The 72,089-nt window shown below is 41.1% G+C and overlaps 1 protein-coding gene and 1 long non-coding RNA gene across 2 annotated transcripts; both read right to left on the reverse strand.

Moving 5' to 3' along the window:
* Positions 1-25,095: 25,095 nt before the first annotated feature.
* Positions 25,096-38,883, reverse strand: LOC138740131 (uncharacterized). The gene is made up of 3 exons (XR_011342689.1): positions 38,725-38,883; positions 27,812-28,363; positions 25,096-25,894 (listed from the first exon to the last, which is right to left on the reverse strand). It is a non-coding gene; the product is annotated as an uncharacterized lncRNA (long non-coding RNA).
* Positions 38,884-40,727: 1,844 nt separating this feature from the next.
* LOC138740070 (uncharacterized) lies at positions 40,728-56,352 on the reverse strand. The gene is made up of 6 exons (XM_069892495.1): positions 56,276-56,352; positions 49,099-49,230; positions 48,327-48,452; positions 44,224-44,371; positions 41,291-41,382; positions 40,728-40,890 (listed from the first exon to the last, which is right to left on the reverse strand). The coding sequence occupies exons 1-6, from the start codon at positions 56,350-56,352 to the stop codon at positions 40,728-40,730; spliced, it is 738 nt and encodes a 245-aa protein (XP_069748596.1).
* Positions 56,353-72,089: the final 15,737 nt, after the last annotated feature.

Genomic DNA, 72,089 nt, shown 5'->3' on the forward strand with positions numbered 1-72,089 from the left:
CTGTTGGCAGCACTGGCCGAGTGTCCGTGGATTCACCTCCTGCACTCCTGTAACCTCTGCATATGTAAGGTCTCCTGTCCTTTCCAGCAGTGAACTTGAGATCCTGGTTTCAAACCTCCAATACGATGAAGAAGCAGTCAGTGCCCGAATCCCTTTGAGAACACTTCTTGCCAGAGTAAAATTAAAGTAGGACAAGTATATAAAAATAGTCATTAAATGAAACCAAATTTGAGAAAGGGTGTAGAAGGACAGAAAGATAATCGTATGCAGTGTATCGCACTCGAAGCTATCATCTTATTTAGTATTTTGCATTAAGCTATGAAGAAATTGAAAATAGGATAGTTGGTGCTTTGCCATTTAGAACATTAAAAAGTAGAGCGCAGGAGCACGCCCTTTGACACACGTCTGTGCTGAACATAAAGTCCAAATCTTGCACAACAGCTATATCTTTCACATTCGTACGTCTATCAAGAAACACCTTTGCTGCAACCATAGTATCTGCTTCCATTGCTACTCCTGGCAGGCCGTCCCAGGTTCCTATGTAAAATATTTGCTCTGCACTGCTCTCTTAAACTTCCTCCCTTCCTTTGGAACACATGCCCTCTAGTGTGTGACACTTTTTCCCTGTCCACCCCTATCAATGCATCTCATGATTTAAACACCTCTGCCAGATCTTTGATCAATATCCTATATTCCAGAAAAAAACAACCCAGGTTTGTCCAATCTCTTCCCATACCCTCTAAACCAGATAACATGATGGTAACCCTCTTCTGTTCATTTTCCAGTCCTTCCATGTCCTTCCTGTGATGGGGGTGACCAGTGAGGCAGAACCAAAGATTTATATAGCTGCAACATGCCTTTCTTACTTTTATATTCAATGCCCCAACAAACCTACCATACACCTTCTTTGATTACCTATGTACTTGTGTAGCCTCTTTCAATTTCCTCTCTGCATATCAATGTTTTTTACAGCTCTGCCATTAATTGTATTGGTTCCTCTTACCAAAGCGCAACAACTCACACATGTCCAGATTAAAGTCCATCTGCCATATCTCCGTTCATGTCTCCAACTATATCCTCAGAAACTTCTGGTTGGATGCTAATTGTATCTCATTGGCTTTGTATTTTACTTGGCACAAGGACAATAAAGTTGAATCTAATCTAATATGTCAAAATTTGTTGTTTTGCAGCAGTGTCGTGGTGGAAACATTGAAATAAACCCTATTACCTGTAAGGTAAAACATCATGAGATGGGAATGTGTAGGGAGTTACCCTGTACAGGGCAGTAACAAGAAGGGGAGGTGTCCTTGTACTCCTGTTAGGTAAAACATCATGAGATGGGACCGGAGAAGGAGTCACCCAGTACTAAGGAGTAACAGAATGCATCCTTGTACTTACAAGATAAGAGAGACATTGATGGATTGAGAGGCAGGAAGCTAGCAGGGAAAGGATAGCAACAGTTTTAGTCATTGGACAAGTAATGATATGATGATGTTCTAAGCATGTATCCAAGGGTATAAAAAATCACCATTTTGCTGATAACGGCAGAATGCATTCTCCGACTAACTTTGTTGGTCGCAAGTGTTACAATCCGGTAATAAAGAACAAAGAACCCTGATTTCGACTCAGCCTGGTGTTTGTCTCACTCATTCATGAACAAAGCAGACCTAACATACCCTATTATAGAAAGAATGTGCAAAAAAAAATAGCCGAAGTAAGGCAGTATCTGTGGTTCATTGTTCCTTCAGAAATCTGAAGAAGTTGTCACTGAGTGCTCACCTTCAGGCTTCTGTACCTTTATTCCAATGGTAACAGAGTGAGAGGGTGTGGCCTGGGTGGTTGGGGTCCTTGAGGATAGAGACTGCTTTCTAAAGACACTACCTCTTGTAAGTATGATTGATGGAGTGAAGTCTGGTGCCCGTGATGGCACAGGCCAAGTTAGCAACCCTCCAGAGTTTTTCCTGTCTTGAGCATTGGCACCTCCATACCAGACAGTGACGCAACCAGACAGAATGCTCTCCGCAGTACACCTGTAGAAATTTGCAAGAGTCCTGTGGATTCCTCGACACTGTCCAGAACTACACCAATCTTTGTATCATCTGCAGGCTTACTTACTCACCCAAGTCATTTATCCAAGTCATTTATGCATATCACAATCAACAAGGGTCCTAGCTCTGATCCCTGCATGGATACCATAAGTCACAGGCCTCCAGCCGAAATAACCTTCCACCAATACCCTTCTGTCTTCCTTGGGCTGGCCAATTTCATATCCAAACTATCCACCTTGGATCCTATGCATCTACTCCTTCTGAATCAGCCTGCCATTTTGTGTGTGAAATGGTGACCCTAAAAACACAGTAAGACTAAAAGCAGTAGCGTTAGTTCAAGATAATATGGAATATAATATGTGAAATTAGAATCGCCCATGTCATGTTTGGATGCCCGCAGAGAAATGGCACAATGGTGCCTTGAACTTCAGGATGCTGTGTTGGCAAGAGCATTAGTGCAGAAATGCTGAACACCTACTGGAAGAATGAGGAGTAGGCAGATCATGCCATCAGTCTGCATTAACACTGACTTGACACCTTCACTGCTATTTTATAGGTTCAGTGTTCCAATTAACACCTTTTTAAGCATGCATAAATAGCAGGATGAAACCCCAATGTTGAAACTAACAACTGATGGTAAATTAATTGCGATTTTTTTCATTCAATATTATAATTTTGTTGGTGTTGGATGCTTGCTAGCATTGTACCATTGGTTCCAGTTGCAGAGGTCTCTAAAGAACAGTGTATTAAGTGCTCCAAAATACAGTTGCTCCCAGACAAGAGTCCAGTCATATATATTTCTGTGGAAACAGTGTGTTTGGGAGAATGAGTACAGGTTATTTAGATCAGGACAAATGGCTAGAGGTTGGCAGGGTGGAAAAGAGAGGTTCCTGAGTAAAAGCCCATCCTTGCCCAAACAATGAGCATTTTAATCTAAATAGGAGCAAAGAACAGTTTGAAATATGTAATGATTAATATTTCTTTGGTGCACAGATCATGACCCACATTCTATGCCACTAGCTAAACCATAGCAGGACGAGATGAGGGAAGAAGGGAAACGCTTCTCACTGTCCATGATATTAAAAAAAAATTCACTCGTGCCTTTCAGCATCCAAACCCCTAATTCCTGAGCAATCCCACAACTTAACACTCCACTGTTATTTGCCAGCACAGCCATAAAATCCGCTATAAAATATATATTCCAAAATAAATTCATAAATTAAATCATGCCAGATTCAAATTTCAGATTTATTGTCCTACATGCATAGCATCACATTATTTTTCCAGCGGGTTAGGCAGAATTACCATTTATTGGTAATGCTAAAAAATCGATACATGATGTGCACATGTAAACAAATAAAGAAATGTAAACAAACTGACTGCAATTCAGAGGGAAATAAAATAATTAATAAAGGGCAAAAATAAGAGTCCTTAAATGAATCCCTGTCTGAGTTTGTTGTTGAAAAGTCTGATGGTGGAGGAGTAGCAGCTGTTCCTGAACCTGGTTGGTGCGAATCTTTTGGCACCTATATCTTTTTCCTGATGGCAGCAGTGAGAACAGAGCGTGTGCTGGGTGATATGGATCCTTGATTGCTGCTGCTCTCTGATGGCAGCCTTCCCTGTAGATGTTCTCGATGGTGGGGTGGGTTTCACCTATGATGTCCACTTCCTTTTTGAGGGCTTTACACACAGGGGTATTGGTGTTTCCATACCAGATCCTGATGCCGTCAATCACCACACTTTCCACCATGCATCCATAGAAGTTTGCCAGGGTTTCTGATGTCATACCAAACCTCCGCAAACTCCTGAGGAAGTAGAGGCACTGACGTACTTTCTTCCTGATGCCATTGGTGTGTTGTGTCCAGGAAACATCTTCCAAGATAAAGACTCTCAAGAACATAAATTTGCTCACCCTCTCCACCTCTGCAAGCTGGTGGTTGGAAGTATGAAATCACTTAATGATGTAACTTAATTTTTTTTCAAAAAGAGACTTTATTCACAATACATTATTACCAAAAAGGAAAACAATTCCATGTCTCTTTACACCTTTAGTGTTATGTCCATACATTCCCATCATTGTACATTCTTACATTCGTTCTCTATACTATTGCCACTATTGTGGCATCTTGTCATCACTCCCCCCTCTTTTGTTTGAGGGGCTTTCCCTCAGTCTCAGCCCTTCAATGCCTGATGATGGAAAGACTCTACTGTGTTCCTTTCCCACAGCACCTTCGCACTGGCTGCACCAAGCCTCAGTACAGGTACACAATCCTTTATCCGGAGCCCTTGGGGGACAGTATGTTCCAAATTTTGGATTTTTCCGGATTTTGGAAAGCCAGATTTAAGCCCACCCGAACTGTGCTTCAGTACCCACCTCCACCCCCTACCAGTTGAGGTGCCATCTCCCCCCTGCCTCACCCGCTCGACTCGCGCTGTCGGTCTCTCGTTTGCCTGACTCGTGCTGCCGGTCTCTCTCCCTCGCCCACCCGACTCATGCTGCCAGTCTCTCACCCTCCTGACTCACGCTGCTGGTCTCTCCCCACTTGTCGGATTTTAGAGCTTTCCGGATTTTAGATGTCCAGACAAAGGATTGTGTACCTGTATTTCCCTTCACATATACTCCTGCAGCCTGGAACGTGCCAGTAGGCAACATTCCCTCATCGACATCTCGGTGTGCTGGACCAAAGGGCATCTTTCACCGAGTTGATGGTCTTCCAGCAGTTCAACTGTCTCCATGTGTGTCCCCGGGAACAGCCCATAAATTAGAGTCCTCTGTCACACTGCTGCTGGGAATGAACCGTGGCAAGAACCCTTGCATCCTTCTCCACATAGTCTCTGCATTGGTTAGGCAGGTTGGATGTCAAAGCTTTGAAATGAAAAAAGGCATACCAGTAAAGTTGTGATGCAGGGAGAAGTTGTGTGGAGATTAGTGTTTCTGGGAGTTAGCACACCCTTGCAGCATATAGATATTAAGGAAGTATGGGATGGCATTGTTGGGACCTGAAAAGGGGATTATGTATGAAGATCTCATCATCTTCAGTAGCTTGAGCCCCACCACCGACATGGGCTAAACAATGAGTATGATGGCCAACATCATTGGGTTAAGAACCCTTCCAATTACTCATTGGTGCTGCTGTATTCAACTGTATGGTGCCATTTTTTTGTGAGAGAGAGAAAAGAATCTAAAGGACTGTGCTTGGTGATGTGTTTGCTCTAAATGAATAGATTGCAGTGTGCAGTCTATATTGCTGTGAGACTTGCCACAAGGTTAAGGGTATGCCAGACCTGTACAAGATATGAGTCTGCATTAAGAACAATGTTTGGAAAATGAGGGAAGGTGTTCTAGTGGACATAGCAGTATCTGAGGTCAGTGTTACAGTTAATTGGATTAAAGCTACATTCAGTGATTTTTGACCAGTCATGTGGGATCGCTGATAAGCATGTGATAGTGTGTTCAGATCCTTCTAGATTGGGTCCCGACACTACCCTCATTTACACTTTCTCTGCAGCCATAAGTATCCATGATGTCCCCTCTTCTATGTGACACCACTCTTTGGAATCTACCAGTTCAGTTTCACTTTTCAATGTGATTTAAAATGTAGATAAAATATTTAAAAAAAAAGACTGCCTGCAGCATTTACTGCAGTGGTAATGCCACGTGGGCTGATATCGCCTCAAACTGTGCATCTTGGCGCCTCACAGTTCGGTGGGCAGCAACCTCCTTGGAAGAAGACCGCAGAGCCCACCTCACTGATAAAAGACAAAGGAGGAAAAACCCAACACCCAACCCTAACGAACCAATTTTCCCTTGCAACCACTGCAACTGTGTCTGCCTGTCCCACATCGGACTTGTCAGCCACAAACGAGCCTGCAGCTGACGTGAACATTACCCCTCCATAAATCTTCGTCCGCGAAGCCAAGCCAAAGAAAGAATGTACCCCCATGTTAAAAGTTTGAAAATTGGCTGCTTGCTCTAAGCAATGCTGGCCAGACTTAACTGATATAAAGCATTCACCATCTTGGCCCTTTGTTGAAACATAAATCAATAAATAGCACAATTACTCCTGGGTGAATTTTTGGCTCATGGAAATGAGCAAAGTGATATGCATTTTGAAACCTATGTAGAGATTTTTGTGAAGTGCAGTGAGTCAAAGCATTTTGTTAAATCTATTCTGAGGACACCTAAGATTTTAATTTTAGTAACAGTTCAACCTTCATGAATCAAACAGGAAATGTGCATTTTATTTAATTTATCAGATGACAAACCTAACTGCAGGGTCACTTAATTAACAAAATGTAGACAACCCGATATAATCAGGGATTAATGGTCAACAGGCAAATTATCAGTCTGTGACTAATGTGCAGGAGTGTGAGAAGAAACTCCAAACTGAACTTGGCTTTGGAATCATTTTCAGCTTGAATTTAGATCATGATTTATAAAAATACACACTGAAGGTTAAGGATAGAATAGGACCACTGGAAAATGAGTGCGGTGAACTGTGCGAGGAACCGTATCAGATGGGAGAGATATTAAACGATTTTTTTCTCATCTGTGTTCATGAAGGAAAAGGACATTGTGAGACAAGTGAGGCAAATGGCTTAGTTATGGAAAAGATAGGGATTAGTAAAGAGAGGGTTTTGGAACTTCTAGGGTCAGTAAAAGTGGATAAATCTCCTGGTCCTCATGGGATTTTCCCTAGAATATTAGGGGAAGTCAGGGAACAAATAGCGAAGGCACTGTCAGTGATTTTTCAACGATCACTGGAGGAGGGTGTGGTGCCATGGGATTGGAGGGTTGCTAATGTAGTTCTGTTGTTTAAAAAAGGCACGAGGTGTCAGCCAAGTAATTATAGGCCTGTAAGCTTGACTTCGGTGTTATGGAAAATTATGGAAGGTATTCTTAGAGATGGTGTGGATAAGTATCTAGATAAGCAGGGATTGATCAGGAGCACCCAGCATGGGTTTGTGAAGGGGAAGTCATGTTTGATGAACCTTGTTGAGTTTTTCGAAGAAGTGACAAGAAAGATAGATGAAGGTAGGGAAGTTGATGTAGTCTATCTGGATTTTAGCAAAGCTTTTGATAAGGTTCCACATGAAAGGTTAGTAAGGAAGGTTCAGTCACTAGGGGTTAATAGAGAAACAGTAAGATGGGTTCAGAGGTGGCTGGAGGAGAGACAGCAGAGGGTCATGGTGGACAACTGTCTGTCAGGATGGAAGCCTGTGATGAGCGGCATGCCTCAAGGATTGGTGCTAGGTCCCCTGTTGTTCATAATTTATATTAATGATTTGGATGATGGGGTGGTTAACTGGGTAAGTAAATATGCAGATGATATGAAAATAGGGGGAGTGGTGGATAGCGAGGAAGGTTTTCATGGATTACAGAGGGATTTGGTTTGTCTGGAAAATTGGGCTGAAAGGTGGCAGATGGAATTTAATTTAGAGAAGTGTGAGGTGCTTCATTTTGAGAAAATATAATCAAAATAGGACATATGTAGTAAAGGGGAGAACCATTGGAGAATGCACAAGAACAAAGAGATCTTGGAGTTATGGTGCAGCGTTCCTTGAAGGTGGATTCCCATGTTGACAGGGTGGTTAAGAAGGCATTTGGTATGTTAGCCTTCATAAATCATAACATAGAGTATAGGAGCTGGGAAGTGATGCTGCGACTGTTAAAGGCATTGGTGAGGCCAGGTTTGGATTATTGTGTTCAGTTCTAGTCTCCAAATTATAAGAAGGATATAGATAAGGTGGAGAAGGTGCAGAGAAGATTCACCAGAATGTTGCCTGGCTTAAAATACCTAGAGTACAGAGAAAGATTGAAGAGGTTAGGACTTAATTCTTTGGAACATAGACAGTTGAGAGGGGATTTGATAGAGGTGTTTAAAATCATGAAGGGAATAGATAGACTAGAAGCAAGTAGACTCTTCCCCCTGAGAGCAGGGGAGGTTGAAACAAGAGGACACAAGTTGAGGGTAAGGGGGCAAAATTTTAGGAGAAAAATTAGAGGATGCTTCTTCACTCAGAGAGTGGTGACCGAATAGAATAATCTTCCAGAGGAAATAGTTGAGGCAGAGTCAATTCTTTCATTTAAGAGGAGGCTGGATATATATATATGGATAAGAGGGGGTTGGAGGGTTATGGGTGGAGAATAGGTGGGGGGATCTAGCGGAGTTGTTTGAGTGAACCGGCTTAGAGTTGAAGGGCCGAGATGGCCTGTTTCCATGCCATAAACTGTTATATATGGACTTCAAGTAAACTTTTTTATTGTGGCATCATAATTTTATAGGTAAGCCTAGATATTTTACTGTTATGTTTGTATGAGAATCCATTTAATATAATGGAATAACTGGAAGTGGATCATGGCTACCTATCTGCTTGGCCCACGCCTCTCCATTTATGTACTTACATCAGTTCACCTCTCAGCCTCCAATGCCCAAGAGAAAACAGTCCAAGTTTGTCCAACTTCTCCTTGTAGTTAGTACATTCCAATCTTGGACACATCCTGGTAAACCTTGGCTGCATTCTCCCGAAAACCTCCATTTCTTTGCAGTGTTGCAATGACCAAAAGTGTATACAATACTGAGTGTGGCCTAACCAAAGTTTTATACAGCAACAACATGACTTGCAAACTCTTACAGTCAGCAGCTTCATTGATGCAGGCACGCATGCTGTACACCTTTACCACACTATCTATTTGTGTGGCTACTTTGAGTCAGGTATGGAGTTGCACCCAACATCCCTGTGTACATCAAAGTCTCAAAGGTATATACCGTATACTTGTATGCAACAGTAGCATTACTTTCGGCAACAGTGTACTACCCCAATCAGATACAATACCAGGCTAAAAATGGAAATGGAAATTTTGCCAGTTCAGATCTGATCCTTGGAAATATTCAACAAAGGACGGGAATCATAATCTTTCAAGTATCACGAGAGAAAAACAGAGATCTCATCAATGGTTTTCTTTGGTGCTACAACTAGATGGAATGTTGTTCTGTAAAATAAAATAATTACTAAAATTCTTCTTTCTTTGGCTTGGCTTCGCGGACGAAGATTTATGGAGGGGTAAATGTCCACGTCAGCTGCAGGCTCGTTTGTAGCTGACAAGTCCGATGCGGGACAGGCAGACACGGTTGCAGCGGTTGCAGGGGAAAATTGGTTGGTTTGGGGTGAAATTACTTAACCATGAAACAGCTACATTATCTGAAGTCATAAGTTCATTTCTTTTGTTTCCAATAGAGACTCAATAGCAAAGAAAAAGTTCTGGGGTGTGTAATGTTGAAGGATTTGAACGACGCAAGGATATACATAAAAGTTTCAATACTGAAACGTGATACTGCCTCATCAGATAGAGCCAACAAACATTTTTATTAATCATGGTTTATTATGAATTAATATAAAATTAATAGGAAGCATGAGAAAAACCACTAAGCTGTAAAAAAATGAATAATTTACTATGAGAAAGACTGATAGATTTCACAGTTTTGTACTGAAATATACTGTAAATCCAATAGGATATGAAGGGGTTTAATGGACACAATGAAAGATTCTCATAAATTCTCTGCTAAGTATTATAACTGAATTTCTACTGTCCTTTTATGTGTACCTTGTCTCAGATGACATCAACAAGGGAGAGCAAATAAGTTTTAAAAAATGCTAAGTTTAAGTCATTGAGAGGGCTAAGAGAGTGAAATTTAAGATTGGGAAGAGAAACTAATGCACTAGAAACCCTGTTTTCACTAATGCAATTTTTGCTAGAAACCTGGTATATGGTTGCTGTTAACATTTACAAAACTTGCAGCAAAATCTGATGGGATCTAAATAGAATTGTGCAATCATAATGATGTGCTGAATGGAACTTACGCTTACCATCAGCGCCAACCATCAAGCACCTATTTTTACCAATCCTACCCAAGCCTTTATATTCTTCAAACATTCCCATCAACTCTTGGTATTCATGGTAAGGTAGTAAACTGGATTCAACATTGGTTGTACGGGAGAAGTAAGAGAGTAGTGGTGGATGATCGCTTCTCAGAGAGAAGGCCAGTGACTAATGGTGTGCCTCAGGAATCAGGGCTGGGACAATTGTTGTTAGTCATCTATATCAATGATCTTGGCATTCTTTTGACCCGACCAATCACCCTCTACCCTCCGCCTGGCAGAACGTGTCCTCATTCTGAATAACTTCTCCTTCAACTCATCCCACTTCCTCCAAATCAAAGGAGTAGCCATGAGTCCCAGCTGCACCTTCCTGTTTGTGGACTTTGTGGAGAAATCCATGCTGTAAGCCTACACAGTTGACCCCTCAACTCTTCCTCCGGTATATAGACAACTACATCAAGGCTGCCTCATACACCCATGATGAGCTTCTTAGCTTCATCCACTTAGCGTCCAACTTCCACCCAATCTCAAAATCGCCTGGTCCATCTCCGATGACACTCTCCCCTTCCTAGATCTCTCTGTCTCCATCTCGGGAGACAAGCTTTCCACTGACATATACTACAAAACCTCCATCTCCCACAACTACCTGGACTACACTTCCTCACACCCTGCCCACTGTAAGGATTCCATCCCCTTCTCTCAATTTCTCTGTCTCTGCTGCATGTGTTCCCAAGATGAGGTCTTCCAATCCAAAGCTTCTGAAATATCTGTCTTCTTCCACAAACATGATTTCCCCTCCACCACTATCAACTCAGCACTCCCCCATGTCTCCTCCATTTCCTGCTCATCTGCCCTGACCCCCTCTGTCCCCAGACACAACAAATATAGAATCCCTTTCATCCTCACCTACCACCCCACCAGCCTCCACATCCAACACATCATCTGCGCTTACTACAGTACCCCATCACCAGACACATTTTTCCCTCACCTCCCCTCTCGGCCTTCCACAGGGAGTGATCCCTTCGCGATTCCCTTTTGCACTCATCCCTCCCCACCCATCACACCCCAAGCACCTTCCCCTGTAGCCGCAGGAGGTGCAAAATTTGCACCCACACCTCCTCCCTCACCACAGTCTGGGGCCCCAAAAAGGCCTTTCATGTGAAGCAATTCTTCACTTGTACATCCAGAGGACTTATTTACTGCATCTGGTGCACCCTTTGTGGTTTTCTCTACATGAGAAAGACTGGTCACAAACTAGGAGATTGCTTCGCTCAGCACCTCCGCTCTGTTTGCAATGACAGCGACTTCCCAGTAGCCAACCATTTCAAATCCAGGTCAAACTCCTGCACTCACATGTCTGTCCATGGCCTTATGTACTGTCCCACCCTGACCACCCACAGATTGGAGGAACAACACCTTATTTTCCATCTGGGCACTCTCCAGCCACATTGGCATGAACATTGACTTTACAGCTTACCATGAAACCTGCTTGCCTTTACTTTCCCCTCCTCCCTTTTCCTGTCCTTCCAGTTCTTTCACCCACACAGCCCAGCCATCCCCCCTCCCCTTCATTGCCGCTGTCCCCTCCCTCATTTCTCCACCTGTCATCTCCTGTCATCGCTACCTGGGCTCTCCAGGGGGCTCGTAAATTGTTCTATCAACCCCTCAGCGAGAAGCCATTTTACCTCTGACAATAAACACCCTGACCCGGAGCAATCTTGCCGTCTTTTAGTGGTGATGGGCTTACAGTCAGGGGTGAGATTGGTGAACAGGGGTGGAGGGGAGATCTAGAGCATGGAGAGACTGCATGTCGGACGCGATGATTGGGCTTGGGGCTGATGGTCGGCCACATGGTGGGGGAGGGTGTGGTTTAAAAACTGCTCATTGCAGACCACGAGAGGAGGGTGGAGCCCATTGCACTCCATCGTAATGTTCTTCATGTTACACTAGAAGTCTAATCCCAGTAGGATTGATACACAGAGCTGTGGCAGTATGAGGAGTGTAAAGTCACGATATACCATGCCCTGGAGAGTCAGTGTTACTGTGCAACTGCCACAGATCTCTGCTGAATGAGATTTGGACGCCATGGAGACACTGTGGTTCGTGGGCTTCACCCCAGTGTCTGGGTGAATGAAGCTTTCACTGCTTCCACTATCAAATAGGCAAGCGGTGGGGCGGCCATTTACCTGAACGTCCAATATGGACCTGGAGAGTTGATGGGGTCTGTCCTGATTGAGGGTTACCAATGCCAATGTCTGTTTGTCATCTGAAGAGTTCCATTGGATGCTGACGGTCCAGTAAGATGGTGCCCAAGATGGCACCCCCTATGGCACACACACGGCCCCATCATCATTTGCCAGAAGAGAAAGGGAAGGAGGCGGAAGTGATGTCATTGTGGACGGCGGTCTCCATGATACCTGTGCATGGCCGTCCCAGGTCCCTGGAAGTGACAGTGGAAGCGACGTCATCAAAGATGGCTGCCCCTGCTCACACACGGCACTGCTGGAATTCAGGATCGGTTTGGACATGTACACTTTTGAGAAGTGTCCTTTCTTCCTGCAGTTGGAGAAGATGTTGTCCCTGGCAGGGCAGCATTTCCTTGGGTGCTTAGCCTGCCTGCAGAAGTAGCACATTGGGTGGTCGCTAACGGCAGTGGTGATCGGCTCAGGACAGAAATAGGCTTGCGATCCCACCTCCCAAGATGGCGGTCCGTTTTCTCCATGAGGTGGCCACGTGTTCATTGGAGGATGATTCAGCGTTGTGGATGGCTACCTCTAGAGTTTGCCAGTTCGATGGTCTGAGGTTGGCTCAGTTGCCTCTGTTCAAGTAGCCTCTGCCTCATGCAGTTGGAGCGGACGCGTGTTACACAAGCATCTCTGATCAGCAGCTGTGTGTGCTGTTCTGCACTCACAGCCTGGCAGTTGCAGTCCCTTGTGAGGTCTTGCAGAGCTCTGACGAAGTCGTTGAAGGTTTCCCCCCGGTTGCTGCCTGCGTAAGTGGAGTATGAGCCGCGCATAGACCTCATTCACCTGAACTTTATACTGATCCTTTAGGATGTCCATTGCGGCTCCGTATGTCTTGCAATCCCGGACCATCTGGTAGATTCGGTGCCTGAAGTACGAGTATAGCAGGTGGAACTTGTCCTCGTCATCCTGGATGGCAGTGACATTTACATATAATGAATATGTACAATAGTGGTTTCACCATATATACACTCATCTTTGGGCCTTTCTTTAGATACTTGTTGTTCCAGACTCTTTTGTACAGCCTGCTGAATGCACTGTTTGCCTTTGCCAGTCTGTTGTCAACCTCTTTACGATCTTGGCATCTGATGAGGTAATGCACCCCAGGTAGCTGAACATTAGAGGCAAATTACAGTGGCCAATTAAACTACCAACATGCACATTTCTGGGATGTGGTAGGTAACCGTGCACCCAAAGCAAAATTCCCTGATGCTACAAATCTGAAAATTAAAATTTTGAAATACTCAGCAGATGAGACAGTATTATGTACGAGCATATCTTTCCTTTAAGATCCTTTGAGATAGTGCTTCCCAAGAACTTCTCGCTCTCTCCACCTCTGATCCCCGAATGATCACTGGATCGTAAAGCTTCGATCCTTCAGTATGAAACATTTAAAGAGACTAAGAAATAAGTTTTATTCTGATGCAACATAACACTTTGTGGTACCTTCTACCAGGCTGCAGTGTCCCATGGCTTTCACATTGCACAGAATGTACCTGGAAAAAACAGTGTGCTGGCTTAATGAAAGTGAATTCTGAATTGCAACCTAGTTTTTTGCAGACAATCTGATGTTGCCTTTGGTGTGCCCAATGAGATGACTGAACTTAACAGACAGATATATATTTAACAACTATTTTAGGCACAGCTATGTCTGTTTTAGTACAAAACAGTGCAACAATGTTTTCCATTCATTCTACATGAAAACATGTAAATTTTCTTTTTTTTCTTAAATTAGCTTGCACAGACATTCCAATTTTTGAAATATTTGCCAGGCACTAAAAATATATATAAAATTAATCATGTCTCTAACATCTCAAGTAACAGGTTTACAAATCAGCGGTGCAACAGCCCTCTGTGTAGTGTAAGTGCTATCTAATCACGGTTCCTCATTAATGCAATTTGAGCACCTTTTAAGCTTAAGTGGAGGTTTCTTCAATGTCACTGGAAAACAGTCATAAGTGGCCGGAAGGGCATGGCTCCATAAAGTCTGACGTGTATTCACAACTGACAAACAACAGCTATAACAATCATGTTTAATTGTATACTTGCTGGTCAATCATCCACTTTGGCTCTGTCTATGAACCTCAGGATCAGAAGTTCCATTTCAAATCAGGTAAAATTATTACAACGGTTTCAGCACAGACCATTTTATCCTTCAAAAGTATGCTGCCTTCTAGCACAGCAGCCCCATTCCCCCAATTATTATTTCCCAAATGCCTATGTCCTTCACAATTTTTTAAACCTCCCACCTTCCTACGTTCCAGGAGTACTGAGGTTAAAAAAAAAACAAGTGACTGGAGGAACTCAGTGGGTCAGGTAACATCTCTGGGGTGAAAAAGGGGATGGTTGCCATCTTTCAGCAGATTCTGATGCAGGGCCATGGGTTGAAAAGTCAACCATTCAAAAAAAGTCAACCATTCCTTTGCACCCACAGATGCTGCCTGACCCACTGGGTTCCTACAGCAGCTCATGTTTCTAACTTGCTTCTCTGTGAGGAGTAACTCTGCCTCTTCATGTAAAGATAAGGCAATTTCAGGTGGCCAATTGCCCCGCTTGTAAAGCTGCATATTATGGCAATATGTGGCTGTCGGGAGGCCACATGAATGCGCAGGAGGCGCCTGCGAGGCGAACTTTGTAACCCTCCTCCGAGAGAGATAATCGCCGCAGCACAGTGGCCTCCCCAGCCATCTGAATGCAGCCGCCTGAAAGTGGCTGCATTAGGGATGACTGTCAGCTGACGAGCGCCTGACAGCTCCTCTCCCAGTTGCCCCTTCCCCCAGCACAGGACATCAGGGCAGGGGCAGCCGGCGTGGGCTGTCAGCACGGGACCATCCTGCCCACAGTGATATCGGGCTGTGAGTGGGACATCCCCGCGCCAGCCACCCCACAGTGTGGGGACTGATTTCGGGAGTGGGGAGAGAGCGGGGCAGCGGGATCAGTGTGCGGATGTCCCGCAGATAGCCTGCGCTGGCTGTCCCAGCTGACAGCCAGCCATCCCAAATCTGACAGCCCAAGGGACAAGAGCCGGAGTGCGCTCATCTGTGCATCCCAGTACAGCTGTCCCTTCAGGTGGCCAGCGCTGCGCTTTTAGCACTGCCACCCGAACAACAATTCAAAGGGCCACTTCCTCTTCTTCAGGTGCATTCTTAGCAGAGAATCCACCTGAAGAAGCCTAGAGAAGCAGCTTTAGTTCCTGCATCTATTATTACATGGCAAACAATTCAGACCATTTCTACATGCATTCATTTCAGCCATTTCCTTGATAGTGCACTCATTGGTTTGTTGAAGGACAAAGTCAGAAGTGATCACATGCTTTGATGTGACCAGTTGAAGTGGAATACAAGTACAGATGATTAGTGGAGCAGCATGTGAGTCATTAGCCAAAGGAAAATAATGGGTCAATATTTATAAAGGAATGTTCAAAAAAATTGATCGACAGAGGCCACAGTAGAGACAAAGAATTACTGGTACACCTGGGGCGCAATTGGTCTATGCTCCTCTAATATTTCTAATCACTGATTGTTACTGTTTAATTATTATGATTCCATTTAAATACTTTTCTAAATGATATTGTTCTGCTTCCATTTTGGAATATCAACAGTAAATCCGTATTCAATGTTCACACACTTGGATCTGAAAAGGGATTTTTTTCCCCCTATAACATTTATCAACAAGAACAGTATATTCATGGAGAATAAAGGAGGATTTATTGGAATTTATCTTCTTTAAAACATGCTTAACATCTGTATACAATCTATACAATTCAACTTTAGACAATTGCTAAAACAGACTAACATTTTGCTCCATCCAATAGTAGCAACAGAAAATTCCTTTCCAAAGTAAGTTTGCCTACAACTTATGAATAAATAAAGGATATATGACATCCTTATCGAGGATGACATATTTTAATCCAACAGCCCACGCTCATGCATTTCTTTGAAAAATGCAGTTATTGTACAGTTGCTTTCTGTACCTAAATATGCTAAACAAAAAAAAAAATTCACTTAAATTGTCAGAGGAAATCAGAATCTGTATTGGTAATGTCATATTGACATACAGTTTTGAGCTTTAATGTTTCAAGTTTTTGTTAAAGAGAAAGTTTCTAATGAGTAAAATTTTCTGACCAACACCCGTGAAATATTTGCTATCTTTATCTTAAAAGCTGCACAGCTGGACTCATTTTTGACAAAGTTTCATGTGGGCGTAACTTGATTCTGAAGGCGAACTCCAACTTCTATTTATATACACATCTTTCTCAACCATGGATAGTTCTAAAGAGCTTATCTCCTTAATACCCAATTGTTATGTCTATGCATGTGGTTCAAGTTTAGGGTTTCTCGGCATTTGGGGAGAGTGCAGGTGTAGGGATGAATGACCTCACTCATTCCTGAAATATGTGGTGAAATTAATGAGCAGAGAGTCTGCTTTAGAAGAAAGGGTAAAAGAATAAACACTGACCAGAAGAAATACATGCCTTACTTTGAATAATACATTAACAATTCAATCGCAAGAGAGAAAGAGCTATGCACAAATCAGGGAGAAGAGTTTAAAGAGGAGAGTTCGTGTGACAGGCACTTTAGCTGACCAATCAAATTATGCATGGTAATATGGTAAATGGGTTTAATTATGTACATTTTTGTTAATTGCATTGGCAGTGGCCAGGAAGTGCATAGCAGTTACCTGGAAATCCCACTCCTGCCTGAGCATTGCACGCTGGAACACGGAAATGCAAAGCTGTGTTCCCCTGGAGAAAATTACTCACAACTTAAGAAAAAGTATGATACTTTAAAAAAAAATTTGGGCAACCATACTTAAATTCCATTGGAGCACGAATATAGTGTGGACCATCACGCCTCATCATCCTACCTTCCCCGTCTATCCCTTAATCGGTGAGGGGGGGGGTCCATCCCATCCCAACCAGGTAAAGTCAAGAAAAGAAAGCAGCCTGAGCTCTGGCCGCTGTCCCATGACAAACCCACATAACCCTGATATATGTTTCACACCTTTGTTGTGAATATCTTCAATGTCACGTGTACCGAGGTTGGTTAAGTGTTAAATGTTGAGGGTGTTTGGGGGAGGGGGGAGGGGATTGGAAAGAGCTTGAACTCTGCAGAAAACCTCGTATAGAATTGATAACTGTAAACTGTAATCAATGCTGATATTGTTAACACTGATGCTGATAATGTTGATGACTGAGCTTAAATTTGGAAAATTATAAATAAAATATAATATGTCAGTTGCTTTGTGTTTCATATGAATAGGTTAATGCTGTTATACTTTCTGATTTTCTATTCATGTATATGAGATAACTGGTTATATATCCCATTGAATTTTTCATGCAAGTTTATATATTAAACTCAATAAAATAAAGTAATAGATAAATTATTGGAAGGGGCTCTAAGAGAGTGGCTATACAAGTATTTGGATAGTCAGGGACTGGTTAGGGATAGTTAACATGGCTTTGTGCTTCATAAATCTTGTTTAACCAATATTATAAAGTTTGTTGAGGAGGTTAACCGGAAAGTTGATGAATGAAAGGCTGTGGATGTTGTCTACATGGATTATAGTAAGACACTTGACAAGGTCCCACATGGGAGGTTTACCAGGAAGGTTCAGTTGCTTGGTATTGGCTTGGTATTGACATTGGCTTTATGGAAAAGCCAAGGTGTGATAGTAGATGGTTGCCTCTCTGACTGGAGGCCTAGTGGTGTGCCTCAAGGATAGGTATTGGGTCCATTTATATCGATGATCTGGATGATAATATAGTAAATTTGTCAGCATGTTTGCAGATGACACAAAGATGTGAGGTGTGGTGGACAGTGAGGAAGGCTTTCAAAGCTTGTAGAGGGATCTGGACCAGCTGGGATAATGCACTGCTAAGTGGCAATGGAATTTAAAACTGAGGTTTTGTATTTTGGAAGGACAAACCAAGGTAGGACCTATACAGTAAATGGTAGAGCACTGAGGGAGTGGTAGAACAGAGGGATCTGGAAATACAGATACATGATGTGGTGTCATGGGTAAATGACATCATAAAGAGAGCTTTAGGCACACTGGCCTTCATAAATCAAAGTATTGAGTTTTGGGAGTTGAGATGTATAGTAAAGTTGTATTTGGAGTATTGTGGGCACTCTTGGTCACCTAAATACAGAAAAGATGCCAATTAAATTGAAGGGACGTAGAGAAGATCTAGGAATTTGCCAGGACTTGAGTTACTGAGACTTTATTCCTTGGAGCATAGAAGAATGAGGGAAGATTTGATAGAGGTATACAAAATGATTATTGGTATAGAGTAAATGCAAATAGATTTTTTCCACTGAGATTAGGTGAGATACAAACCACAGGAAATGTGTTAAGTTAAAAGGGGAGCAACATTAGGGGGAATTTCTTCACACAGAGAGTAGTGGGAGTATGGAACGAGCCAGTTGAAGTGGTGAAAGCGGGTTCAATGTTAACATTTGAGAAAAATTTGGACTGGTATATGGATGAAAGGGGTATGGAGGGATGTGAACTGAGTGCAGGTCAGTAGAACTAGGCCAAATAATAGTTTGGCACATGCTAGAAGGTTAAAGAGCCTGTTTTTGTGTGCTGTAATGTTCTATGGTTCTCAGATCTTTTATAGTGAGCCAGGAAAGCAGATAGGATCTCACTTTAATTTCTTTGCATGTGGGACCCATAGCAATGCAATATTCCCTCTACACTACACTGAAGTGTTAATTGAGATTATTTGTTCAAGGCCTAAAACATTTAATGGCAATATGCCCGCTTTAAAAGAGAAAGATGATTTTTCTCAATTTTATAGACCGCAGGTATGTGTTCCAGGTCTGCTCTCTTTGTTTCTGCAATATATGGATGTAAATACTGAAATGAACATTAGTTTCCATTAGTTTGGTTTGAAATATTAAATATGAGGAAATTGAGAAATATTTTTGGAGCCTTTCATGAATAGAAGAGTATCCTCTGCTGTTAAAATGTTTTAAAACCCTACTCCTGTTTTATCTTCTTTGCCTTGAAATAGGCCACACACATTGTCAAGGTGACATCAGTTTGCCCTAATGCTTCTCTTGACCTGAATACCAAAAGTTACAAAGAATGAAATGGCCACTGATATATTAGTTGTTGCTCAGATTAAATGAGATGGATCTGGTAGGTAGGCTAAAGGAAAGTCCCCACGTATATTAAGAATAAAAGGGCAGCGAGAAAGAATTGATCCCCTTGAAGATCAGCATGGGGCTCTTTCTGTGGAGCCACAGGAGATGGGTGAGATTTTCAATCAATATTTCTCATTAATCTTTACTGTGGAAAAGATCATGGAAGCAAAGGAATGGGTTGTGATGTCTTCAACCATATACAAATCACCAGAAAAAAAAAATTGGCAGCCTTGGAGCACATTGAAGTGGATAAACTCCCAAGGCTTATGGGAAGCCTGGGGGAAAAAACTTCCAGAAGCTCTTGCAGAGATGTATGCATCATCATTTGCCACTGGTGAAAGTCCAGAAGACTGGAGGGTGCCAAATGTTGTGCTGTTATTGAAGAATAGCAGTAAGGTCAAGTCGGGGAAATGCAGGCCACTGAGGAGAAATCACTGGAGTATTCTGAGAGGCAGAATCTACCTGGAGTTGGATAGGCAGGTATGGATTAGAAATAGTCAGCATGGCTTTGTGCATGGGACAAATCTGATCATTTTTTTTGAGAGGCAACCAAAAGGATTGATGAGGTCAGGGGAAAGTTGAACAAGGCTAAGACTTGCTCTCAAAGCCTCGCTATGAACATTGACAAGGTCCCACGTGATAAGCTTGTCTGGAAGGTGAGATATGGGATTCAAGGGGATTCAAAACTAGTGTGGAGGAAGGAGTCAGAGGGTACCAGTGGAGGGCTTATTCCCCAAAGTTTAGAAGAATAAGGGGAGATTTGATAGAGGTATTTAAAATTATGAGGGGTATAGACAGAGTAAATATAGATAGGCTTTTTCCACTGAGGGTTGGTGAGATACAAACCAGAGGACATGGGTTAAGGGTGAAAGGGGGAAAGTTTTGTGGTGAACATTAGGGGAAACTTCTTGACACAGAGAGTGGAAGGAGTGTGGAATAAGCTGCCAGCTGAAGTGGAGAATGCAGGCAGAATTGTAACTTTTAAGAAAAATTTGGACAGGTACATGGATGGGAGGGCTATGAACTGGCTGCTGGTCACTGGGATTAGGCAGAAATATAATTTGGCACAGACTGGAAAGGCTGAAGGGCCTGGTTCTGTGCTGTAATCTTCTATGGTTCCACAGCTGCTTTGTAGAGGGAGGTCTGTGACTAGTGGTGTGCCACAGGAGTTGGTGCTGTTGTTTGTCATCCATATTAACAATTTGTATGGCAATGTAGTTGACCTAATTATTAGATTTGCAGATAACACTATAAGGAAGGATATCTGAGTTTAGATTTGCAGATAACACTATAAGGAAGGATATCTGAGTTTACAGCAGGATCCAGATCAGTTGGGAAGATGGACTGAAGGAAATGCAAATGGAATTCAACTCTGACAAGTATAAGGCATTGAACTTTGGTGACGTCGAACCAGGGTGGGATATTGGAGAGTGTTTAGAACAGAGAGACAATTATGCAAATTTGACTCAAAGCATATTCATAATACAAAATGGAAGATGCTTTACTGTTCTTGATTTATGTTGCAGATAAACCAGCAAGTGTTGATCTTGATACCAAGTACTAAAGTAGGAACTTGTTGCATGCGATCGTCTTCTTCATCTTAACAGACAGAATTTGTCAGCTCTAGGGAATAGTGTTAATATGCAAGCAATTAAACATGAGAATTAATTACTTTCTGGATGTGTGATGTCCCTTAATGTTTCAGCACTTTGCTCTTAATGAACTCGTGGGTATTTCTGAATGCAAAAGTGATGGACGAAGCTTGAGTGGTCACCGGTAATAATCAAAAATACCAGAATTTAAATAGCCTGTGGTAACTGAACATCAAGTAACTGCTGCCTGATGCTTGAATTCTGAAAGGGAAAAAGAAACTGCTGGAAATGTTTGCATGACAGAAAGCAGCTGTGGAAAAAGAAACAATGTTTCAAGTTTAAAAAAAAACTGGGAAAGGAAGAAAACAATTTGATACTGAGTTATAGAGAGCATAGGAATACAGACAGGAAAGAAGGAAAATTTCTGATAGGTTTCCCAGGTTAATATTGCGTTAATGTTTTTTTACATAGACTTTGTGGAATTTTACTGTTAGGGAAGAGTCTCCAGACATCCTGGTAATGGTCATTCACACAGGAACGACCAAAACTGAAAATCTCTGCTTCTGTCCTCGAGTTTAGATAGCATACCTGCAGTGTATCATTGCTACGTTGTATTCATTCGCCCCATGGTCACGGAATGCCTGCAGTTCAGTTTAGAATGCAGGCATTTCAGGAAAATGACTGGGGGTTTAGGAAGTAAAATATTGGAACAGCAATGGCATCCTCATTCTTGCTCTGACCTCTTTACACAGCATGCGTTCCAGGAAAATGGAAATAATGGCTGTGTAAAAATTGATGACAACATAATTATCATTTTCTCTTCTTTTGCATGTTTATGTACCTGGGAAGCTGCAGCATGTAAGACTTTTACTGCATCTATACATGGTACTTATGTAGATGACAATAAACCTCACTCATTCAGTCACAGAGGATTAAAGAAATAAGTAAAACACGAAAGGCTGCAACCACTGTGGTTGAAGTAAAAACACAAAGCTGGAGAAACTCAGCAGATCAAATCCTTTATGTAGTAAAGATAAAGATACATAACTAATGTTTCAGGCGTGAGCCCCTCATCAAGATCCAAGTAGTTCAGGGTAACTTAACAAATAAATACAAGAACTCAAAATGTGCTTGCAATAATATTTTAGCACATAGTCCTGAAGAATAGTTTACATTAAATTTATTTACATTACATTTTTTCATTCCACAAATGCTGCTTCACCTGCTGAGTATTTCTTGCATTCTCTGCAGTTTTTCAACATCAGCAGCTTTGTTCCCCCAATAAAATATCAAGTTCATTACCATCTGGCTGTAGATGACAACCCAATGAAGCAGCGTTTCTCTGGACCATGGTACACACAGACACACAAACAATGATAGTAACCTATGAACATAGAGGTATTTAAAATAAATATATATAAATATTTTGGGATGATTTACTTAGTTCCAGGATACTGTTCAACAATCTCACAAGTGGGGGAAAAAGCTATTTCCCAGCCTGGCAGTCCCAATTTTGCTGCTCCTGTACTTCCTTCTTGACGGTAGTGGGTCAAAGATACTGTGTGCCGGATGGAATGGGACCAATAATTCTTTGAGGCCTATTCTATGGAGTAAAAAGGTTTACATAAAGAGGAAGCCACAATAAGAAAATTTTTCCTTCTTATCCTGCTGCCCACTTCATACAGAAGCCACAATGCCAACATTTTTAAACCTTTGAAATGTTTTAAAACATCATTTATAACTTGATCAGGAAAGCTGTCGCCACTTCTTATGAGCACCAGATGTAGCTGCAAAATTAATATTTGTAGGTGTAATCATTTATCCATTTGAAAATTTTATACATACACACACACATATATGTATACATATATATGTATATATATATATATATTTATATATACACACACACACACATATATATATACACACACACACACACACACACACATATATATATATATACATATACACACACACACACACGCACAGATTATCATTTGCATTCACTGCTGAAGGCCAAGTTAGTGAAGAAAATGCAATGGACATTTTCCATGCAAAAGGCCGATTCCATGTTAACCTTTCAAGGGCTCTGGTTTACTTCATTGTTATCTTCTCCACTTTAAAAACATGTTTACCAATCAAGGACACCATTAACCAATTTTTTTTAATTCACAGAATTCTCGCAACTTCTGCTTCCACTTCTTGCATTTTGTTTCCCATTACCAATTTTATATTATGGGAAATCATTTTGAAAACTTCCTCTGTGAGGAGATTCATTTCATTTTCCATGAGAACATCCACAGTTTATCTTTAAATTGTGGCTTGTTTTTTGGATTTTGATAGGAATTCAATCTAAATAAATCTTTCTTTTATTTTGAACATTATGAAAATTCTACTTTCTCTTTGAAAGTACCTGCATATTGTCAGTAATTCTATTCTTAACTCAGAATTTAGATTCCAGAAATAAGCAAATCTGTATTTTATTTTTAGGCTATATATTTATGACCCGAGGAATCCAAAACCAGATGCAGCCAATCATTTTATATTTACTTCTTCTCTGAATTGAAAAATCCCAAATGACTCAATCGTCATCTTAATGGTAATTCATGTTTTGAGTCATAATTCAGGAGTTCAGTACATAATCTACTCTACTGCAGCACTGAATCAATTCTGCTTGCTTGGAAACATTGCCTTTTGAATAGGACATTAAACAAAATCCTATCTGTTCCTTCAGGTGGATGGTAAAGAAATCTGCCAGTATTTATCCCTTAGTTAACATCATCACATCTGTTTAATTCACCATGAATCTCATTTCTATTTAAGGGATATGGCTCTGTTTCAATTTCCCTGATTTGTAACAATGCCTTCATTTCAGATGCACTTTGGTGGTTGTATAGTGCTTTGGGATGCCACAAGGTTAAGATTATAAAGCATTTCTGTTCATTTTTAAGAATTTAGATATTTTGCATTGAATTGACATTTATTTATTAATCATTGCATGAAAATATACTTTCTCTGCCATGAATTTTATCTGTGTATCTGTCCATTCCGTGCCTCAGCGAAAGTGGTTCAGTTTCCATCTGCAGAGTGCTGAGCATTACTTCATATGAATTGTAAATCTTGGTGTGCATTATTTGCATTTAATTTTGAATTAGCATTGAAATCCTCTGCTGCTGAATAACCCTTCACCATTCCTTCTGACCTTATCTTTTTTGCCAGGCCCAGGAAGATTACTAAAATCCATTGACCCAATAAAAACCAACAACTTTGGGAACAGAGGAAAGAATAGTAGGAAAATAATACCTAAACAAAGCTACTGTGTTTGTTTTTTTTTTAATCTTCAGAATATTTTTTACAACTCTTTTTAATGTATTAGCTTTGAACATTTAGTTTTTTCTTCCCAGTAAAATGAGGTTGAGCAATAAAATGAGAGTTTTCAATTTAAAAAGTCTCCTTACTCAAGGGATAGGTGGATGGCCGACCATGCAAGTAGTTATTCCCATCCCTGATTGCCATCTACCAGGTGGTAGAATTAGTAAAGTTCATATGCTGTTCAAGAGGGGACTATAGGATTATGACCCAGGAAGAACAGATATGATTCTATAGGTGCTCTCCTTTTCTTTCTTGGAGCTAGATTTGCCCAAATTAGGAAGTATTAGAGCAAATCACATTACATCAAACTACCAAACAATTTTCAATTTACAGCTGCATAATTACTGATGTAAAACTGGAGCATGATTACAATTTTTGTAATTTTTATACATTATACTTTGGTAAAATGTTAATTGCTTCACCATGAAGACTTAAATATGTGTTGCAAATTCATGCAAGTTAAGCCACCTAAATCATGGTCTTGGTCATACAGTTTTATAATAATTATTAGCACATTCTTGCAAATACTTCCTTCTATTCAAATCGATGGATCAATAGTTCAGAAAAACAGCAGGTAATGCAAGTAGTAAAAATCTCAAACCTTGATGGAAATGTTTGCTAGTGTAATTGGTAGAAATGAACTGAACCCTGTTCGCCATTTGTTAGAAATCTAAGATCCAATAAAAAAAATCATTTGCACCAATATTAAAAATACACCATTTACAAATTTCTTCAAAATTCCAAGTTTTTAAACTTTATTTTGACAATTATTTTGACAAAGTATTTTATCACAAAAAGGATCATTTTAATCTAATTCATCCAGCAGATACAAAGCTGTTTCAAATCAAAGCAAATTAATATCGTACAAGACGTGCACAATGGCATATTCTATTCAGGCAGAACTAGTTAAAGTTAGTTCCCTGAACTCAAGATCACCTTCAGAAACTTGAAAAGTTGCTTAACATTAACTTTTAAACTAGAGTCCACATATTGGTGCAATTTTACGAATACATGTAATGATAGTTTTAACTTCAATGCAATACAAAATGAATACAAAAATAATCTTGGTCATACAATTTTATAATAATTATTAATACATTCTTGCAAACACTTCCTTCTATTCATCTTGATCAATCAGTAGTTCAGAAAAACAGCAGGCAATACAAGTAGTAAATATCTCAAACTTTGCCAGAAATGTTTCCAAATTCTTGGCAAACATTTCCTTCTATTCTACTTGATTGATCAATAGTACAGAAAAATAACTAGTATCTCAAGTTATTTGTTAGCACAAATGGCAGAAATTAACTCAGCAAGACCAACTTGTCTCCAAATTCCATAGATAGTTTCTTTTGTCAGCAAATTAATGAGTTTCTCTGTGCTGGAAATTCTGATTTCAGAATATTAAAGATGTGATTTAAATGATCAATTTAACTATAAATGCCAATTTTAAGATAACTTCAATAATTGGCCATGGAGTTTTTAAAAATGACCATTTCATTAGGATCAAAATTGAATTTCTTTCTCTTTCATAATTGTTTAGTTTTCCACCATTCTTCCACTTCTCTCTTCTTTGGTATAATTGAAGATAACATTTTAAATTTATTTCCCTAGATACACAAGAAGTAAACATCATCAGCTCACACTCATTTAAAGCATCTGATTGTTTAATATTTACTCTTAAAAGTGAACATTTCAGAAAATAGACCATTTTAAAAGTTTATCAGTGTATCAATGATGTCACCACACCTGTACGTTATCGTATAACTGCACCATATACTGACGAGAGGATGAACACTAGAATTAGACTGCTAGTATCCCGTCAATAATTTCCTAATAAAATTTACACCATACATATGTTTATAAAACCAAAAATGTGTCACTAAGATTACAAGACACTAAATAAAGATCACTGAACTGAAATCTAGTCTAAATCTAGTTGGACGAGCTACAAGAGCCGGCAGGAAATTGCACTATCCCTGTATTCAGAGTTCTGATGGGGAGATAAAGGAAGTGTAGAGTGTAAGACTAGTGATGTATTGTTGAATTTCAGAGTTCTTTAGCATGGAAACAGCCCTATGACCTAACACCCATGTGACCAAGCCAGTCCCATTTGCCGTGTGTACAACCTTCCTACCCATGTACCCGTCTAAATTTTTTTTAAAAACAATTGTCCCTGCCTCTACCATTTCCTCTGGCAGCTCATTCTATATATCCACTACCCTCTGTTTGAAGGAGTTACCCCTTCAGTCTCATTTAAATCTTTCTCCCCTCACCATTAAAAGATGGACACTTTATCCTATGAACCTTTACTGGATCCTCTCTCAGCCTCCTCCATTTCTGGGACAAAAGTTCCAATCTATCTTTATAATTCAGGCTTCCTAGTCCCAGTCACATTCTCATAATTATTTTCTGCACTGTTTCCAGTTTAAGCATCTTCCCTGTATCTGAATAACCAGAACTGTGCACAATAGTCCCAAGTGTGGCCTCACCAACGTCTTGTACAATTGCAAAATTATGTCTCTGCTTCTGCGCTCAATGCGTTGTTGGAAGAACAAAGTGTGCCTAATGCTTTCTTTGCAACTTTCATGGCACTGGGTACCTGTACCCCTAAATCTTTCTGTTCCACAATACTCTCCAGGGCCTAACTATTCACCAACTAGGTCCACATTTGTTTAGGCAGCGCCTCACCCTTGTCCAAGTTAAATTCCGTCTGCCTCTCCTGAGCTCACTTTTCAGCTGAATCATATTTGCAGCTTTGGATAAATCTCTTCACTGTCAACTATACGACCAATTCGGGGTCACACTAAGCACAAATCCAGGGCATTCCATTAGTTGCTAATCTACTTTGTATCTGCTCCACCGGTTTATACCAAAGTTGATACACCTAACATTCATTACAACAGAACTTCAATTTGTTCTTTATTTGGGGGGGATAATTTGGTAATAAATGTACGTATTAAAAAAAATGTTTTTAAACCATTTTTGATCAGAGGCCTTTGGAAAGCATGAAAAGGCCTTGTAAAAGCACATGTAGAATGGCCATTCAGGCTTGCCTGATCAGCAGGAATGCATTGAGACCAGAATGAATTGAACATTTAAACATTTCTCTTTACATAAATGCTATCTAATCTGCTGAACATACCTGACAATTTATACTTTCTTAAAATCTCAAATTTGTGGTATCCACAGTATTTTATCCTGCATGTTAGATCAAAACAAGCATCAAATGTCACTCTGCACTGGGTCAGTGACAATTTTGGTTATGGGCCAGTGGCAGAGGGAAGGTCAGGTGAAAGGGTGGGAACAGGCTTGCACTTCAAAGCTGGTCAAAGCACTGCATGAGAGGTTGGTTTGAGGTAGGTGGAAGGATGTGGCCAAAGAACACCTTGTTAAGGAGCATTTGTGTGAAAGAAGGGGTTTCCCTTGGTGAGGTCAGTCCAGCATCTTATTTCAATCAAATAAATCAATTTAATTTCTCTTGATAGTCAGGTTGGGAATGAATGATAAATATTGTGGAAAATTACCTTGTAGAGCAATTTGATCAAATATGTTGCAAACATTTTGTCTTCCTTCTGTCCCACGTTCTTCTTCATTGATTGACCATGGAGTTGTGAGAGATTTTGTTTGGAAATGAGTTGACACATGATTTATGCTGGTCAATGTCATTGCTGAGGAAGAGGTTGTGTTTACACTTTGTGTTACAGAAGTAGAAATGATAGAATAAGGGTTAACAGGATATCTTGAATGAAGTGGTGATAGTGTATTTAGATAGTCACTGGAAAATGATTGTGGAGCAGATGCCACAGAAGTCTTGGCTATATCGGAGGCCAAAGGTGTAAACACTGGAAATGAACCATTTGGGCAACTAGTTGACAGGTAAATTGAACTATTAGGTTGGTTAGAGAGGCAAATATTTTGAACATCAAATGGAACAGAAACAAGAGATGGAGGAGAAATATTTGGAGACAAACTTGTTTGGAGTTGGGGAATTAATATTTTGGTGGCAGGAATGTAACATTGATTGGACTCAAAAGCATCCTTTGGATATACAAAAGTGCCATTCATAGTACTTGCATCTGAGAAAAGAAAAGTCAAACTTTTACCTTACAGTCAACTTGCATCCTCTTTTCATTCAAAGTTCTTAACAACTAATGATTCACCTTTGTAGCTATGGTAATCAAAATTTACACAGCAATTTTCAACGTAGCAGATGATTGGAAACATGAGAAATTTGCAAATTAAGCAACAATTCAAAAAAGAGAATTGTCATACAATTGAAATAAATTGACAAATCACCTCTTTGAATTACAATTGGAGAATTAAATTTCAAATTGATGACACTCTTAAGCACAAGACCAACATGACAAGGTCAGTAGTTATGTACTTCTGGTATTTCCCAAGCAAGTCCACGCTGCTGAAGATCCAGCTGCGCTGGGTGGGTCACGTCTCCAGAATGGAGGACCATCGCCTTCCCAAGATCGTGTTATATGGCGAGCTCTCCACTGGCCACCGTGACAGAGGTGCACCAAAGAAGAGGTACAAGGACTGCCTAAAGAAATCTCTTGGTGCCTGCCACATTGACCACCGCCAGTGGGCTGATATCGCCTCAAACCGTGCATCTTGGCGCCTCACAGTTTGGCGGGCAGCAACCTCCTTTGAAGAAGACCGCAGAGCCCACCTCACTGACAAAAGTCAAAGGAGGAAAAACCCAACACCCAACCCCAACCAACCAATTTTCCCCTGCAACCGCTCCAACCGTGTCTGCCTGTCCCGCATCGGACTTGTCAGCCACAATCGAGCCTGCAGCTGACGTGGACTTTTACCCCCTCCATAAATCTTCATCCGCGAAGCCAAGCCAAAGAAGACATTTATAAAAGATTATTTTTGTTTATTTATTCATGAATGTACAATCATTACTTGGACCAACCGTTATACCTTGAACTGCATTGCTTATTGACCTACTGAAAGGGCGAGTTAACCATAATACTGTGGATCTAGGTTCACGCAGGCAAACTAGAGTGCATTTACTTGACTGATGAACCCAGATAATTTGCATGACGAACTGGTAGTTTCAGCATTAGCATTGCTGGTCCACAGTGATACTAATTCAAGATTATAAAAGAGACTGCACATACACTTCCTCCATTTCCACATCCGTTCTGATACCATCCCTTTAGCCAGGCAATGGACCAAGAGTTCGCTAGGTACTCAACTTTCACTACACTAACCTCTCCATCCATCACATCCTCCTCCACCATTTCCACCAGTCACATCTTCCCCTCCTCACCCGTTATGCTTTCTGCAAGGCCCACTTTCTTCAGAAATCCCTGGTCAGCTCTTCCTTTCCCATCCTCTGGAAGATTCCCTGCATTAATCACAGTCTAGCTTACTGCATTTGGTGCTCAGAATGTGATTTCCTCTACATTAGTGAAATCAAGTGTAGACCAGGCATGTGTTTTGTGGTCTACTACAACCAACCCGAACTTCTGGTTACATATCATTTTAACTCTCCTTCCCATTCCCACAGTGGAATTCTGTACTCAGCCTTCTCCATTGCTACAAAGAGGCCAAATGCAGAATGGAAGAACAACATCTCATATTCCTCTTAGGTGACTTACAATCAGTTGGAATTAAAATTGAATTTTCCAGTTTTAGGTAACTTACATGCCTGGTGTGCTCCTCCTTTACACTTACCTGTCCAATTAGTTTTCTTCTCTATTTGTTCATCCCTCCCATCCCCTCCTCTCTCCTGGATCCATTTGCCCATCATCCTTCCTTATCTGGCTCCACCTATTACCTAGCAACCTCGGTCCCATCCTTCTCCCCTCACGGTTCCATCTGACATAATGTCCTCCCTATCTGGTTCCACCTACCAGCCTGTATTCTACCTACCCTTATACTTAGATACACTGGCGACTTTTACTGTTCCCTCTCTCTCCTGGAGGGTCCTAACCAGAAATGTTGATTTACACCATTTTCCTTCCCAGATGTTACTTGACCTGCAGAACTCATCCAGCATTCTGTTTTTCTTCTCGATTTTTTGAATCACTGCTGCGGTGGGATTTGAATTCAACTCTCTACATCCTGAATGCCAGACACTTTTTTTACAATTCAGTCATGGGATATGCTATCAGTACCTAGACCAATATTTATTTCCTTAAACAAAGTTGCTTATTGATTTAGTTCAGTTAATTTAACCATTGCTTGACTAAACACAATTCTTGCTGATTCCATTTCATAAATATTAAATATTTCCAAGTTTTTTGGTGCTAACCGTGGTTACATTGTCTTTACTGAAATGAAAGAGGTTTCTACAATATCATCTCTTTACTGGGCCCAATGATCTATACCAGGGGTGGGCAATTTTTTAAAAAAACTCACGTACCACCTTAAGTAATCCTATGCCACAAGTGCTCTATGATTGGAAATGGATTGCTTAAGGAGGTACGTGAGTGGGAAGGGAAGGTTGAGAATCACTGCTCTAGACCCAATAGCTACTGAAATATTTTGCTTGCAAAAAAATTGTTACCCATTTCCTTTGGAGTTCTGAAACCTTGCACGAGTCAGTGAGGTACGATTACAACAGTGGTTTTCAAACCATTTTCCTTCAAGTCATACCACCTTAAGCAATCCCTTACTAATCACAGGGCACTTAAGGTGTAAAGATTACTTAAGGCGGAATGTGAGTTTAAAAAATGTTGCCCACCCCGGTCCATGCAAATCTATCCCACTTCATCTAAATCAGTGGTTTTCAAACTTTTTCTTTCCACACACATACCACCTTAAGTAATCCCTATGCCACAAGTGCTCTGATTAGTAAGGGATTACTTAAGGTGGTATGCAAGTGAGAAGAAAAAGTTTGAAAACCACTGATCTAAACCTATCAGAGTACATACTTTCTTTCTCCTCATTTTTTTTTTAAAAGAAATACAGCATGGTAATAGGTCCATCTGGTCCACAGGCCATGTGGTGCCCTAATACACCCATGTAACCAATTACTTAACCAATCCTGTACGTCTTTGGAACATGGGAGGAAACCGGAGCACCAGGACGAAACTCACTCAGACATGGGAGTACATGCAAATTCCTTACAGTCAGCACCTGGTTTGAACCTGGGTCACTGGCACAAAAATTTGGATCAGCTGAACCCAGCAGAACTGGGGCGGAGGGGATTGGCCCAAGATATAGCCACCATCCTGAACAAGATGGAAACTTTGTGCACTCATTTCACAAGTATTGAATCTGCGATCTAAAAACTTTAAATATTCAATTACTTAGCCAGCAACGTAGAGGGTGAATGTCTCAGAAGGTCATCAATAAATTTTCAAGAACAAAGAAGTGGAAGAATTTTAAGAAAGTTATGAAAAGATTCAAGTCGCCAGATGAGAAGACTATAAAGATCATTTGAAAATGGGACTTAATTGAAAGATGTATCCTTTTTATTTATATTTAGTAGAATTGAACCATTTTTTTACTGCTAAAAGAAAAATCATTGTAATTTACATGGAGAGTTCCGGAAAGAAAGTGGTGAAGGAAGTAACAGGGTGGGAACTCCAATTTAAGGGGGAAAATGGCGCCATGAGAGGAGTGGTTTTAAAATGTGGTGCTAAAGGGAGGGGCTTTTCTTCTTCAAAAGATTCTGTGGGCTTTTTTCGTGGGCTTCCAAGTTCAATGGTTAATGTCACTGTCAGAGTTGGGGTTGTGGGTGTGTTTTTTTTTTAAAAGGGGAAATGTGCAAGTTTCTTAAAAGGGAAATGTCTTTTAAAAGGAAAATTGTACAGTATTTTATTTTAAATTGGAAAGATTTTATTGTTATACAATTTGTTTGAAAAATGGTATGGATAAACACTAAAGTTTATGAGTATTAATGGGATAAACGGAACAGTGAAGAGGAAAAGGGTTTTGGCATACCTAAAGAAATTAAAAGCGGATATAATCTTTTTCCAGAAAACACATCTTACCAAATTGGAACTTGATAAATTTAAAAGAGGATGGGTGGGTTAAATAATATCATCTTCCTTTGGTTTAAAGGCAAGAGGGGTGGCTATTCTAATTAATAAAAATACACTAGTTTTTATTATATTTATTTTTCAAAAATATACAATATATTAAACTTTTTCTCACAAACACAACAAAAACAGTCCTTCCCTCCATCACTTCCTTCCTCCCTTCCATACATACAGATCCGTTCACCATCAGAGCTTACATATATTTTAAGTATATAGAGTACAGTTGGGGAAACATATATATATATATATAAAAGTTACTTTTATGCCCTTTTTTGTTCCTTTTTATTACTATATCTGGACCCTTATGTAGTCCAGGTACGGCTGCCAGACCTTTACAAAAGCGTATTTATTCTTTTTTTCTACCTGTCTTTTTTTGGTTTGGTTGCCTTGTGCTCGTTTAACTTTTCCAGGGTTTTGTTGCGGGAATGGCGAGCAGGAGCATAGGGTTGAAGGAAGAAGCTGGATGGATGGTGAATATGGGACAGTGGAGGTATGGTGGAAGCACCAGTCTGGAAGTCCATGGGGCAATGGCTAAAAGCATAAAATATGCTAGCTTTAACATTGTCAGTTTCAACAGGTCGTTAAAAAGAAAAAGAGTCTTGGCACACATTTAAAAAATGGGGCAGATCTGGCCTTTCTCCAAGAAAGGCATCTAGCAGAGCGGGAACACCAAAAGCTAAAGAGGGGATGGGTGGGCCAGGTAATAGCCTCCTCATTTAGCTCAAAGGCAAGGGGGTGGCAAGTCTGATAGGTAAGAGTGCAGAATATGACTACAGATAAAACAGGAAGATTTGTAATGGTACACTGTCAGATATATTAAGAATCCTGGATCTTAGTAAATGTTTATGCCCCCAATTTTGACAGTGAAAAATTCATACTAGATACATTCGTAAAATTGGGAGAGGGAAAGGAGAACATTTTGGTTGGGGGGTGGAGAAGGGGAACTTTAACTTTTGTGTGGGACTTGTCTTAGATAAATCAACTAAGAAAATAACTAAAACAAATGTGGCGAGGGCTACCATTGGCTGTACGAAGGTGCTGAATCTGATAGCTGTATGGAGATGGAAGCATCCCGTGGAGAGGGACTACTCCTTCTATTCAAAACAAAATGACTCCTCCTTCTATTCAAAACAAAATGACTCCTCCTCTAGAATAGAATTTTTCCTGGCTTTAGCCCATATAGAGGGTTGGATCATGGAGGCTGAGTTCAAAGCAAGGCTCCTCTCAGACCATTCACCTCTATTATTAATAAGAGATGCTAGACAACCATAATACAGTCTACAAGTGCTGTTTTAATACATTGATGTTAAGGAAGCAAGAGTTTTGTAGTTTTATAAATGCACAGACAGACAGGTTCTGCGAGACCAACTGTGCTTCTACTCCGGATAAATTTCTTGTATGGGATAATTGGGTACACTAAAATAATTTTTAAAAAGTATATATGAAAGAGGTAGATAAATTGGAGCAGGAGATTACTCACCTAGAAAAGGACTTCCAAAAGTCAGGTTCAGAGGACAATTACAGGGCTCTAACAAATAAGAATTTGAAGTACAATATGTTACAAATGTATAGTATGGAAAAAGCCATTATGTGGTCTAAACAAAAAAAAAATGTATTATGAATTGGGAGAGTGAGCCTAAAGTCCTCTCTTGGAAGCTGAGGACAGAACAGGCCTCGAGGATGATCAATGCGGTACAAACTGGGAATGGCAGGATCTCGTATAAACCAAAAGAAATTAATGAGAGACCTTCAAGAAATTTTATGAAGGTCTATGTAAATCAGAACTGATGGGAGGGTCTGATATAACCAGCAAATTCCTGTTTAAATTAGAACTGCCAAGTTTAGACCCAGCAGAAAAAGAAGGGTTAGATCTTCCCTTCATAGAGGAAGAGATAGGTAAAGCATTGAGTTCATTGCAAACCATCAAGACTCCAGGGGAGGATGGTTTCGACTAGAGTTCTATAAAGTGTTTAAAGATTTATTTATGCCTCATTATATGGAAGTGGTGGACCAGGCAATGGAGACTCAGACCCTCCCAGAATCTTCAACAACAATCATTACAATAAACTTAAAAAAGTCAAGGATCTGCTAATGCTATCTTATAGGCCCATTTCCCTGTTAAACACAGATTAAAAAGCCCTGGCAAATAGATCAGCAAAACATTTACCAAAGCTAATAAATAAGGACCAACCAGGTTTTGTACAGAAAAGACAGGAGGCAGATAACATTGGCAGATTGTTGAGTATCATGCATCTGGCACAAAACAGGAACCAGAGGGGCTTAGCTGTGGCCCTGGATGCAGAAAAGGGATTTGACAGGTTAGAGTGGGATGTTTTATTTAAAGTGTTGGGAAAATTGCAGCTAGGGCCAACTTTTATAAATTGGATAAGGGCGCTTTACCATGCACCCAAGGCCAAAGTTGTGACCAATGGACAAATTTCTCCAGCCTTCCCACTGACAAGATCAAATAGACAGGGGTACTCGGTATCTCCAGCTCTGTTTTTTCTAGCCATGGAGCCATTAGCCAAGGCCACTCACCAGGATCCAGACATTAAAGGCTTCAGAACAGGCCAGGAAAAGAATAAAATTAATTTATTTGCCGATGATGTTCTGATAGATCTGAAAGATCCGGCAAACTTGTTGTCCAAGCTGCGCTCTACTCTGGAACACTATGGGGAGTCCTCTGCATACAAGATCAATTGGGATAAATGCAAACTCATGCCACTTACAAAGGGGGATTACAGTCAACATCAAGAAAATAGTCATCTAAAGAGGTCACAAAATGCAAATATCTAGGAGATGGAATAGGTAACAATTTGAATAATTTATAGGTTAAATTACATCCCTCCCCCATCCCCAACCTTGCTTGGGAAAATTAAGGAGGATTTAAATAGATGAATGATCATGCCCTTAACATTAGTGGGCAGGGTTAATTGTATCAAGATGAATGTGTTGCCGAGGCTCCATTATCTCTTCTAGACATTACCTGTGGCATTGCCTCAGGGATTCTTCAAAAATTTACTTTCAGGAGTGAGGAGATTCTAATGGAATGGAATGGTAGCCAGGTTCTCTGTGGAAAAATTGACCTGGGATTATAGTCTGGGTGGATTGTGAATGCAAGACTTTAAAAAATACTATAGGGCAGCCCAGTCAAGATACATTGCCCCCCTCTTCGAGGGCAGAGGTATACCATCCTGGGCACAAATCAACCTGCACATGATGGCTGAACATGTAGCAGAGGACTTTATTTATAAATAATGCTAACTTGCTATCAGAAAAGAAAAGCAGCTCCATATTAAAACAAATAATCCTCATTTGGAACAAAATTAACTTGTATGTTAGGAACTAAGGTGCGCTGTCCCCAAAAACACCCCAGACTCCAAATAGATTAATACCATTGACGGTGGGTAACAAGATTCTGGACACCTGGTGTCATAATGGCGTCAGGTGCGTAGAGGACTGTTACGAGCAGGGCAGCTAATGTCATTTGAGCAATTTAGGAATAAGTTATTAAATAAGACATTTCACTGCTACCTTCAGATAAGATCTTTTCTACTGGACAGATTAGGTCCAACTATGGTCCTACCAGCGTGCAGTGACATAGAGCCCATGATTCGAAGGGGAAGCTCACGGAAGTTCATTTTGGCAATGTATTTCTTGCTCCTAACAGAAGACCCTAACCCAGGCCTGGACAAGTCGAGGCAGTGGTGGGAGTCAGTCTTAGGAATAATGATTGATGAGTGACGCCAGGTCAGCATGACTGCAGGTCATTAACGCGTGGTACAGACTGGTGCAATACAACTTTCTACACCAGCTGTACCTGGCGCCACAAAAATTGAACAGATCTAAACCTAAATTATCAGACCAATGTTTTAGATGTGGGATTGCGACAGGAACTTTTGTGCATACAACCTAGACATGTACCAAGGTGAGACCCTTTTGGGTGGAATTGGGCCAAGCCCTGGGAAAAAAGAAATCAATGTAAAGAATTCCCACAGGACCCAGAGCTGTTCATGTTGGGAAACATAATGGACACAAAGCTTACGATGAAACACTCCAAATTTCAAATTTAATTTGTCCTGATCGCATTGGTGGTAACCAGGAAGTTCATAGCAGTTGCCCAGAGGTCAGACTCCTGCTTGAGCATTGAATGCTGGAACACTGAAATACAGAGCTGTGTTCCCCTGGAGAAAATTACCCTCAACCTAATGAAACAATACAGCAGTTTTTTGAAGGTCTGGTAGACTTACTTAAATTACGTAGGGGTACAATTGTAGTATGGACCGTCGTGCCTTGCAGCCCTACTCTATCCTCCTAATCCACCCCTCAATCCCTCAATTGATGGAGGAGCAAAGGGGCTCAATACCATTCTAACCAGGGAAAGCCATGGAAAAAGGAAAGCAGTCTATGCACTGACCACCGCGACGTGACAAATCCATACCCCCCCCCCCCCAATATGAGTTTCATACCTTTGTTGTGAGTATTGTGCATAAATATAATTATTTTAGTCTTGTGTTGATTGTTGGGAGGGGGAGGGAATAAAAAGAACATAAACTCTATGAGAAAATTGTATGGAATTAATAAGTATGCAATGTAAATAATGTTGATAATGATATTAATTATATTGACGAATGGAGTTTGAATGGAAAAATTGTAAATAATATTTAAAAAAATGATAAATGCTATAAAAACAATGACATTTTTAAAAATATAACATTAAATTATACAAATCAGAATTACTAGGAGACTAGAATGAAATGGAAGAATTTTTGATGAATGTTGAATTTCCCAAACTAGAAGAGAGAGAAAGGATAGAACTTGGCACTCCCTTTACAAGGGGAGAAATAGAAAAGGCTCTGGGTACCTGGATTCTCACCCAAGTTTCACAGTCAATAGTTAAAGAACTATTCTTTGACTTGGCTTCGCGGACGAAGTTTTATGGAAATCCCCTGTAAATGGATGTTCTGGACAAAGCAGTAGAAACACAGACCCTCCTGGAATCATTCTCGATCGCAATTATTACAGTGCTACCAGCGTTGTCTCCGTTCCATCCTCAGCATTCATTGGAGCGACTTCATCCCTAACATCGAAGTACTCGAGATGGCAGAGGCCGACAGCATCGAATCCACACTGCTGAAGATCCAACTGCACTGGGTAGGTCACGTCTCCAGAATGGAGGACCATCGCCTTCCCAAGATCGTGTTATATGGCGAGCTCTCCACTGGCCACCGTGACAGAGGTGCACCAAAGAAGAGGTACAAGGACTGCCTAAAGAAATCTCTTGGTGCCTGCCATATTGACCACCGCCAGTGGGCTGATATCGCCTCAAACCGTGCATCTTGGAGCCTCACAGTTCGGCAGGCAGCAACCTCCTTTGAAGAAGACCGCAGAGCCCACCTCACTGACAAAAGACAAAGGAGGAAAAACCCAACACCCAACCCCAACCAACCAATTTTCCCCTGCAGCCGCTGCAACCGTGTCTGCCTGTCCCGCATCGGACTTGTCAGCCACAAACGAGCCTGCAGCTGACGTGGACTTTTACCCCCTCCATAAATCTTCGTCCGCGAAGCCAAGCCAAAGAAGAAAGAAAGAAGATAAAGAAAAAGGAGTCATTAAAAAAAAACTTCATCATATAGACCAATATCCCTGTTAAATGCTGATTACAAGATACTAGTGAAAGTGTTGGCTAATAGGTGAAGATAATATTTACTAAAATTGATATATTCAGATCAAGCAGGATTTGTTAAAGGAAGGCATTCCTCAAATAGTCTAGAAAGATTATTTAATATAATGCACATGGCAAAATTCGAACGGAATCCAAATATTAGTCTCCCTAGACACAGAAAAAGCATTCAACCGTTTGGAATGGCCCTTTCTATTTAAAACACTGAAAAAAAATTGGAATAGGCAGAACATTTATAAACTGGATAAAAACTTTATACCATAAACCACAAGCTAAAATTATAACCAATAATCAGATGTCCCCTAGAGTAGATCGAGCAGATAGGGATGCCCTCTGTCACCAGCGCTTTTTATTTTAGCAATTGAACCACTGGCAGAGATAATGAGGAGACCCGGATATAAAGGGATTCAAAATTGGACAAGAACATAAAATTAGTCTATTTGCTGACAATGTGCTACTATACCTATCAGACTCAGCTAAATCTTAGTCAAACTTACAAGGTACACTAGAGAAAGAGGGAAGAATATCAGGTTATAAAATAAATATGGACAAAAGTGAGATAATGCCATTAACAAATTTTGAATACAAAAGATACCAAAAAGGAAGTAAATTTAAATGGAAGACGGATGGAATAAAATCTCTTGAAATAGTGACTGACAACAACTTATAAAATCTGTACAAATTATCTTCCTCTTCTTGGGAAGATAGAAAGGGACCTGCAGAAATGGAGAGACTTAATGATTACCTTAGTGGGAAGGGTTTATTGTGTCAAAATGAAAGTGATGCCAAGACACCTCTCATGTTCCCCCACACTTTGATGAAGGGCTCAAGCCCAAAACATTGGTGATGTATCTTTACCTTTGCTACATAAAAGCACTGTTTGAACTATTGAGTTTCTCCAGCATTTGTGTGTTTTTTCACTTAACCACAGTGTCAACAGAATGCTATGTTTTTCTAAGACTGCAGAATGTTTTTTTTCAATCGCTGCCTATTCCATTACCAAAAAAATTCTTTTTACTACTAAACAATCATATTAGAAAGTTCCTATGGAATAATAAGGTACCAAGCATCACAATGGAAAAACTGATATGGGACGACAGGGTGAGAGGACTTAAGACTTCCAGATTTTTAAAATTACTTAGCTGTCCGGGATAGATTTCACACAGCCTTCTTCACTGAAGACAACCCCCCCCCCCACCCCCACCTCGCCCCCACCTCGGATTTAGATGGAAATGTACTCAATGGAGGAGGGGGAAGCAAAGGATTTTATGCATAAATGGAATGTCAAATCACTAGAAAAAAAAGACAGATAATCCTATACTAATACACATGATCAGAACATGGTAAGAAATTAATGAATGTATAGGAAAAATAAAAGCACCAGTGTGTAAAAATGTGTTATTGCCTATTTTCATAGGCAATAGAATATTAAATTTGTGGTATGACAAAGGTATAAGATATTTTGAAGACTGCTACATGAAAGGAACTCATGTCCTTCAAACAACTAAAACACAAATACAGAGTGGCCAATGGGACCTTGTTATGTTTTCTTCAGCTTAGATCGTTCTTAAGAGAAAAATGGGGACCAACGTTGACCCTGCCTGAAATTAGTGAAACAGAACGAACAGTCTGGATGGGGAATACACACAAATTTATAACAAAAATGTACTATGCTCTCCCAAGAGAAAGATAGGAGTCAGACTTTGGTGTGGCGATTTCAAAAAGAAGCTGGTCAGATTGGTGTAAGGACAGCATGACATCAATTATAAATGCAAGATATGGATTGGTTCAGTATAATTTTTTTACACTAATTATATCTTACCTCGCAGAAATATCAGAGGTATGTTTCAGATGTGGAACTGAGGCAGGAACTTTTTTTTTTTTACATGCTACATGGTCATGTGTGAAGATGAGGCCATTTTGGCAAGAAACTGCAGAAAAATTAACAGGGGTGGCCTTCACAAGCAACCTGGAGCTATATCTACTAAGTTATTTTATGGAAATAAGCAACAAATTGAATAAATATCAAAACTAATTTATAAAAATAGCACTGGCCGTAGCAAAAAATGTATTGCGATCACTTGGATGACCGATTCCCTCTACTTATAGCACGATGGCTGTGGAATTGAACAGCTGTGGGGAAAAAAAAAATCACATATAACTTAAAGAAAAAATACACTTTTGTAAATGTCTGGCAGCCATACCTGGACCACATAAGGACCCCAATATAGTAATAAAAAAAGAAAAAGGACAATAAATGCAACTATTATATATATTTAAACACAGTTTCCTCTATTGTATTCTATATATTTAAGAGATATGTAAGCTTTGACAGTGTGCAGATCTGTTTGTATGGAAGGGAGGAGGGAGTGACTGTTTTGTTTTTGTTTGTTATTGTTTGTAAGAAAAAGGTTAATATATTGTAATATTGAAACATTTTATTATGTATATTTTTGAAAAATAAAACAAAAATAAAATATTCAAAAAAAATGCACTTAAATGTCTGGAAATGTATTTGGTCATTAATTCCTCATTCTGCAAGTTCGGCAAAACCTGTCTGAATTTTGGAGTCTTTCTTTGCATTAACTACACTTTCAAATTTTGTGGTGTTTGCAAAATTTGAAACTGTGGATCTGATCCCTGTGCCCAAATCATACTTTTGTTCAAAGATTCCTTTCTTGATTAGATCATTATTCCATATTTTCTCTCCTGAAGGATTAGGATTTTTATTGTTTCTTTTACTGCACATCACACTTCAATAATAATCCTCTTAGCCATAAATTTTTCAATACATTTTATACCATCTGTTTTATGATTTTTGAAATATTCATTTCCTGTGATTTGATATGGAGCATACTGAATTTTTGATTTTATTTTCTCTGAAGATGGATTACTGGTAGAGCCACTCCTCCTGTAATGAAAAACCAGATCCGTTTAATTCATTTCATCTTGTACTTCAAATAAAATAGCACAATCTGTTGTGAAATCAATTAATAAGTACTAAAAATAGCATAATATAGGATGGCTTCATAACTATCATGACCTGATTTATTTTATAAAATCAGCCGACACCCATTTCATTTTAATATTATGTAACAAACCCAAGCTTCAGCCAGTTTTGCGTTAATTTCGCATAAAATCTAACTCTTAACAAAACAACTAATTTAATGTATTTTTTAATGTTTTAAAGTGAAGTCAATTTGGACCTCATCAAGTTAATCAGAGCAAATCATGTAAAATTCAATACTATTTTATTCAATGGTTTCTACTGACATTGTATATCAGTCAAATAGTTTTTCACTTTTACTTACCCGGATGTTAACTTGTACCGGGAATCCTTGTGATCATCTGCCTTCCAAACATATTTACAATATCTTGAATTTGTCTTGAAGATTTCAAGAATCTGAAATATTAAAACATTTCAATATCTTAATTTTCCAGATTGATTATTTATATATACATAATTACAAGTTCTCGACTTGTAATTATTTATATATACATAATTACAAGTTCTCAACTTGTGATGTTAAAAGAAATACACTCCACTGTTTGCAAAATGAAAGCTATATGAAATCTATAAATACAAAATTATTGTGCAAATGCTTCATCTATTTGCATGAAACTCATCTCTGCAGTAGTTAAATGGAGACAAACTATTAGAGTAGCAATCAAAGCCCCTTTTTCTATTATTTTGAATCATACAATCATGTTTAAAAAATTTAACAAATTATTTTTCAGATTTTTCCAAAGTCCTAGTCACTTTTCTTTGGCTTGGCTTCGCGGACGAAGATTTATGGAGGGGGTAAAAGTCCACGTCAGCTGCAGGCTCGTTTGTGGCTGACAAGTCCGATGCGGGACAGGCAGACACAGTTGCAGCGGCTGCAGGGGAAAATTGGTTGGTTGGGGTTGGGTGTTGGGTTTTTCCTCCTTTGCCTTTTGTCAGTGAGGTGGGCTCTGCAGTCTTCTTCAAAGGAGGTTGCTGCCCGCCAAACTGTGAGGCGCCAAGATGCACGGTTTGAGGCGATATCAGCCCACTGGCGGTGGTCAATGTGGCAGGCACCAAGAGATTTCTTTAGGCAGTCCTTGTACCTTTTCTTTGGTGCACCTCTGTCACGGTGGCCAGTGGAGAACTCGCCATATAACACGATCTTGGGATAGCGATGGTCCTCCATTCTGGAGACGTGACCCATCCAGCGCAGCTGGATCTTCAGCAGCGTGGACTCGATGCTGTCGACCTCTGCCATCTCGAGTACTTCGACGTTAGGGATGAAAGCGCTCCAATGGATGTTGAGGATGGAGCGGAGACAACGCTGGTGGAAGCGTTCTAGGAGCTGTAGGTGATGCCGGTAGAGGACCCATGATTCGGAGCCGAACAGGAGTGTGGGTATGACAACGGCTCTGTATACGCTTATCTTTGTGAGGTTTTTCAGTTGGTTGTTTTTCCAGACTCTTTTGTGTAGTCTTCCAAAGGCACTATTTGCCTTGGCGAGTCTGTTGTCTATCTCATTGTCGATCCTTGCATCTGATGAAATGGTGCAGCCGAGATAGGTAAACTGGTTGACCGTTTTGAGTTTTGTGTGCCCGATGGAGATGTGGGGGGGCTGGTAGTCATGGTGGGGAGCTGGCTGATGGAGGACCTCAGTTTTCTTCAGGCTCACACCAAGACACAAGAGAAACTTGTCCGTGAACTACTCTTTGCAGACGATGCCGCTTTAGTTGCCCATTCAGAGCCAGCTCTTCAGCGCTTGACGTCCTGCTTTGCGGAAACTGCCAAAATGTTTGGCCTGGAAGTCAGCCTGAAGAAAACTGAGGTCCATCCTAGTCACTTAATTACTGGAAAACTATCAATAAGATTGAAAGAGTGCAGTGAAAAATTACTAGGATGTTCCTAGCATTTGAGGAACTGAGTAACAGAGAAAGGTTAAACAAATTAGGACTTTATTCCTGGAACATAGAAGAATGAGGGAAGATTTAATTGAGGTTAGAGTAGCAGTTAGTGTAACACTGTTACAGCTCCAGCAATCAGGACCGGGGTTTCAATCGTGCGGTCTTTAAGGAGTTGGTACGTTCTCCCCATGGCTGCGTGGGTTTTGTCTGGGGGCTCCTGTATCCTCCCACTGTTTAAAATGTACTGGGGGTTGTAGCCTCATGGGCCAAAATGGCCTGATACCATGCTGTATGTCCAAATTTAAATTTAAAATTACAATGGGTAAACCTAAAATTATAATGACCAAAAGCAATTGAGCTTTTTCCACTGAGGTTGAGTGAGATACTCATCAGAGGTTAAGGGTGATAGGGGGGAGTTAGGGGGAACATAAGGGAGAATTTCTTCACAAAGAGAGTGGAGGGAGTGTGGAATGAGCTGCCAGCTAAAATGGTGAATGCAATTAACAATTAAGAAAAAAATTGGGCAGGTACATGGATGGGAGGGGTATGGAGGGATACGAGGGATATGGACTGGATGCAGGTCAGTGGGATTAGGCAGAATAATAATTTGGCACAAACGCAAAGGGCTGAAGGGCCTGTTTCTGTGCTGCAATGTTCCATAGGAGGAATTTAATACTAAAGGGTTAAACTTTAAAGGTGAAAGGGGATCTGGGGACATGTTTTTCCACACAGAAGGTAGCAAAGGAAGTGGAGAAGACATACATTTATAGCATTTAGCATGAATTTGAATAGTCGCTTGGATAAGAAAAGAATACACGGCTACTATGGGCAAATGAAAATGATGTGCATGGTTGATTTGGGCCAAAGGGACCATTTCTGTGTTGTAGATAACTGGAATGCCACTGGAAGAACTGTTAGGCCAGTGTTTTTTGGAGTTGCTGGCTCTTCAAGAGGCAACATTGCATTCGGATGCAGATACTAAACTCCCAATCATTAAATTCCCCATGAAATATGGTTTAATTATGCTTACTAATATCCTGGGAATGTTTGTAGGTGTTCTTTTCAATTGACATTTGTCATTATTATTGCGGGGTCTCGTTTCCAGAGAAGGGATGGCAATATAACATTATTGTCAGTCTTTTCACAAAAATGTCTTGCACTTTTCAGTCCAATTATATGTGCTTTATTCAAAATTAATATTTTTAATAATATAAAATGCTTGAACATTTGTCTACAGAAATAATTGAAGCAATATTTAAATACATCACACATTTTGCTCTAAGTAATGTAACAATTTATACTTATAAAATATATTCATATCCATAGTTGTTAATTTATAGAATGTAAAATTTTCTACCTGTGAAATAATATTGTTGGGTATTCTATCATAAATGTATCTCATATATTCTACAGTCATCTCCAGGATAGATGCCACATCAGTTCTTCTTCCTTTCACGTATGGCAAAAGCACTCGTAACTGGTCACAACAGTCTTTAATTCGTTCTCTAATTATAAATGTTTTAAAAAGTTAATTAATTACTCTTCAGTTCTAAAGAAAGAAAAAAATACAATTAATGATCAGTTAACAAAGAATTGCAGGAGGAACTCAGCAGGTCAGACAGCATCCATAGGTACAAATGTTCAGTCAACATTTTGGGTTAGGACTATCAAAACTAGAGAGGAAGGGTGATATCATGAAGGGGGAATAAAACTGGGGAGAAGTGCTTAGAAGTGACAGGTATAGGACTGAGAGGTGGAGAGACAAATAAGGTGTGGGTGGAGTAAGAGAGATGAGGGGAAGAAAAATGTGCAGGAGTGGGTAAAGAGATGGAAACAGTGGAACCAGATGGGGGTGGGGGTTTACCCAAAATTAGAAAACTCAACATTCATGCTTTTGGGTTGAAGGCTATCCAGGAGGAAATTGATGTGTTGTTCTTCAAGTTTATGTTGGTCTCATGCGGAGAACCACAATGGTTTATTTGTGATTCAAAGCTTAAGCTTCCTGTAGCCAACCATTTTAACTCACCAACCATTTCTACAATTGCATGTCTGTTCTTGGCTTAATCCATTGTAAGGGTGAGGCTAAACATAAACTTGAGGAACAAAACATCATATTTCTTCCTCCTGGACAGCTTTAATCTTAACTGCATGAATATTGATATTTTAAATTTCAGGTAATGCCCCATCCTCATCTGGTTTCACCATTTCCACCTCTTCTTTACCCCCATGCTTGCTTTTTCTCTTCCCATTCCCACCTCTCTCTACCCCCTCCAGTCTCTCCTCTACCTGTCTCTCACACCTTCTGTCCTGTACCCCATCACTTCTGGTCACCTCCCCACGCTTCTTATATCAGTATTTTTCCCCCTTCCTTTAGCCTTGATAAAGAGGCCAGACCCAAAATGTTACCTGACCATTTCTACCCATGGATGCTGTCTGATCTGTTAAGTTCTTCCAATAATTATTTTTTTGTTCAAGATTCCGCTGCTTTTGTGCTTCTCGATCAATAAGATTTGGCCATTTGACATGCCCTATTGATGGAGCAAATGTGCAATTGGAATTCTTTTCATCTTGAATTCTACATTCTCACCAAGTACTTTAATCTCTTTGAATAAACTTGCTTTTTCATTCTAAATGTCCATTTCTGGGAAATATATTTCCAATATTCTCAAGGTGTACAAGTTTTTATTAATCCAAACTATTGGCAAGTCATCCAGACAATGCATTACCCTGATTTGTATTAAGATTTTACAAAAGAGAAATGAGTTCTCAATAGGTACCTCCCCCTTTTTTTTTTAAAAATACAAGCTACATTGTCATAAGACTCAGGAGATAAATAAGAAAGTCTGCAGCTTGGATTGTAATGCAATACACAAGTGTGCCGGAGAAATTCAGCAGGCAATGCAGCATAAGAGGGGGCCAGGGCAGATGTGCTGGAAATAGAGGAGATGGCAGTAAAGGGGAAGCCACATTTATTTTTGAAGGATGCCAAGTTGATGGCAGTAAAGGGGAAGGAAGCCAAGTTGAAGGAAGCCAAGTTGAAGGAAGCCAAGTGATGGCAGGAAAGGGGAAGCCACATTTATTTTTGAAGGATGGCATCTTGGATGTTCCAAAATGATTCAGAATATCCGAATTATTCTTCAAAATTATAGCTTCTTGAACCTGTTAGCCTGCGGTCCTTCCACTGCGCTGACCTTTTTTCCCTCCTCTCCTCCCTCCTCTCCCCTCCCCCACCCTATTTATTCAGGCACCAGCCTGCCTTTGGCTCACACCTTTGGCTCAGGACAGATGCTGTGTGACCTGCTGAGTTTCTCCAGCACTTTGGTATATTGCATCATGAGGCTCTGAATTTTTCTGCTGTTCATTTCTGAACATCTCAGAAGAAGAGAGTGGTGTGAAGAGTTTAAGGCAAGAATTACAGAGGGAAGAACTTTGCTGTTTGATGACATTGGTGGAATGAATAATTTGGGATGGTCAAAGTGCCAGAAACAAAAGGATGCATTTATCTTGGGGAACTGTAGAGTTCAGGAGATATTACAGAGATGTAAAAGGGAGAAACTGTGAAATGCTTTGAAAACAAGGACACACATTATGAAAATCAGGGCTTGGTTCAATCAGGGTATTGTAATCAGAGAGCACTGGGAGGATGAGGAAAGTAGCTTTAGATGGCTTCAGATTTAAAGTAGATGACTTATAGTTTGATAGAACAAGGAAGGCTTGCCAGCCATGGTTTGGAATGGTCAAATGTAAATATTACAAAGAATTAGATGAAAGTTTTAAATGAAAATTGCTGAGAAAGTGGCACTCAGGCAATTTAACATATGTAATGCTCATCCATTTTGTTAATTGCTTTTTAAAAAAAAATTACATATAAGCTTACATACAGAGTTTTAGAAAAGAAAGCACATAACAAATCATTTGTATACATGTAAGATGAAACAAAGTCAAGAATTTCTTAATAAACATAAGAAATAATAATTCAAATTGCTCTGTAAAATCATGTTAAACTCATTTGCTGAGTTAAGCCAAATAAAAAGTGATTTTTTTTTTTTTAAAACTAAAACGACATCTAATCTACCCCATTGTATAATAAATAAAAATGATTACGTGGATCCAATGGTAACATCCAGAGCACACAATAATTCTTAATTCTTCCAATTTTAATAACATTCCAAGAATAGGCCCCACAACTTTATAAATTGAAACTTTCAATCTTTAATATTTTATCTAATTTTCTCCAAACTTAAATAAGACATTACATCATATAGCCACTGTGTATGAGTAGGGGATGAATTAACTTTCCATTTCAGTAAGATTGCTCGTCTGGCTATCAATGTGGTAAAAGCTAAAACTTTTTAACTAACTTTTTAAGTTTATATTAATACCTTCCTAGATCCTAAAGTATTTAAGTTTTATATCTTATATATTTCTCAACCTCTCTCAGTATTTCCTATTATTCAATTTCTCTTAATCTTTCACGTGGAATTATATCTCACAAACATTTCTATTCCAGTGTGTACAGTATTATTTAACACCAAAGTTCATCGTAATTTATTAGATGACCTCCTGATTATGTGCAAGAATGGAGGTATAATTTCCCCCAAGAGTGTCCATCATATTTGAATTTTCATGTTACCATTTCTAAAGGATTGTGTTGTTTAAAGTAATCAATCACTGCATTATTTCATGCAAGTTCCACTGCCTTTATATTCTTCTGATCGCAACTAATCCTGATTGGCATGATTGGTGTAGCGGTAAGTGCAATGCCTTTATAGTGCCAGCAATCGGGACTGGGATCCGAATCCTAAGCTGTCTGTAAGGAGTTTGTATGTTCTCCCCATGTCTGTGTGAGTTTTCCCCGGGAGCTCCAGTTTCCTCCCACTGTTTGAAACATATCGGGAGTGAAGGATATTTGGGTGGCACTCCTAAATGGCCTGTTACTGTGCTGTATATCTAATTTAAAATATTAAAATTTTAAATAAATCATTATTAGATGTATTGGTTTCCCAAAACACCACTTCAGCATTCAGATTATTCTTAATGTATCCAGTGCATATCAGATGGACAAATTGGTCTCTTTTTTTCCCCCAAAAGTTTTTTCAAGCTACAGCAACACTACACAAACTATACACAGAACTACATCTAAACATACTATTTGCATTGTAGGAAATTTGCGATAAGTGGTAATCAATAGCACCCCTTTGTTTCATGCAAAGTTAATGCACAAATGCAATAAACTACATGCTATTCACATTTTTAAATAGAAATCCTGTTATAATTTACAATGCACTCTATCTTGGGGATAGCAAATGATCTCCTTCTGTAGGGTAACCATTCAACAGTGAGTGGGTTGCATCATCAAGACAAGCCACGTTTCCATAATACCCAACATACCTCGATAACCTTCTAAAATAAAGTTCTTTTTCAATTAGTTTTCTTTTCATAGAGTGCCCCAACTATTACCTTCTCATCTGTTCCAGGTTACTATGAAGCAAAGCATCTGTGCAACGCTTTTTGCAGATGTGTTCAAACGATGGAGATTCTGGCAATTCCAGTTGACATGATGCGTCATTTTCTTCAGGCTCCAAGCTGTATAAACATGTCATTGAATAATATTAATTCATCTTTTTTATTGCACCCGTTTTATTATTCTAATGATAAACATAAAACTACAATTAAATGCACCCCTCGAACATATGCAATTACGGGACAATGGCAGAGATTTTTCAAAAAAGACGGATGGTGTGGTAAGATGGGAGGATAAAGGACATTCCCTTGCAGAGATCAACTTGTCCCATTCATGGATTGCAACATTTTTCCAAACAAAAGTAAAATCACAATCTATCTTGAAAATATGAAGGTTAACCAAAAGCCACCAATTTCATAGCATTGATAGACAAATATCACAGCACTCAAGGAACTTCATTGCTCTGAGCACGCATACATCACATAAAACTACATTTAAAATATCAGAAGGAGACACTTATTTATGCCATCCTCCATTAAAAAAATTCATTGTCTGGAATTTCAAGTGAATTAAGATTATTTTCTCAAAATTTATAAAATGTAGTTGTCAGCTCCAATCAAATATTTGTGAACATCAGAATATTCTAATTAATCCAGTGAATAATTGTTCACATTTTTCTTCAACTCCGATTTGCTCTGGTTATTTTGTAATTACGGTTTATACACAACTAACACCAGCCACTAAGTAAAATTTCTGGCACTACCTTACCTTACAGTTGGAGTTAAATTATGACCTTTCACGTCAGACTTATTCAAAGAATCACGGTCCTGCAGTAAAATAAAGGAATTTTTTTTTTCCAAATGATAGTAGACCACCAGTGTTCTAAGATAAGCCACTTTACTGAAACAGAATAATTTTCTAAGCATTCCAACTATCACAATCCAACAAATTTTATGTGGTACATATAATTGCAGCAGTGAACCGGCCCCTCTTGTCACACGCGGTCAGCGGGGCAGCCGCAGCAAGATGGCATCGCGGGTCCTTCTCTTCCAATGCAGATCAGAAGCATGCATACACACTTATGTCAGCATGATGTAAATTCCGGGATGCGAGGGGTGGGCCCCAGATGGCCTTAAAAGCTGCAGTGTGAACTTCAAAGAAAATCAGTTCTGCTAAATGAGTTCACAGCCTGCCTTCTCAGTTCTTTCGCTGCACTCACGTACAACCCACTACACTAGTGACCCCAACAAATCTCCACATTCTGAAGACTCGGCATAATGGACCCCGCAGCTGAAGGCGCCATTGCATTAAAGTTGCAACCTTTCTGAATGAACAGGACCTGCACTTGGTTCGGTCAAGCGGATGCCCAGTTCCAAGTCAAGCAGATTGCCTCGGATTCGACAAAATACTTCTATGCCGTCAGCTCACTAGACCAGGAAGCCACTTCATGAGTCAATGATCTCAACCTGGCACCACCAGAGGAAGGTAAATACATGGCTCTAAAGAACCTCCTCTTTAGCACTTATGGGCTACCACTGTGTGAAAGGTCTGCCAGGCTCCTTCACCTGAGTGGCCTAGGGGACAGGACGCTGTCCACCCTCATGGACGAGATGCTCACCTTGGCAGAGGGACACAAACCCTGCCTCATGTTCGAGCAGGCCTTCCACGAGCAAATGCCCAGACATTCGGCTATTACTAGCCAATGTGGATTTCAGCAACTCACGTAAGGTCACGGCCCAAGCAGATGTCCTCTACTGCTCTAAACGTGAGCCCACAGACATAGTCAACTGTGTTAAAAGGCCGCTGCCCAAGCCAAGTCCAACACATGAGCAAGAACCCACCCCACTGCCCATGAACTGAAAGGTCTAAGCCAAAATGCTGCTTCTACTACCAACGATGGAGCGCAGGGGCACGCAGGTGCCGCCAGCCGTGCTCATTTTAGGAAAACGACATGGTGGCCATGGCCAATTAATTAATGGCCATGGTGGCTGGCCAATCAAACATTCTGCTGCATATTTGGAACAGGATCTCGGGCCACAGATTCCTCATTCCCCCTACATCACTCATGACAAACATGAGATCTCAAGGCCCCACCCTGCGCGCAGCCAACATCACCACCAATAAATCTTTTGGCAAGAGGCGCATCCCTGTGCGTTTCGGCAAGACCACTTTCAAATGGTCATTCACATTGGCATCCGTGGACAAGTCTCTTCTAGGTGCAGATTTCCTGCGTGCACACTGTCTATTGGTCCATTCAGAGACTTTCCAGACAGTACACCTTGGCACATCCAACAGGCCAGCCACCCAGCTCGCCTCTGTGGAGACTTTGCACGGCTAATACAGCCGCCCTCTTGCCAGCTATCCCTTCGCCCCCAGTTCACCATGGCCATGCCGAAGTACAGTGTCCAGCACCACATGGCGACCACAAGCCAGTGCATTCTCCAGCCTGACATCTGGCCCCTGACAGACTCAACCTCGCCAAGGAAGAGTTTAAGCACATGGAAAAACTCGGTATTGTCTGCTGTTCCAACAGTCCATGGGCCTCTCCCTCCAATGGCAGCTGGAGACCCTGTGGAGACTAGACACCTCAATGATGTGACAATGCCCATCCACTATCCGATCCCCCCATATCCAAGATTTTGCGACAAACTTCCACAGTGCACGCCTCTTCTCCAAGGTCGACCTAATAGAGATACCACCTGTTATATAGTCAGAAATAATGTGAACTATTTTGTACCTGAGTAAAAATACACCCTTCTCACTGTAGTAACTGTAGTGCACCACTGTGAGGTATATGTATATGAGTATGTGAATAGTTTCCTGAGATGGTAGAAGACATCTGTATGTAAAGTCTCTTTTGTTCTTTGAATCTTGCATCTCTAAGTTACTTAAGAAGCCTCCCAAGTAATGACAATCCCCAGACCCACACTTCAGGTCTGCAGCTCCAAGACCTCTCACTGGACACCAATGGCGTGACTTTACAATGTCTCCACAGGCCAACCCTGACCACTTGTCCCCGCCCAATGGCGACGAATGATTTTCGACACATTACATGGCCTCTCCTATCCCTCCATCCATATGATGGTGTAGATGATATCCTCCCATTTCGTCTGGCCACACAAGCAGATTAGTGAATGGGCAAAAACCTGCATGCAGTACCAGACTGCAAAGATCCAGCAGTGCACCAAGCCCTGCTTTCAACACTTTGACACTTCAACTCGCAGGTTCCAGTATGTCCTCTCAACATAGTGGGCCCCTTGCCAGTCTCCCGAGGGTCGCGCTACCTGCTCACGATAGTGGACCGATTCACCCAATGGCCAGAGACCATCCCCATCCCAGATGCCACCACCAACACTTGTGCCAGATCTTTCCTCTCCACCTGGATCTCCCGTTTTGGAGTCCCAGTACACTTAACTACCAACTGGGGGGCCCAATTCACCTCTGCCCTTTGGAACAAACTCTCCAAGCTCCTGGGCACCCAGCTACACCACACCACTGCCTACCATTCCCAGTCCAACAAATTAGTCAAGTGGTTTCATTGTCACCTTAAGTTGGAACTGATGGCACAGCTTCAGAGGCTGAACTGGGTGGATGAACTGCTATAGGTCCTCCTTGGTATACGCACAGCACCTAAGGATGACATCAAAACCTCCTCAGCAGAGATGGTCTATGGCGAAACGCTTGCAGTCCCAGGCCAATTCCTCCCTTCATCGCCAGGCCAAGTCTCATACTGGAAAGGCTGAGAGACAAATTGAGATCACTTGCACCACCACCACTATTGTGACACTGTCAACCACCCTCCAATTACCCTGCAGACAAACTCCTGTGACTATGTGTTTGCCTGCAGGGGCAGACACAGGCCACCCCTCCAGCGTCCCTATGAGGGACTCTACAAGGTGCTCCAGTGAAATGCATCTACTTTCACTCTCGACATCAGGGACAGAGAGGAACCTCTGACACTGGACTGAGTCAAACCAGCCCACCTGGACTTGTCAGAGCTGGTAAAGGACCCGCTGCCAGTACGTAGAGGTTGTCCACTTACCACCAGTGCCAGTTCGGGGATGGGGGGGTTGTGTGGTGGCGCATATAATTGCAGCTGCCAACCGGCCCCATTTGTCACGCATGGTCAGCAGGGTAGCTGCAGCAAAAATGGTGTTGTGGGTCCTTCTCTTCCAGTGCAGACCGCAAGTGCACATAAGCGCTTATGTCAGCGTGATGCAACTCATCAGGACACGAGTGGCGGGCCCCAGATGGCCTTAAAGGCTACAGCATGAATTTCAAAGTAAATCACTTGTGTTAAATGTTCTTTTGATGCACTCACGTGCAACCCACTACCATGCTGTACGGTACTTGACTGGGTTTTTAAAATATTCATTTACAGATCACTGGCACTTCAGGCACCAGCAGTTCCCTCAGGAATTTTTTTTTTTTATGAAAATTCTCCATGTGTATTAGTATGGACCTTCACCCACCCCAACACTAAATGAAAATTCTCCATGTGTATTAGTATAGACCTTCACCCACCCCAACACTAAATGAAAATTCTCCATGTGTATTAGTATGGACCTTCATCCACCCCAACACTAAATGAAAATTCTCCATGTGTATTAGTATAGACCTTCACCCACCCCAACACTAAATGAAAATTCTCCATGTGTATTAGTATGGACCTTCATCCACCCCAACACTAAATGAAAATTCTCCATGTGTATTAGTATAGACCTTCACCCACCCCAACACTAAATGAAAATTCTCTATGTGTATTAGTATGGACCTTCATCCACCCCAACACTAAATGAAAATTCTCCATGTGTATTAGTATAGACCTTCACCCACCCCAACACTAAATGAAAATTCTCCATGTGTATTAGTATGGACCTTCACCCACCCCAACACTAACGTCCCAATATCCACTGCCGAACAATAACAGATTCATGGAGCATCTTCAAAAACTTCACAGAAGCACAAACTACAGAAAGAAGCCAAAGCAGTGAAGGAAAGATTAAAAAGTGAGGCATAAACCTGGGGTCTACAAATACCACTCTGACAATGACAACAACATTCATTACAACATTCATTCATCCTGCAAAGGACTAGACACAGGAAAACTCATTCCCACATTTTGTCACCAAAGGTGAAGGGCCAGTAATTCTGGGGAAGGCTTCCTTCATCAATCAAAAATTACAAGCTGCGTATCTCTCCATTGCCACCATGCTCTACCCACACTAGTATGTTTCCTATTATACCATGGGCTCTTATCTTGTAAAGTAGCCTCATTTGCAGAACTCTGTCAAAGGCCTTCAGAAAACCCAAATACACAACATCTACGGGATCTCCTTATCTAGCTTGATTGTCACTTCTTCAAACAATTCCAATAGGTTTAGAACCATAGCACAGAAACAAGCCCCTTCGGCCCTTCAAGTCTGTGCAGAATCATTTTTCTGCCTAGTACCACTGACGTGCACCCAGTCCATAGCCCTCCATTCCTCTTCCATCCATGTACCTGTCTAAATTTTTCTCATTTGAGCCCACATTCACCTGGCAGCTTGTTCCACGCTCTCTCTGGACCTTTTTACACTGCGGGCAAGCGGTGACCCTACTTGGACTCGGGTGAAATTTAAGGGAAGGCAGGAAGGCAGGGTGTCCTCTCCCCCCAGTGACACATTTCACACTCACAGGAAGTCCGACCGGAAGAGAGCGAGAGAGCATACACACTTTTACATATATATAGAGCAATTAACAAATAGCAGAATTAACTGATTTATTGAGGTTGACAAGCTTAAATGTTGAAATGACGACTCAATGATGCAGCACACAAGCCCTGATGTCACAACGCTTCCCCTGCTCGGTCATTTGCTGATTCAGACCACAGGGAGAGGGTGGCCCAAGAAAATTACCCGGGTCTGCAGGGCTGCAGACCCAGGTCATTTTCATGGGCCGACATTTTCACACCACCTGTTCATGGGAGGGTGCCCGAGAAAATTTCCCAAGAATTCCCATTTTACATAGCAGTTTAAAAAGGCCTATTGGGAGAAGAAGTTCTCCCCCTTAGGTTCTCCTTAAACTTTTCCCCTTTCACCCTTAACCCATGTCCTCTGCTTGTATCTCATCCACCCTCAGTGGAAAAAGCCTATCTACGTTTACTCTGTCTGTTCCACTCATAATTTTAAACACCTCTACCAAATCTCCACTCATTTTTCCTCACTCCAGGGATTAAAGTCCAAACTTCTTTAACCTTTCCCTGTAACTCAGATCCTGAAGTCCAGGCAACATCCCAGTAAACCTACTTTGCACTCTTTCTATCTTATTGATATCTTTCCTGTAGTTAGGTGACCAAAACTGCACGCAATCCTCCAAATTTGGCCTCGCCAATGTCTTATACAACTTTACCATAACATCCCAACTCTTATACTCAATACTTTGATTTACGAAGGCCAATATGCCAAAAGCTCTCTTTACAATCCTATCCACCTGTGATGCCACTTTCAAGGAATTATGTATCTGTATTCCCAGATCCTTGTTTTATATTACACTCATCAGTTCACTCCCTTTACCCTGCATATTCTTTCTTGGTTTGTCCTTCCAAAGTGCAACATCTCACATTTGTCTGGATTAAATTCCACCTGCCATTTTTCAGCCCATTTTCCAACTGGCCCCATTCCCTCCACAAGTTTTGAAAAATCTTCTTTGCTGTCCACAACGCCTCCAATCTTAGTGTCATCTGCTAATTCGATGATCCAATTTACTACATTATCATCCAGATCATTGCTATAGATGACAAACAACAAATATCGTGGAGGCACATCACTAGTCACAGACCTCCAGACTGAGGATCAATCATCCACCACTGCTCTCTGGCTTCTCCCATCCAGCCATTGTTGAATTAAATTTACTACTTCACCATGAATACCAAGTGTCTGAGCCTTCCTGGCTAAACTCCCATATGGGTCCTTGTCAAGCAAGATTTTCCCTTAAGGGAAAATATTTAACAATAAATTGTAGTCATGGAAGATTGTTTTAGCAATTCAACAGTTATTCAGTAGGCTCACTGCCCATGGGAAGCTGTTCCTCAGCCTGGTGGTTGTGGCTTGAATGCTTCTGTATCTTTTTACTGACAGGAGAAGCTGGAAGATGCTGTATGCGAGGGGATAGAGGTCCTCCATGATTTTGCAAGCCTTCTTTAAACAACAATCCTGCTAAGTCACATCAATGGGGGGTGGGGGAGGGGGAAGAGACCCCAGTGATCCTCTCTGCTGCTTTTATAGTCCTATTGATTAACCTTGAATCTGATGCTCTCCAGTAACCACATACTGTGATTCAGCCAGCCAGAATGCTCTCAATTGAGCTCCTGTAGAAAGTTGACTGAATGGTGGCCAGTATCCTTACCCGCCTCAGCCTTCTAAGGAAATGCAGTCAATGTTGCGCCTTCCTGACCAATGAGATGTTGTGCATCTACAATAGGTCACGACCCAAGTGGACTCTGATAAACCTGGTACTCTTCACTCTCTTCCCAACCCTGCTATTAGTGTCAGAATCAGAATTTATTTGTTATGAACAGGTCATGAAATTCATTGGACAGTGCAAACATTTATATAAACCACCTTACAAAATAAATAAAAAAGTGCAAAAGAAAAACTCAAAGTAAGGCAGTGTCTGTGGTTAATTGTTCATTCAGGAATTTGATGGCAGAGGGGAAGAAGCTGTTCTTCTGCATTAAGTGCTCGTCTTCAAGCTCCTGGACCTTTTTCTTGATGGTAGTAGTGAAGAGGGCCTGCCCTGGGTGGTGAGGGTCCTTGAGGATAGAGGCTGCTTTCTGAAGACACAGCCTCCTGTAGATGTCCTCGATGGAGTGAAGCCTGGTGCTCTTGAGTTTCTTCTGGTCTTGAGTATTGGCAACTTTGTACCAGTGATGAAATCAGTCATAATGCTTTCTTTGGTGACATACCAAATTTTCTCAAACTCTTCACAAAGTTGAGCTGCTGCCAAGTCTTCTTCATGATTGCATCGACATGGAGGCCCCATCATTAGCAATGGTGACAACCAGGAATAATCCACGAATCTGAGTCCCTGCCCCATGCACCAACTCTTCAGCCATGCATTCATCTGCCATAACTTCCTATTTCTGCCCTCACTGGCATGTGGCACAGGCAGCAATCCAGAGATGACCATCCTTGAGGTCCAACTTCTTAGTTTCCTTCCGAGCTCACTATATTCTCTTCAGGTCCCCATCCCTTTTCCTATCAATGTCATTGGTACCAACATGGACCATGACTGCTTACCTGGCTGCTTACCCTCCTGCTTGAGAACGCTGTGGACTCGATCTGAGACATCCCTAACCCTGGCACCTGGGAGGCAACACACCATTCGGGAATCTTGATCTTGTTCACAGAGTCTATCTGTTCTCCTAACTATCAAATCGCCAATCTCTATCACTCTTCTTATTTCCCTTCTTAGCCAAAGCCCCAGACTCTGTGCCGGAGACCTAACCACTACAATATTTCTTCTTTGGCTTGGCTTCGCGGACAAAGATTTATGAAGGGGGTAAATGTCCACGTCAGCTGCAGGCTCGTTTGTGGCTGACAAGTCCGATGCGGGACCTGGTAGCTTAATCTCCCAACAACTGTATATGAAACAGTATGCTTATTTTTTTAGGGGAACAGCCACATGGATGCTCTGCACTGACTGCCTATTTCCCTTCTCCTAACAGACCCTCCATTACCTGCCTCTTCAGGGTGACTCTCCTTGTAGCTTCTGTCTATCACCCTGGATTATTTGGAGTTCATCCAACTCCAGTTCCCAGCATGGTCTACAAGGAGCTGGAGGCACTTGCAGTTGCCGTGCAACCAGATCAAGTTATTCAGGGACACTTGTGCTGTCCTAGATTTCCCACATGCTGCAATTAGAGTATAGTACTGCCCTAGCTGGGATCTCCACTACTTACTCTGGGTTATTACAAAAAGATCTTGCCTGAATTTACCTGTTTCTTTCTGGCACCAATTTTAGGGACAGGCACATAAATAGACAAAGCAGAGAAGAAAATAAGTTCAGCGTGGGCAAATACAATTAATGTAGATCAGAAAAGATTGGCGTGGATATTGTGGGCCATAGGACCGGTTTCTGAGCTGTATATCTTAAAGACAACTCGTAGAAATCTTATCAAGTATCAAGTGGCCAAGTTCCCAAATACACTGAAGAACTCTCAGACAGCGAATTAGGAACTAAAAGACAATTATAGCTCCCATTTTAAACAGCATTAAATAAAGATTAAAATATACAAATGATCCAGGCAAAAACTGGAATATGGCCATTTTAAAACATTTTTTAAATTAAAAAAAAACCAATCATGTTATCAAATATTTCTCTCAAGGAATTGGCAATTAAATATTCCTGGATTTCGTTGCTTCAGGTGTGATAGAATGGGAGGGACAAGAAGTGGAGGTGTTGCATTGCTTGTCAGAGAAAATATTATTGCGGACCTTTGGCAGGATTAGACGGCTCATCTAGGGAGGCTATCTGGGTGGAATTGAGGAATGGGAAAGGCAAAGTAAAGCTCATAGGAGTGTATTATAGAACACCTAATGGGGAGTGAGAATTGGAGGAGCAAATTTATAAGGAGATTGCAGATATGTGCAGTAACCACAGGGTGGAGATTGTGGGAGATTTTAATTTTCTGAACATAGACTGGGAGACCCATACGGTTACAGGGCTGGGCGGTTTGAAGTTTATAAAATGTGTGCAAGAAATTTTTTTGCAGCAATACATAGAAGTACCAACTAGAGAAGGGGGAGTGTTGGATCTCCTGTCGGGGAATAAGATAGGTCAGGTGACAGAGGTGTGTATTCGGGGGAATTTCGGGAGCAGTGATCATAATGTCATAAGTTTCAAAATAGTAATGGAGAAGGATAGATCTTGATTGGAGAAAGGCTAAATTTGAGGCAATTTAAAAGGAGTGGATTGGGGTGATTTGTTTTATGGGAAGGATGTAATGGAGAAATGGAGGTCATTTAAAGGTGAAATTTTGAGGGTACAAAATCTTTATGTTCCTGTTAGGTTGAAAGGAAAAGTTAAAAGATTGAGGGAGCCATGGTTTTCAAGGACATTGGAAACTTGGTTTGGAAAAAGAGAGATGCCACCAGTAAATATAGGCAGTGTGGAGAAAATTAGGTGCTTGAGGAATAGGAAGAATGTAAAAAGGATGTGAAGAAAGAAATTAGAAAATCTAGAAAGTAATACGAGGTTGCTTTGGCAAATATGGAAAGTAAATCCAAAGGGTTTCTACAGTTATTATTAACAGCAAGAGGATAGTGAAGGATAAAATTGGTTCCTTAGAGAATCAGAGTAGACAGCTATGTGTGGAACCAAAAGACATGGGGGAGATTTTGACCTATTTCTTTTCTTCAGTATTTACTAAGGAGAAGGATATTGAATTGTGTAAGATAAGGGAAACAAGTAGGAAAGTTATGGAAACTGATCATTGAAGAGGAGGAAGTACTAGAGCTATTAAGAAATATAAAGGTGGACAAGTCTCCAGGTCCTGACAGGATATATTCCCTTGGACTTTGATAGAAGTCAGATTAGAAATAACAGGGGCTCTGACAGAAATATTTAAAATGTCATTAGCGATGGGGATGGTGCCAGAGGATTGGCGGATTGCAGACGTTGTTTGTATAAAAAGGTAACAAAGAGTAAACCGGCAATTATCGGCCTGTAAGTTTGACGTCATTGGTGGGCAAACTAATGGAAAATGTTCTTAGAGATGGTATATATAATCATCTGAATAGATATGGTATGATTAGGAACAGTCAACATGGATTTGTGCGTGGAAGGTCATGTTGAACAAATCTTATTGAATTTTTAAAGAGGTTACTAGGAAAATTGTTGAGGGTAAGGTGTTGACTATCTAGACTTCAATAAGGCCTTTGACAAGGTCCCACAAGGAAGGTTAGTTAGGAATATGGAAGTAGTAAAATGAATTCAACAGTGCCTGGATGGGAGATGCCAGATGGATAACTGTTTGACAGGTTGGAGGCCAGTGGCTAGTGGTGTGCCTCAAGGATCTGTACTGATCCATTGTCGTTTGTAATATACATTAATGATCTAGATGATGGGGTGGAAAATTGGATTAGTAAGTATGCAGATGATGATAGGTGACATGGATAGTGAGGAAGGTTTTCAAATTTTGCAGAGATTTGGGCAAGTTAGAAGAGTGGGCTGAAAGTTGGCAAATGGAGTTTAATGCTGATAAGTGTGAGGTGCTACAGTTTGGTCGGACTAATTAAAATAGGCCATACATGGTGAATGGTAGGCCGTTAAAGAATGCAATTGAACAGAGAGATCTAGGAATAATGGCACACAGTTCCCTAAAAGTGGAATCTCAGGTGGATAGGGTAGTGAAGAAGGCCTTTGGAATGCTGGGCTTCATAAATCAGAGGATAGAGTATAAGAGTTGGGAGGTTAAAATTGTACAAGGCATTGGTGAGGCCAAATTTGGAATATGGGCCAAACATAGTGGTTGAGCCAAATATAATCTTGAGGAACAACAGATTTTTCCTGGAAGGCCTTAAACCTAATGGCATGGACAGAGAGTTTTCTAATTTAGGTAACCCCCACCTCCATCTGATTCCACTGTTACTATCTCTTTACATATCCCTTTTCTCTAACTTTTCTTCTCCCCTCACTAATGGTTTCTCCCTTTACTTTGCCTCTTCACTTCCCAGATAAACAAGGACTCTGCAGAGGCTGGGGGAACTAGCACAATACACAAAAGACCTGGGAGAACACATAAGGTAACACAGCATTCATGGAAAACAATAGGCAGTCAACGTTTTAGGCCTGAACCCTTTATCTGAATGCCTAAAATCAGGCAAACGGCCAAATAAAGTGGGGGAGGGGGGGAAAGAAGGAGAAGCACAGGCTAGTAAGTGATAGATATGGGAGGAGGAGTGGGAAGAAAAGAAAGTAATTGAGGTGAGGGGGTGGAGACAGAGTTAGATGTTCTCTGATAGGAGAAAGGAAGGGAAATGGCAGGAAGCTGGAGGAAGGAAAGTGTTGGTGACAGGAAGTGGAAAGAGGAAAGGAGTCAGAGGGATAAGGGTAAACGAGAGAATGAGTGGGGGGGGGGCGTTACAGAAATTGGGTGGTCGATATTCATGCTGTCTGGTTGGAGTCTGAATACAAGACGATGTTCCCCCAGTTTACGTGGGGCCTCAACTTGGCAGTACATCATAGCCATGGACAGACACACAACCAGTGTGGCAATGTGTAGTGGAACTGAAGTGGCTAGCAACTGGGTGGTTCTTGCTGTTGCAGCAGACAAAGCAGAAGTATACAAATTTTTTAAAAATTAAGTTTAGACACAGAGCACTGCAACAGGCCCTTTCGGCACACAAGCCCACGCCTCCTAATTACAAGCAACTGACCTACACCCCTGGTATGTTTTGCAGGCTGGGAGGAAACCAGAGCCCCTGGAGTAAACCCATGAGGACACAGGGAGAACATACAATCTCCTTAGATAGCTCCGGATTCAAACCCCGATCGCTGGCACTGTGATCACTTGCCCTAACCATGTCACCCTACAAAAAATGAAGTACCCAATGAAGTGACTCCCAATCTGTGTCCAGTCTCCTTGATGTAGAGGGGGCTGCAATAAATGTAGTAAATGACCCCGACAGATTAGCAGTTGTAGCATTGTTTTACTTGGGAAGATGTTTGGGCCCTCAAATGATGGTAAGGAAGTAGGCATGGGTACATTCCTTTAAAATTTCCCCCTCTCCCCCGAAATGCATGGCCTTTTAACACTTGAGAGCGACAGAGACTTTCTGAGACAGCTGAATGCAGACTGAAGTCCAACCTTTCTATTGACTATCATCTGATCAAATAAATACAGGGCTGCAGACTGCAGGAGACTGGCTCGAAACTAGCTAAGGGGTACCAGGTATCGGAATTGGGATGCAAAGGGGTGCCGAAGGCACTGAAGGGTTCCCGACTGTGTCGGAGGTTTGGATCTGGAGCTCGGGCTGCCAACGGTATGGCTGCAGAGGCTCCGGGAGTGCTGGAGATGAATGTACTGACACTCGATGACTCTGGGGGGGGGGGGGGCGACCCTCTTTTGCTTCTCTTTCTCTGAGTGTAAGAGGCGCTTCAGGCAATTTCTGCCGATGGCAAATCTGTCTGCCTTGCAGCAGGCTAAAGCTATTTCATGTAATGTGACACTGTTTTATTACAATGTCAATAAATTGAATTTTGAATCTCTTGGATTTGTTATCAATGAAACCATATTGGCAATTGTGGTCTTTATTAGAAAGAGAAATAAATTACAAAACTAAACCAGTTTATGTTGACTATCACTTTAATACTAGATCATAATAATTTTGTATGGACATTTTAGACCAAATGTTCTTAACCATTCAAGTGAAGTTATTGACCACAAATGCCATTAACATAAAACATCTTCCACAAGGATCAAGCAACAATCACCTCTAATCAAAGAGTCTAACTCAATGGCATCATCAAAACCTAAATCCCCACCAATTACAACCTAAGGCAATAGTGGCCAGAAAACTAACTGGACCCAAAAATACTTTGATTTTAAAAAATTGAGATTGTTTTAAATCCTGTAATTAGAATCTCATCTTTCACACTCACAAAACCTTTTCACTATCTAATTGGACCATCTCCAGCATATCTACATTTCAAAGTTCTTTCTTTGACAACACCTTGCAAGCCTGCAACATTTACCACCGAAGGACTTGGGAACACCACATCATCCAGACTTGGAAACACATTGTTTCATTATCACTTTATCAAAATCTTGACCATCAGATCTGTGGAAGAACCTCAAAGAATCACAGAGCAATTTGTGAAACCCATCAACACGTTAAAGTTTCATTGAGGTTAAGTTCATGCAGTGAGTTCATGAATTTAGGCCAGTTTAGAGCAGCCATTCTCAATTTTTTCAGCCTCAGACCTTTAGGACTCTGCTCAGTTTATGGACCCCCTTCCCTGTGAAGCAGCCAAGTTTAGTTTCTTCCATATTTCTCTCCTACCGACTAAAAAAAAATTTTCTGATTTCAGACGGTGGTCCCCCATCAACGTGCTGTGGGCCCCAGAGGGGGCAGTATGACCCCATTGAGAATGGCTGTTTCACTGCTGTATTTTCCTTTCACTTCTGCAGCCTTTAAATGAGTTGAATAAAGCAATCCATCGACTATCATTGAAGCAGGGGGGTTCTGACTATTGGCCCTTCAGCCAAACTCTAGGCGATGCTTTATCTATAATGCAGAGAACCCAAATTGAATTCCACTGAAGCACATCTATAGACGATAGAGCCTTTATTCGCAACCCTCTGAAACGCACGTTACCGTTGATCATGAGAAGCTGTTTTATAGACCACCTTCTGACAAATATTTATTTGCCCAAAGTAACTTGACACTTCCAATCGCGACATTGAAATCTGCCAAAACACCAACAAATTCCCCCAAACACATTCGAGGTCTAAGGAAGAAAAACACTGTTTAAACAAAAGGTTACATGCTGGTGAACACAGGGAGAAGCAACTTGCCAGGTGACAATAGCTAGAGTATTTCTTTGGAAGATTCCAAAACTTTTCCACACGCTGCTGAGTTTTTCTAACTCAATCAAATAGGCAGGGCTACTTTCACGTGGAAAGCATAAACTTCCTTCTGTTTTTAGTGGCGTCTGGGGAACAGCAGGCAATTAACATTGTCACACTTGGCTATTACAATTTAAAACACCCCCCGACGCGAAGCAAGAACGCGAGAAGAAAGGCGAATTGCCATTGAATACCGTGCAGAATCCATCCATTCTGGCCGCCGGCCCCACTCTCGCCTCATTCTCATTGGACCTAGACATGACTCCACGACTGCGCCTCTGGGGAGGTCCTTGGCACGTTAAATAGATTGGGTAAGAAGCCCATTCATTGCACTTCTTCAAAGGCGTTGAATGTTTTCGTGCCAGTGGTTTGGAAATAAAGTCTATGCAACCTGAAGATTTTTTTTGAAGGGGGTGGAAAAACTTATGATCAATCAGTACCATAGTCCATCTAACTTTTCAGAAACCTCCAAACAGGTTCGCAAAGAAAATAGGAGCTGGAATTCAAATCAGTTGCTGTAGAATTTTTTTTTGTTACCAAGAAAAACTTGCAAGAGTAGTGATATTACAACTGAACAGGCAGTAAATTGCTGAGTGAAATGTTCGGTCAACGTTTGGAGTCCGGACCCTTTATCAAGACCTCTGCAACTTTTGTGTTTCACTTTTAAACTTGGAGGATTCCACGGTGTTCTACATCGGGATGGATGAATCTTTATTTTGTTGTTTAGAGTCAGAATTCCATTAAAAGAAAATAAGATGCAGAAATAGCTGAGACTAATTTACAACATGTCGCAATTTTTTTTATTTGAACAAAATTGGTGTTTGTCTGAACTAAACTGGAATGATTTTTTTCAATAGGTGAGTGTGTAAGTACAGACCTATCACCAATGTATATAGTTACAGTATCTAGACTGTGCTTACAGCGATTGGCTGAGAGCTTAGCCACGCCTACTGTCTGAGCCTTAAAGGGTTGTGTCCCTAGCCAGGTCAGATCATTCTGGACTGGTCGGCCACCTGTGAAGAGTTCCTGTCTTTTGCTAATAAAATTGTAGAGCTCGTCGAAAGAACCAAAGACTTGTTGATCCAAACCAAGGCTTTTATTAGCAAAAGACAGGAGCTCTTCACAGGTGGCTGACACCTGGCTAGGGACACAACCCTTTAAGGCCCAGACAGTAGGCGTGGCTAAGCTCTCAGCCAATCGCTGTAAGCACAGTCATTACATACTCTAGATACTGTAACTATATACATTGGTGATAGGTCTGTACTATCACAGTGAGTTACACAAATGGACCATATTTTGTACCTTCCTAATAATCAACCATCAAATGGATCTCAAGAAAGTCAGACCAACTCCCAATGATCCTACAAAGCAAAATAGCAATCAAATAAAATTTTGTGATACATCATAAATTTGTCTTGGCTATTTCTAAATCAATTTTTAAAAAAAATGCAGGGCAAAAGATACTCCTGCAAATAAAATTACTGTCACTCCACAGTAAAACAATGAAAAATATTTGAGTCATTCAACCATGTTAAAATCATTAAGAATACAAATGTATTTTTAAAGCTTGCATTATAAATAATACTGCTGGCATAAAATTTAATTGAAAGAAAGGAAATGTTTCAGGATAGCTCTTGATGAGGATAGATTTAAGACATTTTTTTCCACATTGCAATGAAACCCCAGGGGAAACATAACTTTTTTCTGCCTCAGCTCTAGGACAGGCAACTAGATACCAAACTCCAAAACTTGCAGTATGCGCAAGAGTGATTTGTCAATTTTTCTGCCAGTGGTTTAAATGAAGGGATGAGAATAAAGGGAATCTGATGCCTCTTCTGTGATGGGATGGGGAAGGGGTGGCGGTGAGGATGGAACTCTGAGAGATGGAGGAAATAAGGGAGGTGGGTCATTTGGGCCACAGTAGAGGGGAAAAAGGAGGACCTTCCAGATGTCCAGGAATGGGAGGCTTCATCTTGGGAGCAATTGCAGCTAAGGCGAAGAAATTGGGAGAAAGAGATTTGAATCCTGACGAGAGACCAGGCGGGAGTTAGAGTGAGAGAAGGAATGGTTCCTGCCATTTTGTCCATCAATAAATGTTCCTTTCTTTTTGAATTTTCAGGGGAATATATTACTACAGACCTTTTCACTCTGAGTGTAATTGATTGACGAGGGAGCCGCTGCATCCTTTTGTGGAGTAAGGGGAAACTTCTGTGACGTTTGTAAATGTGGTGGTTGTGCCCTATCTACTGATTTTAAAGTGAAATTGGTGCAGGAAGGTTTTGTTCCCTCATGCCCTTCAAAATAAACGTAGTCTTTGTAGCTACCTGGCATACAGCAATTTCCCAAGCAGAAAGTTACAGGTACAGTCCAACTGGTAATAAAAACACAAAAATGCTGGAAGAACTCAGCAAGGTCTCACAGAGTCCATCTGAAGTAAAGTTTTTTTGTTTTACCAAAAATAGACTTTATTCTCAATAAATTATTACAAATAGAAAACCATTCAAAGACTCTTCGGACCCTTAGTTTGTATCCATACGTGTCCATTACTGTTCATTGTTGCATTTATTTTTATTTAACAGCATTGCCACTACGGTGCCAACTTGTTGTTACTCCCTTCTGTTGTTTGACAGGTAATCCCCATGATCTCAGCCCCTCAATGCCCAGGAATGGAAGGACTCTAGACTAATCCTTCACCACAGCGCCTTGTATTGGCTATGCTAAGCCTCGGTGCAGCCCTCAGCACATGTTCCTGCAGCCTGGAATGTGCCAGTCAGCAGCATTCCTGTTAGAAGACCAACAGGTTTCAGGCAGACCAAAGTACAAGTTTCACCTTGTAGATGGTCTTCTGGCAGTTCTGGATGTCTGACTCTGTGTATGTCTCTGGCATGATGGATTATGTTATACTTTATATTGTATATAAATATGTTTTAAAATGAGATAATAATGTATGGGGTTTTTAAGTTAGGTCACAGAGATACAAACAGATCTCATTTAAAATGCCAGAGCTCTGCTCAAGCCAGACAGTCCAGGCTCTGAGTACCTTTGCAAAAACTTTGAAGAATGCTTATAAGGACTTCACAAGTAAATGTTAATTGGACCTGCTGTGGAGTAATGGATTATTGGTTTGAAAAGCAACAGATGAACAAACTCAGAAGATTGGGTCCAGTGCCGCAGTCTGAGTGCAGTTTGCAGTCCTAAGAGGGGTGTGTGTGGGTGTGTGTGTGTGTGAGAGAATTCATTTCCGCAGTCAGCAGCAGCAGCTGGGAGTGGAACAGGACAAGCTGGCAAACTTGTGGAAAAACCCCATTTTTTAGACACGTCATGAGTTCTTCGTTCAGCCTGGTCAAAGCCCTTGAGGTCCATACAAAAGGAGATGGCTGGCCTCTATAATGCTTCACTTGAAATAAGGGAAACAGAAAAGGTACTCTGATGACCTGGAGGAAAGAGGTTATCATCTGGAAAACCCTGTCAGGGCAACTTTCATTGGCAAGACACTGAAATGGCTGTTCAGAAGGAATCAGTTGAGGGTGTTCAACGAGCAACAAATCTCTCTCTGAAAACTGACAAGAACCTTCCTGACCAGTAGCCAATTATCTTTCAAGAACCAGAAGCTGATGAAATTTATAAATGTTAAATTCTGTGCACAGTATAAGAATTGCCCGATACTGGTGAGATTGGACTGTGAATCAAATAACGTTTCTAAACTTACACACATGTCACATACACGTGCACTTAGAATTAGAAGTGGGTTAAGTTGGGTTAAGTTAATAGTAATAAGTTAAAGTATGATCCTGTTTTCATGTTTAAAGATAATTAAAAGTAACTTTTGTTTAAGTAACCATTTGTCTTGGTGAATTTCTATTGCTGCTGGGTTTTGGGGTCCGGACTGTAACACTGTGAATAGCCCATAAATCCCTCTGCATGCTGCTGCTGGGGATGAACCACACAAGGACCCTTGCATCCTTCTTCACATAGTCTTCTCGAATCTGAATTCTGCATTCTGCTAGGCTATGCCCTGGTGTTTGTTTGTCAAGACTGAGAAATTCTGCCGGACGACCTGGATGGTCTGCTTGTAGAACCGGCCTACCATATCAATCAAGTCCTCCTCTCTGTGTCTGCAGTTCTGACTACTGCCTGATGGTCTTGTGGTCAAAAGTTTTTGTCTGGAAAAACCTCTTCAGGAAGAATAGATGGAAAAGTCCAGCTGATTGAAACATTACATGGGACAAGGCCAGGCCAAACCTTTGCAGCATCTGGGCCAGGTAGAATCTCAGCACATAGTGGCACCTGGTTCCACACACAGTCTGATGCAGCCACTCTTGGTCATCAGGCTGAGGGTCATGTTAGGTTCACCCTTGCCAGTTGTCTGGTGACTTGTACATGGATCCAGTAGATGTGCCCCCAACCATCTCCTTAACCTTGGTATTAAAACAAAGTTGCCTTCCTGCAACAAGATATCCAGACCAGAGGCATGACAATTGATTCTCACCCACCCTCCCCCACCCAACCTGATACCAACAACCCATGGGGCCATCATGGAAACAACCTCTGACAATTACTGAGGTGCGCAAGTTCACACTCTTATATGAACATCACATCTGCCTTGACTTTGGCAAGGTATTGCAAGGCGTTTACTCATCACACAGTGTTTGACACTGCACATGTTGAGGATTGCTATTTTAATCTCTTGTTGTTTATTGGAGTCTCCAGTTCACAATCCTAACCGTCCTGTTTTCATCAGCCTGAGCACTCATGCCCACTGCTTTGGTGAACTACAGCACTGATTCCGGAACAGGAAGTGATCTTCTCTGGGAGTGAGGGTCTCCTCAGGTGAAGATGGTGGTGTTGTCTGGGGGACATGAGGCTGTGTTCCTGATTCTCTATCTCCTGGCTGGTTTGTATACTCCTACTATCAAAGCTGGGGAGTGGGAGTCGGGGGCGGGTGGGGGGGGGGAAGCAACTACTTCTCCACTGCTCCTGATCTCCCAGATATGGGGGAGTGGGGGGCAGGGAGGGCAAACAGCTTCTGCACTGCTCCTGGTCTTCCAGAGCAGGGAGTAACTGTGTGCTGAACATACCACAGTCAGGCTTACATATAAACAGCTATCCTCCTTTCTTTCTCCTCCATCTGGGTGCTTTATCTCCTTTGTTTAGCATTTGTCCTGACATCATCCTTGATCAATGAGAGGTTGCTGGGTTTTATTTGCACCTTGACCCTTTTCTTCCCATCGTTTGCAGTGTCAATTGCCAATTTATTCTGTGGAGCTTTCTGGGGTTTTTCTTGACTGTCTGCCATTTTTCCTCTGAAGCTCTTCTTCATTGATTCTGCCTCCTCAGGAGGGGTCTTGGGCTTCGTGGCTGGATTTGAGGGTTGGAAGAGGAAGTGCTTTGGATCTCGTTGCTCCCCCCGATCTCGGTCTCTACTGGGATCTCTATTACAGGTGAAGTTGAGGGGCTGTTGACCTTGCTGGAGGTGGTGATGTTGGTCATTTTCCCTCTTACTGTCTGTACATAGATGACTACCCACTTTGGGCAGAGTCGGTAGAAGTACCCTGCTTCCCCACACGTGTTGCAACAAAATCTGGTGGCCTTCCTGCTTACAGAATTTGAAGATAACAGTGATGTATTGGCCCACCATTTGCCCAGGTTTGTTGCAGTTCCTGCACACCCTGGGCTGTCCAGAGTAGACCAAATGCCCATATTTTCCTCCAGTGGTGAACACTGAGGGTAGAGGTGGGCTTACTGCTGGAAGGGGTGTTTGGTCCCTCAATCAGCATGGATCTGCCTCTGAGTCAGCAGGACAGCTCACACCATATGATCTCTTCTGCTCCAATGAACCTCTCAGTTGTCTTCCTCTTCTTTTTCTTCCTCCTTGATACTATAGCTTCACTTGATCTTCTAAATAACTAACAAACCTTCTTCAAGGTTTGAGCAAAAAGCAGGCAGGCACCGGAATAAGCGGGTAGTGGAAAGTGGGAAGAAAGGGTAGGGGGGAGGCCAACAGGCAAGTGATCACAATTGAATATTGATAGGAGGACAGGAGAGGAAATGTGAGAATTGATCAAGGGAGGGGGTAGTGTTGTGAATGCAGAGTTAGAGGAAAGGAGATCTAGGTATAGGCAAAGAGGAGAGATGGTGAGGGGAGTGGGAACTAATGGAAACAGGATAAATCTATCTTAATGCCATCCGGTTGGAGGCTGCCCAGACAGAATATGAGGTATTGTTCCTCCAATTTGCAGGTGGTCTCAGTCTGGCAGAGTGGCAGAGCATGAGACCATGGATAGGCATGTCAGTATGAGAATGGGGGTGGGAAATTGAAATGGGTTGTCACTGGAAGATCCTCTTTATTGCAGTAGACAGTGAAGGTGTTCAATGAAGCAATCTCCTGGTGGTGAGGGAGGAGGTGTGGCATAAATGTAGCATTTTGAATGGTCACAGGGGTAGGTACCAAGGAGACAATTGGTGGGAAAGGAGGAGTGGATGATGGAGTCATGGAGGGAGTGGTCCTTGCAGAAGGTGGAGAGGAGAAGGTGCGTGTGCTGGTGGGATACACCATAGTCCAACTGGTGAATGCATGGAGAGGCTACCTCTAAACCTTACTCTGACAGTCTCCTCCCAGATTGGAAAGAGCCTGATATGGTGGAGAATGATATGATTTGTGAAAGAGAAGATTGGATTTCTCATCCCATCGTACCCTACCCTCACTGGCCCATGTCTTTCCTCAAAACTGCATGATCAGAGTCAAAGAGAAACTGGAGTGCACCAGGAAGAAAATTGGGAGAAGGTGAGGAGTGGTCCAAGAAATAGTGGAGGATTGTGGGGTGGGTAATTGATAATTATCCAGTGGTAACTCACCTTGAAGAAGATTGTACGCACTAGTGGTCTCGATCTATTCCCTCAAGGAATTCAGAGCCTCAGTATATGTCAAATACGTGCAATATAGAACAGAAACTTAATATTCTTGCATCCATTTTGTACACTCTAAGCAAAAAAGTTGGTTTAATGTTCTGATTTAAGTTTATTTTATCTGTCATAAAGTCATAGTGTGATACAGTACTGAAATGAGTTTTTTTTCTCATTTTTATTGTAAAGAATTTAGTGAATCAGGAAACATATTGTGAAATCACAGCTGCAGGCAAGGCACAAATGATCTGGAGATTCAAGTTTAACTCAGAATCATAAAACTTCTTGTGAAGTTAACAGGATTTATTTTTCACTTGTAAATATAATGGGCTTCATTGGTGAGAGAACTGTTGTGTATCATGTGTGTGAACTAAGGTGTGCTGAGCTTAATTGTAAGAACCATAAGCTCATTACTTACCTGCTATTTTGACCATGGGCACCAGCAGTGGCCTGGGATCTGTCACGCACGACGCATGTGCGTAGCCTGGCACCGCTTACAGAGCCATAGCCTGACCAGCGCATGAGCAGTTGGCTCAGTGGCGGTGGCTTGAGCTGGGGCCAGCATGTCCACCAGTATGCATGTACCATGGCCTGGTCAATGCACTGCATTTGGCTCAGGCCGGGAGTGAACGGCTACACTAGGGGTTGAAGTATGCGCAGCAGTTCGGCAGCATTTAAAAGGAGTTTCTTGAGCCAGCGATGGCAGTTGAAACCTGAGTTAAAAGTCTATAATTTCTATTGACTGTGTTCAGTATTGTTTAATATCTTTTGGATCTCGTTAAATGTTGTTGTTAAGAATAAAGGATTTAAAATACATCTGAATTTGTGTTTGAATTGATTGGAAATGTGTCATGGTTAAAGGCCTAATTTAGCCTCCAAGCAACTTCAAGGAAGTCACTATATTAATGTTACTGGTCTCTTTTGTAACTGCTCAATATTTAATCATTTGTGTTTTAGGGGTAAAGGGCCATGATAGTAAAATTCCCTGTAATAGGAGCTGAATACTATAAACTGGAACATGTTCCCCTCTACTTCACTGCCCACCTCCCCCATCCCCTCTTTCCCCAGCAAACGTTCTCTCAATTTGTAAAGCAAACAAATAAACATTCTCTGATGGAGATTTTGTCATGAGGATTTTAATTTGTATAATATTTGCAGAAAATGTGCTGATACTCCTAAAAACATACAATTACAAATATATAATGAAACATCTAGAAAGAGTAGCTTCTATTGCCTGTTGACTGGAATAGAAACTTGTCTGTCTGAGTGATCCTTCCTTGTACCTGGGATTTCCCAGAAACCACAGGAATCCTTCAAAACAAAGCACAAGTCTGGATGGTTCTGAGCTCGGTTGCTACTGGAGATTAATACCTCACATGGTGCTTGGGGTCTGTTCCTGGGGATAAAAGTACTAATGGAATTAGTGTTATAATAGGTCCCTATGTCATTACTTGTGTGACAGATTATGTTATATTTTATATTGTATTTAGATATGCTTTAAAGGAGATAAATTGTAGCAGGTTTTTTTTAGTCTAGGTCACATACAAACACTTCAAACCAGATCTCATTTAAAATGCCAGAGCTCTGCTCAAGCCGGATAGTTCAGGCTCCGAGTGCCTTTGCAAAATTTGAAGAATGCCTTTAGAGACTTTACACGTAGGTGTTAATTGGACCTGCTGTGGAGTAATGGATTATTGTTTTGGAAAGCAACAGATGAAAAAACTCAGAAGATTAGGTCCAGAGCCACATTCTGTCAGAGTGTAGTTTGCTGTTCAAAGAGGGTCATGTGGTTTGCTGGCAAACTTGTGGGGAAAAAAAACATTTTGAAGACGGGTTGTGAGTTCTTAGTTCAGCCTGGTCAAAGCCCTTGTGGTCCACACAAGAGTAGAGGACTGGCTGTATAATGCTTCACTTGAAATAAGAAAACAGAAAAGGAACTCTGTGGTGACCTGAAAGAAAGAGGCTGTCAGCTGGAAAACCCTGATGGGGCAAGTTTCTTTAGCTGATCAGAAGGAATCAGTTGTGGATGTCCAATGAGTAATAAATCTCTCTCTGAAAACCAACAAGAACCTTCCTGTGTGGTAATTATTTACTTTTCAAGCACTAAAGCCTGGTGAAATTCATAAATGTTAAATTCTGTGCACAGTATAAGAATTGCCTGATTCTTGGAGGAGTAAGTAGTGAGATTGGATTGTGAATCAAATAACTTTTTTAAAACTTGCATACACATTACATGCACGTGCGC

The sequence above is a fragment of the Narcine bancroftii genome, chromosome 7 (genome assembly GCF_036971445.1).
Source record: "Narcine bancroftii isolate sNarBan1 chromosome 7, sNarBan1.hap1, whole genome shotgun sequence".
Classification (NCBI taxonomy): Eukaryota; Metazoa; Chordata; class Chondrichthyes; order Torpediniformes; family Narcinidae; genus Narcine; species Narcine bancroftii.

What these genes read in the sequence shown, in the direction of transcription:
- LOC138740070 (XM_069892495.1), bottom strand. Translation starts at nt 56,352, where the DNA reads ATGGGGCCTCCATGTCGATGCAATCATGAAGAAGACTTGGCAGCAGCT. An exon ending in AATTTAACTCCAACTGTAAG is followed by an intron (nt 48,453 to 49,098) that starts GTAAGGTAGTGC and finishes ATGTTTATACAG; the next exon opens with CTTGGAGCCTGAAGAAAATG. An exon ending in AACCTGGAACAGATGAGAAG is followed by an intron (nt 44,372 to 48,326) that starts GTAATAGTTGGG and finishes ATTTATAATTAG; the next exon opens with AGAACGAATTAAAGACTGTT.